Source organism: Odontesthes bonariensis, chromosome 15, assembly GCF_027942865.1.
Source record: "Odontesthes bonariensis isolate fOdoBon6 chromosome 15, fOdoBon6.hap1, whole genome shotgun sequence".
NCBI classification, from domain to species: Eukaryota; Metazoa; Chordata; class Actinopteri; order Atheriniformes; family Atherinopsidae; genus Odontesthes; species Odontesthes bonariensis.
Genome location: NC_134520.1, coordinates 9504872 through 9576960, shown reverse-complemented (window position 1 = coordinate 9576960; position 72089 = coordinate 9504872). Strand labels below are relative to the sequence as shown.

The window sequence follows — 72089 nt, the reverse complement described above, 5'->3', positions numbered from 1 at the left end:
TCACCCAGAGCCGGCATGATTCGCCAGACTCAGGCACCCGCTTCCACACAGAAACAACTCAATACGGTCTGACCGAGCAAGGATCCGTCAAAGTGGCTGGCTTGACTAGAGAAAAAAATACAACGCTACGAAGTTGGAACATAAGTGGTGGTGTGGCTCATTTATACAACTAAGAGTTACGAGCGAGCAGAGAGATAGAGCCGAGCGCGAGCAGAGTGAGCTGTTCGAGCAGTTACGAGTCAGCGGGGATTCGTCCCGTCCGGACGGATCGCAAGTCAGGACGGATCGCAAGTCAGGACGGATCAGTAGGGCGCATGGCTCACTTAAAGCTATGGTAGGTAATCCTAGAGAGCTAGCAAGAGAGCTAGCAAGATTCGAAAGTGTCCCCTCCTCTAAGCTCCACCCCCCCCTCCCCATTCCGTCAGTGCGTCATCCAAAGCCGGTAGAACCGCATGCGCACACGGAGCAGGGAGCCGGCAGAGGGGGGCGTAGGCAGAAAGCAGAGGCATCTGATTGGTTTTTGTAGGCGCTCCAATCCGAGATCAGCGGGACGCTGATCTCGGATTGGTCAGCTTTTTCTCAGTCCTGCAGCTGCCACAGAGGTCTGATTATTTTCGTCCCTTTTTCTAAATACATCTTGTATAGATTTCTCTCAGGACAGACGGACCATTTCACCCAGTATTACAAAATGTGTTTCTGAACAGGATTACCAACCATGCCTTTAACCGGCTCGTGACAAACGGGGCTAGAGTTAGGTTTCGTTTCACTCAGTGTGTGTCTGTGACTGTGTGTGTTCGTGACTGAACACCATGCTAGAGAAAGACTGTAGCCTAGAGGGATATATATATTCCGGTTTAATCTTTTTTTTAAATTTTTTTTTAAGGCGGATCAAATGCATGCCACCATCCGGTCTGCCCGGGTGACGTATTTATCCGGGTTGAAAACCGGATAACCCGGATTTTGTTACAGCTCTACCCAGTGTTTGCTGAAGTAAACATGGATGATAAGAGTAGGAATGGATATATTGCGATTTTAAAGTTGTTGTCCAGCCGGAGCCAGCACATTAATCACGGCATAATTTTAAAGAGGATATTAAAAAGAAAAAGAGCTAGACTTTTGGCCCTGGCCTTTTGTGGGGCAGTGACATCGTCTATCCAAAGACACGTTTGGGTGCGTCGTCGTAGCCAGGAGTGGTGGGACTGTGATGTGAGTTGCTTTTCAGACGCCTAGGTCGGATAAATGCGCCCTGGCCGTTCAGACTGCAGTCGCATGGCAAAAGATCAGATACGTATCAGAATTAGGACCACATATCCAAGTGATGGATCTGATTTGAAAAAATCCGATCTGTGCTGTTCAGACTGTCATGAAAAGATCAAATACAGGTCGCATAGGGCCAAAAAAAATTTGGATTTGGGTCACTTCAGTGTGCTGTCTGAACGTAGCCCAAAAGTAACAAGTCAGCCGCTGGTTACACTTCCCATTGACCTTGTTATTTACAGATTCAAATTAACCTTCGATAAGTGCATAATTTAGGTTAAACAGAATAATGTCAGCATCATTATGGGGTAGAATGTATATATTTATTTATGTTTGCTTCAAAGTAATTAAATATACAATCCATTAGTCAAGCAAACTTGATTGGAACAACAGCGGACTATTTTATGAAACTCCTACAACAGCTCTGGATCACTCGTAAATTCTGTTCGTACCCGAAAGAAAACGTAAAATCCGAAAAGATTGGTGAATTCGCAAATTCCCTTAAATCACTCGTATGGACGATTTAAGAACAAATCTGTGCGTAGGAACGATTCTTGCATGAGGCCCAATGATCTCTGGGTGTGTTCCTGAGGCCATGGAGTGATTTCCATGACAGAATTTTGAATTTCGCTTTTAAAGCAGTGCTGCCTGAGGGCCTGAAGATTATCAACACTGGGTTTCGGCCATTTCCCTTGCACTTATTACTTCCTAGAGACTGTGTCTCTCAGACTGATATATATTTTTTTTTTTACACCTAATCATGTTGCTGGCTTGTTGCCAGTAAACACAATTAGTTGCAACATGCTTCTCCAGTTTTTCTTCGTAGCACCACTTACTTTTCAAGCCTTTTGAAGCTGAGTTAATATTCTTTTTTTTGTGATCAATTGTTTATTATTCTTTTTCATTTTAGTAGAGGCAGACATTATGTGTTCAGGATGACCCCATATAGAAAACAATGGAATTTGTATCTGCCCCAACCCTACCCCCAACCCCGGTAGTGAGCCCAAGACAAGGGAGAACTTACAGGCCTGCACAAGTATCTACAAGACAGTAAAAACAATTACAGCAACAAATATTGTAATAATAAAGATAAAAAGAGTATATATACATATATTTACACATATATATATATATATATATATATATAGTAAAGAAAAACAAAAAAAAACATGTAGAACATCTTGCATAAACAAAACTGATTCACTCACTCATTCACTCACTAACTCATAACCCTTACCCCTCCCCTCCCAGGGATCCCACTGGTGATCTCAGCATAAACGTCATTCCAAATACAAATGCATACTGCTACAATAGGACACATATCCTTTGTAGAAGCCTTGACCAGCAGGAGACATTTTGTGCCTTGACATGGCGAAGTCGTGCTGTAGACAACTCCGTCCGAGCGATCTCCTTATAGTTCAAGAGCCATTCCCTCACTGACAGCATATGTGGCGATTTCCAGCGACAGGCAATACATTTTTTTGCAGCTGTGAGTCCGGCTGACAAAAGTAGTTTTTTCTTTTACAGGAAGCTGCAACGATGAAGTATCGTTGAGCAGGAGCAAGTGCTGTGAGTGATGGACAGCTCTATCCAAAAGATTAAACAGGATGCTTGAAATATTTAACCTCAATCTGTCAACCGGTACCTACACCGGGCACTGCCTAACCATATGAATATAGGTACCCTATTTATTGCTCAAACAAAAACCACAGTACGAATCATCTCTAAACTTAATCTCATACAGTCTTTGAGGTCTGAAATAAGGTCTATGGGTAAAATTCTAATGTATCATCTGGTTGTTTAAATTTCTAGATGACAGAGTTATATTAATCCAAATGGAATGCCAGTCTAAATCTAAGGGGCAATTAATGTCCTTTATCCACACATTGTCAAGTGGAATGGATTTGTAAGAGGCTACTGTTATGTATTTGTTAAGGACAGAGATAATTCCACTGTTTTTTCTATTCTTGCACAGCGGCCCATGGTACGCCCTGGGCATGCATTGCTGCACGTAGCTGCAAATAAAAAAAGAAGGAAGTGCCCGGGAGGTTATGAGACTTTTGTGTGTCATGAAGCAGTCTCACATTTGGCACCTGATTTGTTTTCTGTCTTCTGTGTTGAACCGAATACTAGTTTATCAGATTTCCAAATGGTTGCATTCTGTTTTTATTCTCATTTTACACAGAGTCCTTGGGTTCTTGGGAATTTGTGTTGCATAATCTTGTCAGAATTGTTTAAAAAAGTGGATCTCATCCTTTAATCAACAGCTGTGTTGTACGTACATAATGAAGATCGATGTAGGTGCATACAAGCAAGTCAGAGTACGGCATTTGTATGAGATTGAATCCAACCACAATTCGAAAGAATTCATACGTATAAATAATGAAGAGATGGCACATTCAGTTAATGAGATCTAATCTTATGAATGGGATTTAAACTTTTATGGGCAACCTTAGAGAATGACTATGAGCTTGTTACATAATTTTGGTTTCAGGTAGAAGTGAAGCAAAGTGATATCATCTGAAAAGATTCATTACAGGAAATAGAAATCTGCATTGCAGACTACTTGCATTTCCAGGACTGACAAGTCCCAACGCCCTGAAATAAAGGATGACTGTTTAACTTCATCCATCCATCTATATCCTGGGCTGGTTGCCAGTCCAACACAGCCAAATTCCTTTATGAAAAAAACAAAAATCGCAGACTTCTCAGAACCACGGAGTGTGACTAAACAAGATCCTTCCTCCTCACCAACCTGAGCTTGTTGCTACAGTTCCTTCAAGGAAGTGTGTATAACAAGGTTCAAGTAAGGAAACGCTTTATCAGATCATAAATACTTTTGGCATTTAACATCACAACGAGGGAGTGGCTTCTCTTGTATAACCCAACATACTTTCCTTTTGTATGCAAATGAACACCCATTTAGATGCAGTTTTTCTGTATAGTCATTTATAGACCAGAACAATCTCCCCTGTGCACCAAATATGAATTCTGAAAGTTTTTCACTGGGCTATAAAACTACATGTAACAGTGAAGGTAATGTACAGGATAATCTCTGTTTTCTCTGAGCATTTATTTAGAATAAAATTTGTGCCACTTCCCAAGGGGTGAGGTTACAGTGAATACAATATGCCACATACCCACATGCACACAAAAGCTTATTCAAAAAAACTAAAACTGATCTGATCGTAAAAATAAAACGTGCGTCAGCCAGACATATCTTCCTTTCAACAACACACTCCTGACTAATCATTCACCTCATTTTTCCTCATCTTTTACGGTAAATGCGGGAAGCCCTTTGAAGATAACTAACCCTCCCAAAGTAAGAGGAGTCCTCTGATTCGTGTTCAAGCCAATTAGCCTTTTGCCTACTTCCTTCTAAGTGCAGCAGATGAAAACAGGCATATCAAAGGCCACTTGAGTCTCGTGTGTTTGTCCGTACACATTTATTACAGAGCATCGTGTTTGTTAAGCATGCAGACAGACAATCAAAGTTTATGATTGCTTGTAAAAACTGAAATAATCTGTTGCTTCTGTTTTAGGGGAGATAGAGACTGTTCAGACCTGCAAATACCTGGGGGTGGTGCTGGATAATTAACTGGAGTGGTCTGCCAACATAGAAGCAGTGTACAGTGATGTGCATGTTTTATCACACTATCATTGAGAGTGCACTGTTCTATGCTGCTGTCTGCTGGGGGAGTTGCACTACAGACACAAACTGTAGGCGCCTGGACAAACTGGTGAAAAAGGCTGGTTCTGTTGTAGGCAGAAGGCTGGACCTCGGTGCTGTGGTGGAGAAACGGATGAGGAGGAAACTGTATTCTCTTTTGGAGATAATAAACATCCTCTCCACAGCATCCTGGCAGGACAGAGGGGCAGCTGCAGTGAGAGGCTCATCTCTCTGCGCTGCAGGACTGAGAGGTTCAGAAGGTCCTTTGTTCCCACAGCCATAAGGCTTTTTAACAGTGACTGCTGAGTTCTTCTCAAATTTGTCACACCGCGGTGAGGTTAAGTTGGGTTTTTGTCTCGTTTCATGTATTGTTTCGTCATTTCCTGTTTTATTTTGAAAGATTAACTTCCCTCTCGTTTCAGGTCACTTGCCCTTCCTCTCGTGCTCCAGTCTGATTGTCGTATGAATGAATCCACCTGTTTCCCATTACCCCGGTGTGCTTAAGACTCTGCGTCTCCCCCTGTCTTGTGCCAGTGTGTTGTGTATCTGTCCGGTTGACGTACCTCACTCTCGCCTTTGAACCAAGCCTGGGGCCCGTTGCACAAAAGTAGGATAAGGGATTAAGCCGGGATATGTTGGCTATCCTGGATCAACTTATCCGTGATCCGGTTGCACAAAAGTGGGATAGAGGGAAGTGGGATATGTTCAGACGTAAGTTACCATGGAGATTTATTCTGTGAAGCCTGCTCCAGACCAGGCTAAGTTCCAGGATCTATTTAATCTCATTCCTTATCTCAGTCAGCGGTCGCCACAATTGGAAACCACTGCCTAGAACATATTGTTAAAACATTTAACTATACCCACTATCATTATTGAAACATTTGTGATCATTAATTGAAATCATTTTAGATAACTGATGATTTTAGATGAACCACTAGATAATTTAGTTTCCCACAGACTACACATAAAGTACATCACCATGTAAATATAAATACACATTAGAGAGTACCATGATGTTCCTTTATTGAACAAGGATGAATCAAAGCAGGTAAACCATCAGCTCCTTTCAAAACTGAAGTCACACAGTGCTCTACAAGACAAAAAGTACAGAATCAAAGTGTTGGAGCTATTTGTTATTTTGTATATTTGCCTCACTTATTAGTTAGTTATCTTTTGGGGGTTTAGTTTGGGGAATAAACCTTTTTTGGTTGTTTATGATATTTAGTATTGTTTGAGTTAATTTGGGTATTTAATTATGCTTTTATTCTGAAAGCACTGGGTAGCTGGGGCGCACTGGAGAGTTTACTTAGATGAGCAGGCAATCACAGGTGAGCAGGCACCTGAGGGCAAATAGGTTTTTACCAGGGCAAGAGAGGCGGCAAAGGCCATTGTCATTTGTTTGTTTGCTTGTTTTTGGAGAAACAAACCGAAAGAAACGTGGTTTTTTGCCTGGACAATGGACTCAATTACCTGCGTAAATTCACTCCCATGGTGTCTCAGTGGCCGTTTGATTTCATTTAGTTTATTATGGTTTTGACATCTTTTTTGTTTTTTGATTATCGACACAAGAGGACGAATAGCCACTACATAAAGTAAAAACCTACCCTAAAGTGAAGATTAGGAGGATGGAATCTCTGGAAGCTTGGATATTGGATTGATGGTAAATTAAAGAGGATTGCTGGATTGGAAAACGCGTCAGTTTTGGAGAGTCACTGGCCGACGGACATCGCACGAAACCACTCAACAGCATCGGTGAGCAACGGATTACAAGCAGGCTGTATTGGAAAACGGCTTAACTATTGGAGTGTTTGAATCATCGTTTCTTCTCACTGGATGTTTATTGGGATCTTTGGAAGTTTGGATGACGCGCGTGTGCTGAGCAATACTACTACTGTCACGGTAAACCACGCCTACTCTCATTCATAAAGTTCTTTGATGCGGAGCCGTGTGTCACAAACGATATCCCTGTGTGTTATGAATAGTTCAACAAAGAGTGTGGAAATTAAAGAAGACTGAAAACTATTTGATGTGGAAAACATGTCTGAGGCTTCATCTAAAGCAAATGACGCTGTGTCCGTGCTCTCAAAACGGAGCGTCAAGTTTACCTCAAAGGGTCTGGAATTCTATGTAAAGACATGTCAAGAAAAAAGGTCTACGAAGTGCAAACAAGTAAAGAAGTGTATGGATAAAATACGCGATTTGATGGAATCCAATGACAATGTGAACTCAGTGCAAGCTCAGCTGAGCAAATGTATTAAGTGCTTTGAAGAAGCCAATGATATGCATGAAGCCATTTTGAATCTTAATTTGCCAGAGGATGAAGTTGAACGGCAAAATACGTATTTTCATGCAAAACAGTCTGTGTTTTCTGATTTCATTAAAAAGGTCAAATGTTGGTTGTCTGATGCTGGCCATCCATATGCTCAATCAAATGATGATGAACAACATCCTGATAACTTAAGTGTGGCTTCTGATGAGATTAATCCCGAAGACAGTGTTTCAAACGTTTCAAGCCAAGAGGAGAAGCGTTCCAGAGCACATTCTAAGTTATCCAAAGCATCATCTACATCATCTGCAAGAATAAAGACAGAAGCTGATAAAGCAGCGCTTATAGAGCGCATGGCTGCATTAGAAAGGAAACATGCATTGGAAGCAAAAGCGGAAAACCTCAGAAAGGAAAAAGAACTGTTCGCTCTGGAAACGGAACTTGCTTCCGCTAATGCAAAACTGAATGTGTTGGAAATCAATTCAAAATGTGGCTCAAAAGGATCGGACGCAATGAACTCATATTTTGACAGGAACTGGACTGATGCTCAGGGAACGCACCGGCTGAATCTCCACGCAGATGACTTCGTTCCACAAAAGGATGCAGCAAATAACATTCAGAGTAAAGCTCACATTGAGGTTCAAGCTGTCACCATCAGACCATCAATGACAACTAATACCCATGTGAATGTCAGACCTGGACGAGCAGCAACAACACAAACTGACACTGGCCCAATAATAAGTCAAACTCAAACAACACAAATGGTTCCTAACGCTCTGAATCGAGCCAGCAACAGGAACTCACGCAACGATATTATGGACATTATGCAAAGGCAGAATGACATCACTGCATTGTTGGTTCAGCAAAATTTGGCATCTGCTTTGCCAGTGAGAAATATTCCTGTTTTCGATGGTGACCCTCTTCAGTTCCAGTCTTTTATGAGATCCTTTGAAAACTGTGTAGAAGGAAAAACTAACAATTTCAGTGATTGTTTGTCATTTTTGGAACAGTACACCAGGGGGCAGCCAAGAGATCTTGTCAGGAGCTGTCAGCATCTACCCCCAAGCGTGGGTTATCAGAGAGCCAAATTCCTTCTTATGGAGCATTTTGGAAATGAGCATAAAATTTCTTCAGCCTACATTGAAAAAATTCTCAACTGGCCTCCCATTAAAGCAGAGGATGTACCAGCATTGCAATCGTTTTCCCTGTTTCTTCGAGGTTGCTCCAATTTGACACAGCGGATAATCTACATGAAGGATTTGGACATGCCCTCCAATCTCAAACTTATTATGATGAAGCTTCCTTACAAGCTTCGTGAGAAGTGGAGGAGTGTTGCATGTGATCTGCAGGAGCAAAATGGATGCAGAGTAATGTTCACTGACCTGGTGACTTTTGTGGAAAAACAAGCCAAAATAGTCTCTGATCCGCTCTTTGGTAATATTCAAGATCTGCCTCTTGTCAGCCGGAGCAAAGCCTCAAATGTCAGTTACACAAAGCAAAGAAGAAGTGGAAGCACTTTTGCCACCAGTGTCGCTACAGTGAAGGAAGGTGACAAAATCTACATGGACAATAACATCAAGTCCACCTCTGATCAAAGCCATCTCAAATGCTGTTTATTCTGCAAACTTAACAGTCACTCTCTGGATAAATGCTCACAGTTCAAGTTGAAGATGCATCGGGACAAGATAAATTTCATAAAGGAAAATGGAATTTGTTTTGGTTGCTTGAGAATTGGTCACACAAGCAAACATTGCAGAGGTCGTTTGGTTTGTATCGTGTGTGATCAGAAGCATCCATCAGTCCTTCACATTCAGGAAAAGGATAAAGCTACATCCTTTAAAGATGCACAAGCTACTGTGAGCCCCCCACAGAGTGTTTCTCCTGGGCTTTCGCAGACATGTGGAGCTATTGGGGCCGGTGATGAGGATGATGCTGTCTTCTCCATTGTCGCAGTACAGGTTAAATGCCACACAAGTGATGAGATTGTGCAAACATATGCTTTTCTGGATCCTGGGAGTTCAGGTACATTCTGCACCATCAGTCTGGCAAGGAGACTGAGCCTGAGAGGCAAACCAGCCAACATTTTATTGAGAACCATGGGTCAGAAGAAAATTGTGAGTACCACTGTATTGTCTGGTGTGGAAGTGTCTGGTATGGATGCAAATGATTTTATTGAGTTGCCAAGTGTTTTGACACAAGAGACCATGCCAGTGTCAAGATTGAACATTCCACAGCAAGAGGATATTGCAAAATGGTCTTATCTGAGGAGCATAAAACTTCACACCCTGGATGCAGAGGTTGATCTGCTCATTGGGACAGATGCTCCTAAGGTGATGGAACCCTGGGAACTGATTAACAGTCAGGGGGAAGGACCATACGCAGTCCGAACCAGAGTCGGCTGGGTAATCAATGGACCACTTCGTTGTGGAAACAGCTCTGTCGTCACGACTAATCATATCTCTGTGGAACATCTGGAGGAGATGCTTATTAGTCAATATAATCATGATTTCAGTGAAAAAACATCAGTGGAGCAATTGGAAATGTCAAGAGAGGACATTAAGTTCATGAAAACTATGGAAACTACAACAGAACTGGAAAAAAATGGCACAAACAGTCCTGCCTCGACAAGTGGAAATTATGATATTCCTGTTGGAGCTGGCAGCAAATACCAGCAGAAAAAAGCAAAGAAAAAGGCAAAGAAGCAAGCAAAGCATCAAAAAAGGCAGCAAAAGTTTGAAGGCAGAATGACTTTGGACAGTCTGACACCTCCAAGCAACAAAGATACTGAACATACAGATGCTACTGCAGATACAAAGGACATGGAGAACACCAACAAGGAAACAGGAGCTGAAAATTCTCTTCAACAGAAACTTCAGAGCTTCAAAGCCACACTTCGAGGGAGGATTTTGACGCCAAAACTTGGAGAGCAGAAGATGGCAGATTTACCGGAGAAGATATTGTCATCATCGCTGATGCTACAGCTCCCAGAGGATCCTGGATGATGGGCCAAGTTCTGAGTACCAAGTCTGATGCCAGCGGCCTGTAACAAAGATCTGCCTGCTCCTGGAGGCCACAGTATAGGATCATGGACATTGGACATTATTCTTTCTTTCTCCCTGACTACTCTATCCTCTGTCTGTGTTTTTTGTTCACAGCATACCAGAAGAAGACAGAAGAATCCTCTTTGTAGAGTTAGGGAGAGATAAAGGGAATAGCTCCTTGTAAAAATGAATATAATTGTGAGTTTAAACTTTTCACAATTAGGGGCCGAAATGTTGGAGCTATTTGTTATTTTGTATATTTGCCTCACTTATTAGTTAGTTATCTTTTGGGGGTTTAGTTTGGGGAATAAACCTTTTTTGGTTGTTTATGATATTTAGTATTGTTTGAGTTAATTTGGGTATTTAATTATGCTTTTATTCTGAAAGCACTGGGTAGCTGGGGCGCACTGGAGAGTTTACTTAGATGAGCAGGCAATCACAGGTGAGCAGGCACCTGAGGGCAAATAGGTTTTTACCAGGGCAAGAGAGGCGGCAAAGGCCATTGTCATTTGTTTGTTTGCTTGTTTTTGGAGAAATAAACCGAAAGAAACGTGTTTTTTTGCCTGGACAATGGACTCAATTACCTGCGTAAATTCACTCCCATGGTGTCTCAGTGGCCGTTTGATTTCATTTAGTTTATTATGGTTTTGACATCTTTTTTGTTTTTTGATTATCGACACAAGAGGACGAATAGCCACTACACAAAGCATGCAGTTTGAGACAAACTGTTTGTAAAAATGGGCTATACAAATAAAATTGCCATGCCTATACAGCACAAAAACCTAACACAAATTCCTCTGCCATTGCAGGCCCAACTTAAATCAACATGCAATATTAATTCAAATAATTTAACACATATTGGTCTCTGACCAGCCGACCACAGTCGTCATCCGGGAAGATGGCAGGAATGTCCCAGTCTATGAGAGCTGGCACTCTGGGGGCCCTCTCCTTTCTCAGGCAGGCCACATTGTGGAGGACAGCACAGGCCACAATGATATCACATGCCCTGTCTGGGCTGACTCTCAGGTGGTTCAGACACTGAGAACGTGCCTTCAGTAGGCCAAATGTCATTTCTATCCGGGCCTTTGTTCTGGCATGGGCATGGTTGTGTGCCAGTTGTGCCTCCAGAGGGTCTGCAAATGGAGTGAGCAGAAAAGGCTGGCAGGCGTACCCTCTGTCACCCAGCAATACACCCAGGAATTCACCTGTGAATACAAAATGTTACCATCACAACCTCATAAGTAGTGACAGTCTTAACACAGCCATGATGTTAAAAGTGGTTATCAATAGAGGTTCTGTGGCTCACCTTGTGATAGGCGCCGATAGATCTCTGAGTTCCGAAACACTCAGGAGTCGTGGACCGAGCCGGGCCACTTTGCCACAACATTACTGATCACATAGTTAGCATTGCAGACCATCTGAAATGATAAGATGTTAAACCAATTAATGCACATCACAGGCAATGAACAGTGTTCATTAATTAACTTTATCAAAAGTCATGTTCACCTGTACATTGATGCTGTGGAAGTTTTTCCTGTTCACAAAATCCCCCTCATGGCCACCTGAGGGGGATTTTATTTTGATGTGTGTGCAGTCCACTGCACCAATGACATTGGGGAAACCTGTAATACAATGCAATGAGTATCTTACTCTGAATGTTAACATTGTAATTGTAACTGTAATTAAAAAAAAAAAAAATTCTTACCTGCAATCCTATAGAACTCCTCCTTGATGTCACAGAGTCTGCTATGCCCAGGGAAGGAGATTAAGATGCTTGCAAGTCCTTTATTGCGTTTTTTTTCACTGCTAAAACGGTACAGGCAATGTGTGGGCAGGCACATTCTTAATAAAAGTTGCTGCCATGTCCATTTTGGTTGCTTGCTTGCGCTTGACTTAGAGCGCGGATCACACATGGGAAGCTATACAGAATCATACGCGGCGGACAGTACAGCTTTATGCCAATTACGCACACAGGCTCCACACCTCCACACGCATCGCCTCTGCAATCATAACTCATCAGGGGAAATCACATTTTGCCAATATTTTAGAGACCCCCCAACATTTCCCAAATCATGTTTTCGGGGGGGTCTCGTGTCAGTTTCAGGGGGTCTCGGATCCCCCGAGTCCCCCCGTAGTTCGAACACTGCCTAATTGTGATAGTTTCAGTGCAGTGGTGAGTGTGATTTGTGCACTACTTACGCATTCAGGCGGTCAGCAATGGTTTAACACGTTTGCTCCCTTTGTTTTTTAACTGTGGCAGTATTTCCTTTTTGTTTTATTTTCTCCGTCACCTCTTCATATGCTTCCATTAATAGTTATTGTTCCGCTGGGGAGAAATACGCCGCCCTTGTTGCCATGGTGAATCAGTGAATCTATGATCGATCGTGGGGTCTATTTAAGAAAGCCGTGTGCAGCACTTATCCAGGATCGCTTTCACCTGGCTTAATGAATCCGTGTCTGCTCATCCTGGCTTGGCCTTTGTGCAACCAACCAAGCCTGGGCGCCCATGTTTTGGATTCCTTGAACCTGGCTAAGTAATTCATCCTGGGGTCCGTTTCACGTAGCAGGTTCAACCAACTCTGAGTCTATTCCTGATCTCTGAGTTGATCTACTCTGAGTTTTCGGTTCCAGAAACGCTGATTTGAGTGAGGTTAATCAACTCTGAGTAAGTTCACCTTGAGTTTTGCGTGTGCACCACAACGTTAAAAAGCCAGCATCAATGGAGCCCCGATTCGACGAGTCACCATGGCAACGGGGAAGAGGAGGGGCTACGTTTTTCACCAACCTCGAATTGGAAATCTTAATGCGCTCATACGGCGAGTTTCAATACGTTTTTAGAAATAAGTGCAACACCGTTGCAGCAGCAAAAGTGTAAGTTTAAATGTAGTCCTTTGCAATCACAATAATATTACAGGGAAACTGCTTGAATGGTAGCCCATTCATTTATTTCATTTAGGTGCAATCCCGCAGGGGAGAAGCGCTCTTGGCAGCAGTTTAAGATGAAATATAAAAACATTGTTCAAACAGGTGAGACCTCGGCATGGAGGTACCTCATTTTGATCATGTTTTACACTGTAAAGTAAATATTAAGTGGCTATTTGAGTGTGCAGTTATTTTATTCCCAACATAATGCTGTTTTCACACACATAAACTATGTCTTCTCATCTATACCATCCATCCATTATCTATACACCGCTGAATCCGTCAGTCGGGTCGCGGGGGGGGGGGGGGGGGGGGGGGGGGGGCTGGAGGCTATCCCAGCGGTCAATGGGCAAGAGGCGGGGTACACCCTGGACAGGCCGCCAGTCCATCACAGGGCCACATAGAGACAAACGAGACAAACAACCATGCACACTCACACTCACTCCGAAGGACAATTTAGAGTCATCATCTATATCATGTTCTGTTAAATAATTAAGCCTATTTAAACTAACACAGACTTCTACTGAGCCAACAGAAAGAAGGCAGATGCCCGTAAAACGGGTGGTGCCCAGCACCGCCACCTCTAACGGGAGGGAAGTGGCTGAGGGAATCCCCGGAGGGAATCCACCCCCAAGACACGAGTGCCTTTATAAAATATAATAGGCCTATATATATCTTTTTTTGAGCCTATTCATACAAATATTTATTTGTCTTTTATGTCTTTTTTTTCTTTTGTCCCAACACATTCTGATGGTGCCGCTCAAAAAGATAATTGTCTTTAAATGCAAAAATCTATGCGCGCGGTCTGATAACCATCTCCGACGAATATTTATTTCTCTGCGTAGTGATGCTGCACCTTCATCCACGGGATCGTTGTCAAAAAGACATGTTCGTGAAAAAAGTCGCCTCCTACTGTCTCTAATAGAAGAACTCACTCTGCTGACTGAATGAATGAGGAAATCAAATGGCGTGTGTGGCTGAAAGAGGGCAGAGACAGAAAGAAACTCAAGGTTTCTTGAATAAAACCTGGTCCCGACCAGGTTAGGTTCAGAGAGTCTGTTACTCCGGTAACTGACCGTGAGGTTAAGTTACCTCTCTTTGTGAAACGGAAAACTCAGGGTTTCCCTCATTTCAGGGTTAACCTACTCAGAGTTTTCACTAAACCTGCTACGTGAAACGGACCTCTGGATGTCTAAATCCTACTTTTGTGCAACGGGCCCCTGGTCTAAGTCTCGTGAATCCCAAGTCTACCAGTTGGTATTATCCTCATAAGAGTGTTTTTTGTTTTCCTGTTAATCTTTGATAATTAATCCTGTAAGAGTTACAGTGATAGTTTATGTTATAGCCCCCTTGTTTTTTCCTCCCGGTTGGAGTGATTTTCAGTTGTAATATTCTATAGTGTATTCCTCCGTTTTTAGGAGAGGTGTTTTGGTTTTTCCTCGGCAGCAGGAGTGAGATTTATTTAATATTAACTTTTCATAGATCTTTGTTTTTTCCTCCGTTAGAGGAGTGATTTTGAGTTTGATAATTTATATAGATATACTTCTCCATTTTGGAAAAGTATATTATTCGAATAACATTTCATAGCCTGTTTAGTTTCTCTGAAGAGAAACTTGGTGTATCTGCTGCTCTCCTTAATAAAGCTCTTGGAATTACATCTCCTGCATCTGCGTCCTCCGTTCTCTAAGTGTGACAAAATTGATTGTTTTTATTTGTTTATTTAGATATTTATTATTGTTATTAGTTAGTAGTAGTATTTTTTTTTTTTTACTAGAATTGGTATCATTATAGTTGTTGTTAATACAATCATTGTAAATATTTAAAAAAATGTTGAGATACTTGACTAATTTGAATTTCCCCCGTTGGGGGATGAATAAAGTATTTTTCTATTCTATTAAACTCCTTACTGTAATGCCTTGGTGGAAAGGCTTTTTATTCATTGTTTGATCATTAACCTAATACTCATTAACCTGAGTAATCAAGGAACTGCACAAATATATCTGCTTCCTGCTTCTGAAGAGTGCAGACGTGTCTCTGCTTTCCTGCTGCTTCCTCCTGCTGCTTACTGCTTTATTCACTTTTAAATCATTCTACTTCTTTCCACAAGTCTTGGATATAATTTTATTCTTTTCTTTTTCTTTTAATTGTGTATTTGTAAACGGTATTAGCCCTCCTGTTTACAAAGAGAATCGGACAGAACAATGTCTCCTAACCCTGCAGTATCAGTGAGCTGCACACAGTGTGAGCAACTCTTTGTTAGGATAACACAGCTCGAGAAGAGGATTGAAACGCTGCAAGACATTCGTAACAATGAGGAATTTATTGACTCTATTATATCTCCTATTATAGTGCAGGCTGTGGAGCCTTCATGTGCAAAAGGACATTTAACTCGGACTAAGAGATCTGAACACATCACACCAGTTTTAAAATCTTTACTCTGGCTTCCAGTCAGTCACAGAATAGATTTTAAAAGCCTGCTGATGGTTTGCAAATCCCAAAACGGTTTAGGCCCAAAATACATCTGTGATATGTTCAGAGAATATAAACCCAGCAGAGCTCTTAGATCCAAGGATTCAGGTCAGCTGGTCCAGTCCAGAGTCCAGACTAAACATGGAGAAGCAGCATTTAGCTGTTATGCTGCAAACAAGTGGAACAAACTGCCAGTGGAGATTAAACTTTCACCAAATGGAGACATTTTAATTAGGTTAAAAACATTTCTTTTCTCATGTGTCTATGCATGAAATCTGCACGCTATCTTTTAATTTATCTAGACTCTTTGAAGGAGTTCCCCAAATTCAGTCAAGAAACGAGAATGTTGTGCACGTGGCGTCATGTTGAGATCATGATAAATTTGTGCAGTGACCAGTGTGGCAGGTGTAATCCGCACTTAGGTCTCCCACTTGAAGATATAACTGCTGGCAAGCTCTATGAAAACATTTCATAGCCTTAAATGATGTTTAGCTTTGCAATTCTTATTTTTTGCAAAGCAAATAAAATAATAACCTACTTTTTTAAATTAAACAAGTCATATAATTATTTCTGGAGTTTGATACATGACTGCAATAGATTTGCTTTCAGTATTTCTTTCGTATTGAGATCCTGTTTTTGTTTTTTTCAGAAAACATGCGGGTATGTAGCCCTGAACGCCTAAAGTCCTAATGATACCTTAAAATACGATATGATTTGGATAATTAAACCAGTTTAAACAGTGTTAATTCTAAGGATAGCTCTTGTCAATACTCACATAAAGAAACACTTTTGGGACCTGAAGGAAGCAAAAGTGCATCTTAATGCAGACAACACTATTTTGTACACCACAGCTTCATCAGTGAATACTGCATTTACACAATTGCAGTCTGCTTTTAATCATGTAAACATTTCTTATTGAGTTAAAGTTGGTACTGAATGCTAAAAAAAAAAATATTATGTCTTGTACACAATCACGCTCTTCACCTAACATTGGTGTGTCAACACTAGATGGCACTGAAATAGAAAGAGTATCATCTTACAAGTATTTAGGGATCTGGTTGGATGATAAGATGTCTCCATATTGAGAGCCTCTGTAAGAAACTTAGACCAAAGTTGGGGTTTTTCTTTAGAATGAGGAAGTGCTTTCCTTATGCTGCAAGGAAAAGGTTAGTTCAGAGCACATTCCTGTCAGTGCTTGATTATGGGGATATACTGTATATCCACTCCAGGTTATTCTTTCTTAAAAAACTGGATGTGTTGTACCACTCAGCCTTACGTTTCATCACAGGTGCTACAGCCAGGTCTCACCACTGCACTCTTTATGAAACTGTACAATGGTCTTCTCTCTCCATCCGAAGAAAAATCCATGCGCTGACTTTTATTGCTAAAGTCCTTATGGGTAAACTACCTTTATACATGTTTAATTTGTTTTCTTTTCAAAATAGTGTTTACAGGACGAGGTCATCAGAAAAAATACTTTTACATATTCCACTTACAAGAACTGAACTTGGGAAAACAGCCTTTTCATCATATGCACCAAAAGCTTGGAATGAACTCCAAGCTACTCTAAATCTTGAAGTTCTTCCATCCATAAATTCTTTTAAAGACCTTTTAAAATTATCATTAACTGACCACTGCAATTATTTTTAATTTCATTCCTTGTTCGCTGTCTGTTTTTTAGTGTCTGTGTATAGTGTCTGTGTATACTCAGTTTTTAATATGTTTACTTCTGTTTAGATGTGATGTAGTAGTGGTTTTGTCTTGTCTCTTGTGTTTTATTGTAATGTAACTTTTTTAAGCCGCCTACTTGGCTAGGACTCCCTGGCAGAAGAGTTATTGTAACTCAATGGGACCATTTCCTGGTTAAAGAAAGGTTAAATTAAAAAAATAAAAAATTAAAATAGGTAATTTTCGTAGTCTAACAAATATAAGGAAAGGTCTTTCATTTTTATCAATGAAATGGAAAAGCTGAGAAAGTTTCTGAGCAGGGATAGACGTGCATCAGCGGGACATATCTTTCTGTCAACAACACACTCCTGACTAATCATTCACCTCATTTGTCCTCATCTTTTACGGTAAATGCGGGAAGCCCTTTGAAGATAATTAACCCTCCTAAAGTAAGAGGAGTCCTCTGATTCGTGTTCAAGCCAATTAGCCTTTTGCCTACTTCCTTCTAAGTGCAGCAGATGAAAACAGGCATATCAAAGGCCACTTGAGTCTTGTGTGTTTGTCCGTACACATTTATTACAGAGCATCGTGTTTGTTAAGCATGCAGACAGACAATCAAAGTTTATGATTGCTTGTAAAAACAGAAATAATCTGTTGTTTCTGTTTTAAACTCCTTACTGTAATGGTGTGGTGGAAAGGCTTTTTGTTCATTGTTTGATCATTAACCTGATACTCATTAACCTGAGTTATCAAGCAACTGCACAAATATCATATCCTAGTTACACAAATTAGAATAATTATTAAGGGCGATATTGACGTATTTCAAATCAGATTTTAAAACCTCTGTTGTGACTTCGTCACTATCCCGTATTTCGTGAAGTTGTTGATTACTGTGTTCATAGGTTTGTGTGTAATCTAGCTAACAGTGGAAGCCCAGCAATCTGCAGGTTGACAGTGCCATTAGGATATATCCCCTGGAAACCAGGAAAGTCAGTATCAGATGTTGTGGAAATGCAGTGTGCTTATGTCAAGACATCTCTCTTGATAAATGAAAACTACGCCCTCAAACATCTGCACAGAAACCCAGAAGATGTTGAAGGACTTAAATCTACACTTTCCTCACAGCCATACGTTTAACTTTGCTTAGAAACTTTTCACATAAACCTCAAATGGAAACACCGTCATTCATAAATCACAGCCTTTATTTTCTTCCTCCACAGCCAAACTGTTACACCTAAGGATAGCTCTTGTCAATACTCACTAGATCATTTTCGTAGTCAAATACAAGGAAAGGCCTTTCATTTTTATCAATGAAATGGAAAAGCTGAGAAAGTTTCTGAGCAGGGATAGACGTGCGTCAGCCGGACATATCTTTCTGTCAACAACACACTCCTGACTAATCATTCACCTCATTTGTCCTCATCTTTCACGGTGAATAAGGGAAGCCCTTTGGAGATAACTAACCCTCCTACAGTAAGAGGAGTCCTCTGATTCGTGTTCAAGCCAATTAGCCTTTTGCCTACTTCCTTCTAAGTGCAGCAGATGAAAACAGGCATATCAAAGGCCACTTGAGTCTCGTGTGTTTGTCCGTACACATTTATTACAGAGCATCGTGTTTGTTAAGCATGCAGACAGACAATCAAAGTTTATGATTGCTTGTAAAAACTGAAATAATCTGTTGTTTCTGTTTTAAACTCCTTACTGTAATGCTGTGGTGGAAAGGCTTTTTGTTCATTGTTTGATCATTAACCTGATACTCATTAACCTGAGTTATCAAGCAACTGCACAAATATCATATCCTAGTTACACAAATTAGAATAATTATTAAGGGAGATATTGACGTATTTCAAATCAGATTTTAAAACCTCTGTTGTGACTTCGTCACTATCCCGTATTTCGTGAAGTTGTTGATTACTGTGTTCATAGGTTTGTGTGTAATCTAGCTAACAGTGGAAGCCCAGCAATCTGCAGGTTGACAGTGCCATTAGGATATATCCCCTGGAAACCAGGAAAGTCAGTATCAGATGTTGTGGAACATCGTGTTTGTTAAGCATGGAGACAGACAGTCAAAGTTCCTTGTAACAAATATAAGGAAATGCCTTTCATTTTTATCAATGAAATGGAAAAGCTGAGAAGGTTTCTGAGCAGGGGAAGACACAAGTAGCATTGCCCTGGAAAGGGACACAGGCAGAGAAGGCAAGCAAAAGAAAAGCTGGTTTAAGAATAATCCATCACTTGCTTTAAGTGGATTTTTCTCACTTTAGTCCTAACTGTTCTGAAAACCTTGCTTCCGCTGCGCAGTGCTACTCTGTCCTCCTTGTACACGTGCTGTTCCCTCTTTTTGCGCTGCAGTGTCATCAGTTTTTACTGCGTGAGAAAATGGACGCTTGGCATTGTTAACACAAACCTGTAAACTGACTGTATAAGTACTGTTGTAAATGGTTTGTAGTTTTTTCTTAGTGTTTTTTTTTATGTTTTTTTTACTACAGACGCATCCACACACTGAAGGACGCACTGGAGGCAATGGTCAGGGGAAGCTGGGCATCAAACCGCTGACCATTCAATGGGCAGACGTCTCCTCATCCTGTTGAGCTTCATATACCCAAATATACACTATGTTTTCAAGCACAGAATATATTGTTTCTTTCACAATATGCCGCTTTTAATCCTGGGTAAAAACTCCATTATCCTTGAGAACAAACTTTAACAGAGGATCATATATTTATGTATGACAGCAGTACTTCGATGAATTCCTTGTAAACACTGCAATTATACTAAAGATAAAGTATTGATCCAGAATTAACACAGAATTGCATTGTAACAAAAACCACAGCTAAAGAAAATAAAGATAAAGAAGAAATGAGATATGCGTGCTTCAGTTTCACCATGACAGTGAAGAAACATTTTGTTTTGCCCCATTCTGGCACAATCCTCTCATTACCTCACTCTCTGGACACAAAATATTATGGTACAGGTCAACAAACGGAGGAGGACGCTGATTATGGAAGATATTTCTCCTAAAGTTAGACAAGAGAAACTTTTTATGTCCGATTTCAGAACCTGCCACAGGCAGACGTCTAGACAATGTATACAAATGCTAGGCTTTTTATCACCAGTGCTCATACATTCTTTGAAGCACTGTCATGTTGACGCCCAAATAAAAAAAACAATACCATTTAAAAAACTGCCCGTCTCTATCTCACCTTCGTTTTACCTGAGATGTGATGCGCTACCAAATATAAACCCACTCGTCAAACACTTTGGCAAAATCAAGACTTTATTCATCTGTTTCACATCTCATGAAACCAGATTGGGAAATATTCCAAGATGCAATGCAAGAAACAATCAAAAAGGATACAACATACATAAATACATGAATACATTCAAGGAGAGAAATAGAATGAAATAGGAATGCGTTCCAGAGGGATGCCTGTGACTTATCTGTCTGCTGGAGACTTATTCATGACATTTATCAGATATCAGTGTCTTAACTTGGCACCAAGCCAGCTCACTGATGTTTCACTCCTTGCTTTTCTTTTGCTGTTGGTTCTGTTTGCAGCTGCTGCAGCTTTACAACATTCTGACCTGCTGGTGTCCATGCATAATCCATGTTTATGAATCACGAAATTCTGTTTAAACACAACATACACATTATATCATAAATGCTACTGTAAATGACAAAGCAGAGATATTGAACATGATCTAAAGATATAGTTACTATCTTTCAGGATACATTTCAGAACCTACCACCACAATAAAAACAGCAATGGAATTTAAAAAAAGAAAAAATATAACTGGTTTACATTTCCATCTTCCAAGTCCAACAATCCACTTCAATTTCATGTTAAACAACTTCAAAGCTAGAAAAGAATGTGTTTCCTTTTGCTGAGATATGACTGGATGTCACTTGCATTTCCTTGCTCATGCTTCACTGAAGCTACATTGTCAGCTGTCAAACTTAAGATGTCTGGCTCTGTTTAAAAAACGAAACATTTCCCGACGTCACTTTAGGGCGATCTGCATATATCTGTCCTGTCCAGGTTGCTTATCTACTCTAACTTTAAAGTATATCAATAAACAATGCTGCACAAACCCCATTTAACCTTTTACCTTATATTGCACGTACATGTGTGAGAGTAAGTAAGTAAGTAAGAATTGAACTCAGTTCGGGTGTCAAAGCATTATTTCTCGTTTTCCTAGCGGCTGTGAATGGACTCTGGTTGAATGTGAAGCCGGGTCTTGGTGGCCAGGGCCGCCTTGCGTGTCATGGTGGTGCAGCGGGTCAGGATCTCCTCGGTCTTGGGTCTGGGAGGTACCCTGGGAGTGACTGAGGCTGTCTCACTGCTCATGGAGCCGATGGATCCAGAGCTCTCAGAGCTGGTGTTGGAGCTGCGGCGATCGGAGAGGCTCAGATCAAGGCTGCCGTCCGAACTGTCGGTGACGTCGCGCGGATGGGGAGCGGCAGGGTAGCCTGTGTTGATCTGTGCCTCCTCTCTCAAGCCTGAGGAGGAGTCACTGCTGGAGGAGAGGGCAGAGAAGGCTGACTCTGTGCTGGTACGGCTCAGTATGCTGGTACGGCCCGTGTGGTCTGAGGTTGAGGCATCCATCCCAGTCTGCGTCGGCACCCAGGGCTCAGAGAGAACATCCAAGGACCGGGCCTTGTGAAGACGTGCAGCGATGCTTGGCACATGTCTGTTTTCTTCGCTGACTCTGGGTGTGTAAGAAGCCTGAGAATCCCTGTTGGTTGCCAGGTTCAGAGAGGAGCTATGCAGCTTTCTGTGCAGGCCATAAAGGCCAGCCCGTGGGTTGTTGTATGGCTGCAGGTACATAGAGGGGATGTAACCAGCCCTGCCATTGAATCTGAAGAGAAAATTTCAGTTTAAAACGGTTAAACATTAACAAACTGTATGCAAAGTAAATAACTTTTGGGTTTATCAACGTCTATGGCAATGTGCAGAGAAATATTAAAATACCTGATGAACCACCAGCCATCGTCAGACTTCCTAAGCACCTCCACCACAGAGCCGAGGGACACAGACACCTCATCAGCCTTCTCGGATGAGTAACTCCTCACAGCACAGTAGAGATTGCCTGCATGCGAGATAAGATGCTTTAAATGCAATGCCAGCACTTCTACAGTTTTGGTAGAAGGAAATAGAAATCTATTAACTGGACAAAGACAGCTCCCTGTTGTTGGCTGTTATTGTAACAACTAGACTTTACAGTAAAATGTAACTCCAATGCCCGGTTCAGGTCAGTGTTTTCTACCTCATATTGAATAATTTGCATTTCATAAAGTTCAATTTAACTGTGACCATAAGTAAATATCATACCTTCCAGCAATCCAGCTTCATCATCATCTTGTCCATCCAGCAACTCCAGGTAGGGAGCAGGAAACCAAGCCAGGCGCTTAGCCTCATTCTCCACCAGCCACCAGCCTGCCGAGGAGAGAAGAGGAGTTAGCATGAAGGCGGCTGAAAATTCTTAAGAGGAAGAAATAAGATGCATGAAAGCTCAGGCTCTGACCTGCAGGGTCTTTGATCAGGACATCCAGCTTCTCGTCCACTGTGACCTTGAATGGGCGGTTCTTGGTGTCCTTTGTCTCATAAGCTTCCACGCAACGGTAAGTCTGGGTGAGAAATGGGTGGGTGACACTGCCTGCATGCTGGCGGGCAGAACCCTCCCCTCCCCCACCATCCGGCAGATCATCAGACATCAGAATCATGACGCTGTGTGTCAGAGACAAATTGGATTAGCTGACAGCCAGAAACTCTGACCGGCTTCTCATAACTTTCTGCTGAACTGAGAACCTACGTGTTTCTGGTGAAGTCTGGCTGCAGGTCGTGGTCTTTGGGGGCGAAGAACCGCAAAACATCGGTGCTCTGGGTCACAGTTTGCTCGCAGTTGAGCAGTTTGTCGCAGTAGCTCTCCAGGAACTTCATCTGCCTGACAAACTTCTTGGATCCTTTCTGCTGGATGCTGCTACTCCTGGCCATCCCTGGAGGGAAGACAGGAAAAAAAGTTTTTTTTTAAGAGCCTTTTCACATTTTAATAGACATTTATGGTATGATTAAAATCATAAGAATAAACACCTGTCACACATACACACACGTCACAAACAGTTCAAATAATCTTACCACTAAATTTAGGGATCGCTCTGTCGCTTTTCCTCAAAGTTTTCAAATTAGGGAACTTCTTTTTTAGCTGCCTCTGTTGGAAAAATGAAACATGACAGGCTACAGATTAGGACTGAACATACAAAGACAGTGATCCACCCCATAACTTTTTACAAAAAAAAGACCTATTGATATATATATTAACGCATTTGGACATACATGAAATTTCTTGAAATCCTGGAAGGACCTGTAGATGATCAGTTCAGCCTCATCAGACCACAACACAGATACCATGAACATCTGTCGGGGTAAGAAAACACTGAGTCAAATACAGTTCCAACGGCTCTATAATAACATCGCAATGTGATATGAAGAAAAATGAAATCTGGCTCGAGGTGTAAACTTACTTTGAGTTTGGGCTTGTCCTTGCGGACGCCACCGACAATGCGGGCACTGATCAAGAAGCGCTGATCTGCGGTCATGATGCTCTGATTTGGGACTCAGATCGCGGGATGAGTGGCTGGTTCTATAACTTCCCTCACTGCTCTACCAACTCCAGAGCCAAGGAGAATTTATATAGAAAAGGGGGCGGAGTCTGACACACCTGAGTGCAGAGAGAAGGGGAGGAGAGGGGATGACCGCAGCCTCGGGCGTGGGGAGCATCAGCGCTCTCAATCCGTGAACGTCACAGGAATTACGGGAAAGAATGCAGTAAAACTTGAAAGTAACACCCGTTATGGAAACAATAGATTATCTGTCCCCCTGAACAAAAGAAAAAATAAAACCCCGTGTTATTGAATGCGATACCTTTATTTATGTGACAATTCTATGACATGATCTGTTGGATAACCCGTGGCCGCAAGTGTAAGGAAATCTGCTTCATTCTCAGTTATAAAATCTCGGAATTTGCTTTCCTTAAAAACAAGCAAACAAAAAAAAAAAAAAAAACAGGTTGATAGTTTAGGAAATGGTGGGCTGCTGAGCAGTTTTCTGTTTTTTTTTTTTTTTTGTTGTTGTTGTTGTCGTTTTGACCCCCGACGCAAGAATTTATCAGTGTTTTATTATCCTATCATCCGCTCCACTCTTTTTATGCCTCATGTCTTCCCGGAATCTCCTGCATCCTCAACTGTCCTAATTAAAAAATATTTGCACGTGCAGTCAGTCACTACACGCTTGTCATCTGATCGCAATATTCACTTATCAGGAAGAGGAGCAGAGAGAGCTCTGTCTATGTGTGTGTGTGTGTGTGTGTGTGTGTGTTGAGACTGACCAAACAGTTTAGAGTGTGTGTGTGTGTGTGTGTGTGTGTGTGTGTGTGTGGAACAGGTGTTTCTTCAAAGTGAGGACTGCATGAAAGGCCCAAAGTCTGAGGGGGTTATCCCAACTACTTATCAGAAAATACGTGTTGAGTGCCCCTATGAAGTAATGCCAGTGTTTTATCAAGCACACTAGCACAGACATACAATCGGTACACACACAATACACACAGCACGTGCTACGATGCAAAATGTCAGGACTGTCCAGCATTCTGCGTGACCCGGGATGTCAACACCTGAGTGTAAAGCATCAGAGATTTCCAACAGTGAGCAGTCACGTGTACTGTGGCTCTGAATTTCCAGACGTCTGTGCGTGGTGAAAACATCAACTGTAGGCCTGCTGCACGTTTGCACGGAAACACACACACACACACAATCACTTATCAATAGGCCAACAAGAAATCTCTCTTTAGTCAAGTTTGTGTACACATTCTAAAGTATTTACACAGGAATAGACATGGCAGGCTGAGAGCAAAGAATATAAAGCAGACCAAATAAAGCTGAAGGTCATTAAGTATGTGGAAAAAACGTGTGTAAATACAGCACATACAACGCACAAACGATCAACAATATGAACAGCTTTATCAGCTGAGTGTTGTGTAGGCTGCAAAAGATTAAAGTAGTTCAATGGAAATGACTACCAAATGGAAATCCATGACCTGATCTCATGCAGTATATTAATGTATGTTGACACATACAGTGACGTGCAAAAGTTTGTGTTTTTCTGTAAAAAATTACATTGAAACAAGATTATCTGATTTCCGAAAAGCATAGAGTTAATGATTTCAGACGCAACTATTTTACAGATGGCTGGATGTTTGCCTCCAGAATTTGATCATGAATAAATGATCCACGTGACACTGGCTCAAAGCGTGATTGAGTCACCCCCGTGCTTAACAGGCGAAGAGGCGTTTGTTCCATGAAATTCTGCACTTCTATTTCCAGGGTGCAGGACGTCCTCGGGATTTGTTTCCAAGATGCATCGGGCTTCTGTAGATGTTTCTTTCTAAACTTCTGATGGTGAATTCGGAGCCGAGAATAAGGAAAAGGTTGTGTTCCCATGACTTTTCTAAGTAGGTCATATTTAAAAAGGTGTGGCCGCACAGCAGAACAATGCAACATCTCTGCGGATTGTGCCAAATCCTCCTTAAAGGCCTCCTTTTGCAGGGAAACAGACGTTTTCTTTTTCTCTTCGTAGAGGTCTTTTGGGCCTTTTTTTTCCTGAGTTTTCTCCTTTTGTGTTCATGACAATTTCTTAATTACATGACAAACTGAGGAAACATGTACTTGAAAAACACTGTTCCGAATTCTTACACGTTGTGTCTGTTTTGAAGGCATCACTTACTCAAATGATTGCCAGACCTTTTTTTCATCATCGAAACATTTCTCCTCTAAAATTGAACAAAACAAAAGCAACACACCGATTGTTTGGAGTTCATTCAAACATATGAGGAGCTCTTTATGTTTTTCATGATGTTCCTTCAAATGACTTAAAAACGACACTGGACTCACTAGGTGTTCGGGACAGACAGCTGCTGTTGCACTGCAGACGATACAAATAGCAGTGCTTCGTGATAATATGCGGGATTTTCATAAATACCGATGAACAAACAAATGCCAGCAGAAGGATAGCTGCATGGTGATGGACAGCATCTTTAGCTGTTTTTGGTTGAAAACCTGTTGTAATTTACTTCTCTCTCCAAAAGACTGGCATAAAACCTTCTGTAAAAGATTGGTGTCCATCTAGACAAGCAGTTTATGCGGCTGTATTCTATGTAACAATCTTCAATATGGCTTAAGTCTGCAGTGCAAGATCGTCCATATTGACCTATGTAATTTGCAGCATCTTTACACCACTTTTTGTCTACCTCACAAGGAGTTTGTTGTGCACTATACAAAGCATGAAAAGACATAGTTGGAATTTCAAACACCAGAAAATGGCTGACCGGCTACATATACAGGAATACATCATTTGCTCTCTTGTTAAAAGTTTGATTAAAAGATTGCTTGAGCAAACAAGACTTGGCATGTTAATCACTGAGGTACATGGGCGTTGGCAGGTGGATTTCATTCCCTTTTGTTCAAAGCCAGGTAGGCTATTTCAAGCCTTTATGCCAGGAGGCTGTCAGCTGTGGTTTTTACTACACATATACAAGAGGCTTCTAAGTTTCCTCTACACACTCTTGGTAAGAAAATAAAAAAAGCTGAACTATTTCCCTAAGAAGTCCTATTGTGGTGCAATGAGTACAGATTTAACATGTAGTATTCGTCGTGATTACTATTACTTAAATTAATGATAGTTTGTACTTGGTGCTTTGAGACTACTGAGTTTCCGTTGAGGCAATGCAGAGATTATCAGCTAAGCGTAAAGTGAGCAACTTTAAAAATGTGATTTTAACGTACGCACACTTGGGTTGAGTCAATTTCTAGGCACAGTGTCATAAAAGAAAATCTATGATGACAGGTTAGAAGCTGATATGATCGATTTCCCATCAGAATGAGTTATGAACAAAGCAACCACAGGGCCGTTCTTGTGAGTCATGTTGAAAAATCCAGGTAACCTTTGTTCTTGAATGTCCTCCAACCATAAGGACACCATGGGTAGTTTGCTAAAGCAGGAATTGAAACCTATATCTATACCTTTTCTTTAAAACCGGGACCTTTCAAAGTTGTGCAACAAAAAAGCTTGTGAAATCTCCTGTTGACACATCACCTTTGGCCATCACCAAAATAATACCCTGTAACGTAACAATAGAGTTGTGAAAGAATGCGTTTTAGCACAAACAATGGCCTTTTCATAACTTTTTCCAGGTGTTTTGTTTTTTTAACTCTAACCAAGTTGTTTTACTGCCTGAACTGGAAATTGTGTCACCTTACCTTAACCATATAATCGTGTTGTGTAACCAGCAAATGGAACCTTGTGAGAGAGTCCGTCACCATTTGGTCCCCTTCCTTCATCATAACGAAGACTTGTTATGCTCGTCACAGATAACAATTTTCCAATGACTTTCCTTTCATTTGGAATTGCTGTGAGATAATATCTCCAACTGCCTGTTTAGTGCTTGTTTAGAGGATATTCCTACAGGCCATATTCAACGGAATGACCACACATCCTATAAGGCTGTATGGGTTGGAGGACTTGTTACTTTGTTTCCGACCTCTGAAATAAACTACAGGACCAGACCATAGAGGATTCATGATGATCACATTTATTGAATTTCATGAGAATATGTAAATAGTTAGAATATCGGCCTGCCATCATCACTTCATAGCTGTCTGCACCACCTCACCAGAGCTTTCCACATTACGCCACACAGCCTCGTTTTAAATGTTTTGGATTGGCCTCACAATCACCTCTTTGTTCGAGTATTCACAAAACTAACACTGGAAATGACAGATAAACTGTCCAGGTGCATGGCTGTTAGCTTTCATTCTCCTTCACACTTACAGGAATACATCTGTTCCTGTGAAAGTTGGTAGCTGGAAATAAAGCTTTTCTTTTGACAGATTCCCTCACCTCACAGTCAGATATTGCAGGTTAGGAATTCTGTAACTTTGTCTTTTTGAATCGCGAGAAAGAGGTTTCTTTCAAAAACTTTTTAAAAAGGGAAGGAAGCAAAATGTCTTCTCTGCTACAGCTGTAGTAATGAGGAATGAAATCATGTTTGTGTAATCATAACAGGATCATTTAACTAATCTCATGTTTATGACGGCATTTACTACGTCTAGATTAGGAAAAAGGAGGATGTGTCTTACAAGAAGATGCACAAGTGAGTACGTGTCCTTTGGCACAGGTTATGACTGGAAGTGAATCCACAATAAAAGATTTCTTCAGTGTGTAAATACACTGCATGAAAAAGTGTGAGAATGTTAAAAGGTCAAATATGACAGATTGTGTCATGTAGTGGGCTTCCATAGGCCCTGGTTTGATTTTTGGAAAACCTCAGGAAATAAATCAATTAAAAACAAACAAAAACGCATAAATGAACCTTCATGCAGACACGTCGGTTCTCCAAATAGAATCAGTGTGTTGGGTCATTTCAAATATTATTTAAGTCAGAAATGTGTTTAACCCACAGCTGGGATTTCTGTCATTGTGAAACACTGTACAAGGAAGTTGGCAATGAGAGTTCAATGCCAAACTAAAGAATGGGAACATTGCTAACTTATGGCATTTGCAGGAAATTGTTCAGTAAATACAGACTAAACTACATCCCAGAAAAACATGTGGGATTGTCCAGAGGTTGAAGACTCACAGGGAGGAGTCAGTGGTTAAGAGCTTCCACATAAACATTTCCCAAGTAGATGGAAGTTCCAAAGTAATATATAAAACCAGGAAATCAGATAATACACACACGTACACAACACTCAAGGTAAAGTTGATTTAAATGTATCATACTTGATGCCATCGCCTGTGATGGACTGGCGACAATGACAGATGAGATAGGCTCCTTTAATTTGGTTTGACAATCCACTGACAAAAGTCCCTCCCCATCTTTGCAGGCTTTGATTGACCTTTTACTACTTCTTAGGCACTGACTTTTAATTTGACAAACGAGAACATCTTCTTGAAATCAGTTTCAAAGATCAATCAAATCAAAGACCTTTTTTCGGGGGAAAGGTAGCTCATATCCAGCCACCGCTTTAAAAAGATGAGCTCCTCTGGGAAGCTATAAAAGATACGAGCACGTTTTCTCTTTGAGGACATGCAGGGTTTATTGAACAACTAGGGCAAGCATTTCATTAACAAGCTGTAAGTCGTTTAGATGTGATAGCATGAGATGTTCTGTCCAGTTTGTTTTTTGTTAAAGATAAATGTAGAAAAATTGAACAGTTTTTTGCCTGCATGGCCTGTCTATTGTTAGTGATACTTCCGACAAGGAAGCAGAAATCTCTGTGCCAACTGTAACAAGATTGATAAGAGATGGAGTGTCACCTGACAATTTGTGCCAAATGTCTAGGCGATCTACTCCTTCAGCTTTAACCCTGGACTGGCAACTCACGACAATCACTCATACGAAAAGTCTTTGTTTTGTACTGCCTCACTGCAACTAAGTCAGTTGTAACAGTTTATGTCTGCCATCTTGTTTAGATTACTCCCGCATACACCTGCTCCTCACTGAAGCCTGAGCCATCCTAAAAGAGAAACCACACAAGCAGAGCTTGCCTGTTAGATTTAGTTTGAAATGTCATAGTCTTTTTAGAATTTGCAATTTCTGCTAATGCAATCTTTCTCAAGTTCCAACCCAACCTGATGACCGTCTTCTTTATTTTCAGGATGGTTTCCTGGCAACAGTATGGTAACAGTGTGTATTGTAGATTGTATTTGATCAGTATATTTGAATAAAATGCCATAAGATACTGAATTAGCAACGGCACATTTTATGATGTGAAATTAAAAACATAAACGTAATTTGTAAGCTGGACACAACTTTTGGAACACATTGGCAGGATTTTTTCCTCCAACAAACTCAAGGAGAGAATGAATGAAAGACACGCTGAAGACAACAAGATACTCGACAATAAAGATACTGTACTTATCAGAAGACATAATTCCAAGGACTTTGCTAAGATTTCAAAACCGTTATCGCAACAGTTCATAATGTTATGAAGAAGTTTCGGATTTAAAGCCAATTTAAAGCTTGTTGTGTTTGAAATCAATTTAATCAATAGGAGAAATCAGTGAAGATTGGTGACTGGTGATGATGGAGGACAAAACACCATGCAACCCATCTGTAGAACTTCTGACCAACCCATAGGGGTCTGAGTGGCGAATTCAGCCCCTGCAGCAGCATATACTATTCTTTAAAAAAAGTCCACGCAGCGCACCACTTTTTTTTTTAAAAAAGCCACCAAGATTAAAACTGACATTTAAAAGCCATTCAGTCGCATTCTTTCTTTGACGGAGAAAACAGAGGACAGAGGAAACTAAAGTAGAGTTCTTTGGGAAGTCAGTGCATTGCTTTGTCTCTAGCTGATGAAATGAGGCCCATAAGGAAAAGAACACCCCGCCTACATTAAAACACAGTGGAGGCTCTATCATGTTGTGGGGCTGCTTTGCTGCTGCGTGCCCCGGTGGCAGAAAACAAGGTTTAAGGTAGAATGACTCAAGGCACACATCCAGCGGCACAAAATTTGGACTGTGTGAAACTGGCCAGCTATCACTCCTCATCTGAATTCCACTGAAACTTTTTGGTGAGAGCGGAAGTCTGACGTGGCAAAAAGGACGCCTGCAACCTTTAACTCTGCAACCTTTGACTCTGTTATATTTCACTGATAAAGGCTTTCAATTTCTCCAACTCACGAACTTTTGAAATTACATCACGTCAATTCAGCCTGATACTTCTTATACAACTGTGACCCGACTTGGCGTGGTAGCTCGAATACACCTCACCTGTTCGAAATACAATAGGATCTGTTAAAGTACAAGCTCCGTGACACCGAATATGAGAAACTCTCTCATGTGAAAGCTCACGCGACGAGCCAAACCAGATTAAATGTCAGTAACTGACTCCAACAGTAACTGACTCCAACATACTATCATCCAAAAGGTAGCCCAAAGTACCAGATGATTTCAACCCAGTCTCACAGCAAAGCGTGTAATACCTACGTTGGTCCACGGGGGAAAACGTGGTATATTCACGATAAAGGCTCTAAAATTGTGACATACTTACGTTTAATGTGGCCATTCATTTACATTGGCCTCGGCACTGGTCACGTGACCGTCAAGTTTCCCCCCGGTAAAAACAAAAAGAATGGCGGACACTCCTTACATTTTCTGTGGAAAATGTAATATTTTGAGCTACCATCCACATTTACATACATTTAGATGACATTTCTGACGAGAAGTTTGCATTGTATTTTCATAATCTTCTATCAGAGAATGTAGACGACCTTCCTTTTATTAGTTTCTACGAAGATTTTAGCATCTCTTTAGAAAATCGTTGCAATGCAACGATTTGCACCGTTGTTAAGGTGGTTGCTATGGACGCTGCTATCTCTGCTCGGCCACCTAGTTGCATGTTATCTAATGATTTGTATTTGTTAATTATATTATTTGATGTAAACGTTTAATGAGGGGTCCCGGATAACAAACGAGAAAAATATTTAAAAAGCATATTAAAATATAGCTACGCCAAATCTGTATGCCGCATGCGCGAGCGGATCAGGTACAGTACGGCAACACAACTTGGACAATACATATTAGCTGGGGCTCATGGTGGTTGCTATGGACGCTGCTATGGCTGCTAGGCCACCTCGTTGCATATTGTCTGATTATTTGTATTTGTTAATGATATTATTTGCTGTAAACATTTAATGAGGGGTCGTACATCTAATCCCGGATAACAAACGAGAAATATTTTAAAAGATCATTAAGAGATAGCTACACCATATCTGTATAACGCATGCGCAAGCAGGTCAAGTCTATCAGTTTGTCGCTGTCAATAAAGTTGAAAAAAAAAAAAGAAAAAAAAAAGGTTAAAAGGGCCCCGCAGCTGGCTGGCTCACTCTTGTATTTTAAACAGGTAAACACCGTGTTAGGTACAATGAGTAGGCCAGAGGACGACGATGAGTTATTTCTTGCCGACATGCTTTTGGGAGAGTGTGAGGTAAGAAAAATATCTTCTTTGATATGTTCCTTTCTTAAGAAATGTGGGTGCCGAGTTTTTTTACTGAATTTCCACCTGAGTTTTTGTCATCAATTCGGCAGTCGCCATTTTGGGGGTACTCGGTCAGACCGTTCAAAACATTTTGGAGTTTTATAGACTGCCAAAAAATACATTTATCAGAGGAAATGAGGCGTGTGTGGTCAGCGAAGCTAGAAGCCAGGATCGACAAAGGCAAAACTCTGGACGCCCCTAGGCGATTGATAATTGCGCATACTCAGTGGAGTTACAGGGCACTGTAAAATTCGGATTAAGGGCTGAATTACAATAAGAATGAGTTATTAAATGGATGTATACACCTTAATCTGAAGAGAAATTGCGGATATTGTTACTCGTGGTCGGATTAAGACACCGAGATAACTTGGTTTAGTCACACTTAACGTGATTTTAGACTAGTGAAGCACGTGGTGAATTGGACATTGCGTTCTGCGCATGCTCGAGATGTTTTTTTTTTCTGCTACAACAACGGTAATACCGGCTGTGTTCGAAACCGCCTACTACTCCTACTAACTTTAACGTTTAATTTCCCTGATGCATACTAGATTCTCCTAAATGTTGGGTATGCATCATGAGATTACTACTCATACTCAAACTACCCAGGATGCAACGCAACGTGACGTTGCCGATCGTCATTTCCTGTCAAAACGGCAGTTTCAAGCTAGCTACCGGCTACCATATCTATGCTAGTTACGAGGGTAGGTTCACTTCCTGTTTCAAAACAAAAGCACCAATTGTATCGTAATGGCTTTCCCTATGATAAAAGGCAACGGGTATTTTATTGTGAAAATAACCGGAAGTGCGTTACTCGCTGCGGCTAGCTTTAGTAGCACTATACAGCATACTGTCTGATCGAATGAGTATGCAGGCGGTTTCGAACACAGCTACCGTCTCCTTTGACTTCCGGTTTACGGCTCTGGGAAAAAATCTCGATGCACCACACTGAGCTTATATCTGATTGGTAAACCGAGGAACCTCTGCCCCGGAAGTATTTTTCTCACTATTTTGAGGATTTCTTTTAATGATATCACAACATTTCTCAACACAAACGTGTCAAAGTTTCACTGATAATTCAATAATAAGATAGATTATTGTTGCCCTCAGAATTTTTTATTTTTTCTCCATCGATTCTGATAAAGTTTTTTATTCGTATTTTTGGATGGCGGAAAGGCCTACACTACCCATAATCCTTGACCACCAACTATTTGTCAAAGGGTGCAGATCCAATCCGATTGAACGTCACATATTTTTCTTTATTTGCTTAAATATTTTGAACACTGATTCAAGTAATGTGGGTTTCAAACTGAACATTTATTTTTACATCTATGTAAATGCATATGTAACATTTGTAAGTTGAATACATAATAAATTCTCACAACCATTATGCTGCTGTGGCCCTCGTTGACAATGAGTTTGACACCCCTGGAGGCAATTTGAAGTTGTTATTATGTAATATTAAATGTCTCGCCAGAAATTTGTATGTATGGAACATTTTTTTTTTACAGTTGCCTGTTCATACGGATGCTGCTATTGCCTGATATTAAAGTGGTGTGTTTCACGTCAGAGTCAAAGTAAAGAGTCTGAAACTCGGACAGAAAAGGTTGTTTGGCTTGAGGAAGACGAGGAAGGCCAACCTCTCCATAAAAGACAGAGGACTGGGGAGAAACGGAAACGGGGACAAGTCACTGGTTGGTGGTCTTCAAGCTAATTGTTATTATATTTTTTTTATACTATATATATATATATATATATATATATATGATTAATTACAAAATGAATCATTATACTTTCGCAGTGACATCTGGGAGCACAGAACCTTCCTGTTCTTCGACATATGGACAAGAGACGGAGACCATCCAAAACTTAGGTTACTTTTCTTCTTCTCCCTACTTGTTTTTTTTTTTTTTTTCTTCACTTGTTGTGCTTAGCTACATTGAACCTTACTTTACAGCAGATTTTCTCCTTTGTCTTTTAGACTCCCTTATCCAAGAAGTACAAGATCTCTTGGGATGTCCTGCTGAAGAACCCGTCTCATCACAGTGGAAGGAAAGGCAAAGTTCAACCTTGCAAAAGTGGACTATGTTAAGGCCCTTTATGGTTAACCATATGTTATCATCAGAGAGGCCTAAACAGGGATTATGCCAACACTGTGGACAAAAGCTTGCAGTAGTGACATGCAGAGATTGTTTGCCAAGACCACGTTACTGTACTGCATGTGATGTTACAACACATGAGTCTATGGCACTCCATAACAGAACATCTATGATGGAGGGTTTTTTTAGGCCATTGTCACCTTCCACATACATCAAGGAAGATGAGGGAGGAAAATTCTCCTACCATGAAAAAGGTAACCATTGTTAATAACTATATAGGCTATTTTGTAATTAAAATGTGTTAAATACAATATTAAGTTATATCACCCTGAAAGAACACCCTTATTTTCCAATTATTTATAATGTGAAATGTTCTTATTTCATTCCTGGAGTGCGTCTTACCAATCATGCATCCTCACTGTGATTGTTCTACTGGGCAAATGAGTGTTTCCCCAGGAAAGCAAGTAATTTTGATTGGAATGAATGGTAAGGATTTTCCAAAATAGTCTTTTCATACAGTATCAACTTTTTATATTCCTTGTGTTTTGGAATAACTTTTCTTTTGATATTCAGGCCGTTACAATCTGTCCCTCCCACGTGTCAGCTGCCCCTGTGGAAAGTCCTTGTCAGTGGACATGGGTGATCTGGTTGATGGTGGTTATTGGCCAGCCACATCCAATTTTGACACTTTGTACACTGTGGATTTGTTCAGTACATACGAGGATCTCAAGATCACTGCCCCAGGAATGTCACGGCAAGCTTTTGTTAGCATGCTAGACCATCGCACAAAAGTCTTTGGTCGGGTGAGTACAAGATGTTGTTCAAGAAAACAACCAAGTTTGCTGAGGTGGTGCAGGCTTATTGGAATTGAATGCAGAATCCAGGGTCAGAGAACAGATATACCCTGTCCCCATTCCCTTTATGTTTTGCTTTTAGAGCGGCAAGATATGTGGGGATACTATGCAGAAGTCATTTCTGGAATGGACCTATGCCAAATACGAAGTGGAAAGGCTGTCTCAGGTGCAGCACTTTCAGTGTCCTGCATGCACACCCTCCATGCTTGCTGTTGCAGTGGATGGAAATCGGAAACTTTACCGCTTCAAGAGCCAACCGGGGTGTGTAGAATTCTGTTCCATATAAATTCTACAGTGCTACTGTAATTGTCATTTTAATCCTTTCTATTTTGTTTTTTGTTTTTTTTAAGACCTGATGGATTTTTCGATGGTGTGTTTCTGGCCAAGGATGCCGAAGTGTCCTCCTTTGTTGACTACATCCATGGGACAACCAAACATGTAAATTTACATTTTATTTTTAAATTTTGATAAACACTTGCAGTCTACTTACAATTTTTATTTACTATGACCACAACATTGACATTTACAGCTTTATTCATACAGTTTGAGTTTATCTACATATATCTGCTTTCATCTCTTTTTAGAATCCTGCAAAAGGGACTTGTGGTACAGGTCAATGGGTGGCAGCACGAGAGTCTGCAAGCAAGTCGGCAAGCAAATTGGATGAGGAAGGTGTTGAAGTTGCGGTCTGCCGTCATGGGGTCTTGCTCAAAGGACTGAATATGTTCCGTGGTGAAATATTTGCGTACCCGTTATATCTTCAGAAACAGTTGGCATCACCGACTGTGAAGTTTTTTTGCTCTGACGTAGTCTGCAAATACTGGCCATATCTGGAGAGGGTTGTCCGTTTCTGTCCAGAGCTACAAGACCTGTTGAACATGCGCCCATTTCTTTCAATTATGCATGCTAAAGCACATTCATGGATGTGTGAGGTAATTATTGACAAATTGTTTTTATAATACCCCCTATAAATCCCCCAGTCTTGTGTTTTTTCAAAGTGTAACAATTCATTAAATGTTTTGTAGTTGAAGTGGGGAGGACGTAACCAAGAAGGAGCAGGTACAACCATGGGAGAGGAAGTAGAACAAGTCAACAGTTTCCTTTCTCGAGCAGCCATATGTTCTAAGTTCATGGCAAAAGCAGGTAAATAATCTTTTCATCTAAATTGTGTAATTTGTTTAGTTTCTGGTTTCTTGGCCTAATGTGGTTTGTTTGTCAAGTTCGCACAGACATGCTAACGATCCAAGCAAGTGGCTGGAACAAGAGGAAGGCAGAAAACCTTGACTGGACATTGGCTAAAAGATACATCAAGGTATGGTATTGACTTTTTTTTTTTTTTTTTTTTTTTTTAATTTAAAAAAAATGTGGTTTTTTTGGAGAAAATTATACAATGCATTTGTTTTTGACAGACTGTACAGAGGATTGCAGACGCAACGAAGGACCTTCAAAAACTCACTACCGAGTTGTCTATACATGAAGACGCAGTACAGCAATGGGTGTGTGATGTTCAGCAGTGGACCACAGGTAGTACGGGGAGAAGATTGTTCATTATGCTTATTTACAGAACTCTGCTGGAACTCACTAATTGTAAATGACATCAATTGAAATTGTTTTGTTTTTTCACATTTATTTATGGTTCTGACAATGTTGCTTGTACTGAATAAATTTTGCCTCTGTCACTGAACTCTGTCACAACTTTACTTGTCTTCACAAGGAGCAACTGTTCAAAATGATAGGCAGAAGACCATCGAAGGACTATATTTGAGCATCAAGCAGCGCAAGTTTCAGCTCTATCGTCAGACTGGTGAGACTATAAAGGCTATTTTTGTTTTTTAATTATTTATTACCTTGTAAATTTATAATTTCACGCAATCATTTTGTTTCATCCTTCAGTTGGCAGTAAGCGGAGGCATATACTTAGAAAAAAGATTGCTGCAGAAAAGAAAGCTTTGGATGATGCCATTGTTGACTACAACACTGTTGTGGGTGATGCTGACAAACTCCCTCCTCCTGATGAGTTCTTGGTTGAAGACAACTTCTCCTGGCCTTGGGAATGTAAGTAAGACACTGAGTGTGTAAGATTGCTCATGCACAAACCATAAAACCTTTCTATAATTGCTAACGTGTTTGATGTGATGAATTGCAGGTCACGGTGATATGTGCCAGAAAAAAAAAGTTTTTGACAAGGTAATGCTGCTGAATAGACTTGAAGAAGAAGCGGTAATTGTGGTTCGTGAAATCAAGCAGCACTGGGAGTACATGCGGAGCATGGCTGGAACGATTGAAACGCTTTCCTCCCAGCTCTCTGAAGGAATCACAGGTCAAAGTATGTATATATGCTTTTTTTAAATATTTTTAATGATTATTTGTAATGATAAAACTAACAAGTTCCTTTAATATTTGCTATCAAATAATCTTAGGCAGTACTGCAGCATTGACAGAGAGTGGACGTGAGGGACTACTCTGCGTATTGAAACGAGGACTGTGCAAAATTCAAGCTCAGCAGACTGCAGCCCGCACAACATATCAGCGCATTCTGGGACAGCACATGGTGTCTTTAGATGAGTCTTCCTCCGGGGAAGAAAACTTGGACAGTAGCTCATCAACGGATGAAGAGTTATGACGGCCATCTTTGCGCTCTGTTCAAGTCTGGAAAACACTCTGTACCTGCAGAGCCCACACAAACCTGCTCTCCACTCCAAATGTGTGGATTTGTTATACAGTTTGTGCATACTGTATGATGTTAAAAGATGTGCATATATAAAATAAATGACTTAAATTTGCACTATCGTGACATTTTCTTCCACTATGACATTATATAAATATATATACTGTAAATATGAGATGCAGATAAACTAATATAAAATACAGTCCCCAAATACAGTTGCATATGTGGGAATCACACTTCTTAATCTTATGTGGAATCACAGGAGGCTGTTGCGTCTCTTTATGACATGTAACAAAAACAAATGGATCAGGTATTCAGTACAGCTTTACTGTCGGTAGGCCTGGTCCCATAACCAGCGTTCTTATACTCACTTTTCACTCACTGCCATTCATAACACTTAATATACAAATTTGCAGATGACACAGCTGTGGTGGGGATGAGAACCAACAAGACAGGGAGGAGGTCCAAGCCCTCACATCCTGGTGTCAGAACAATCACTTGCTTCTCAACACCAAGACAAAGGAGCTTATCAAAGACTTAATAAAACACAGGTGTTGTGGAGAAATTGCTGAATGGTAAGGTCAGGAGCCTCTGTCTTATGCTGTAATATTAACACTTTGACAAAGAGAATTGGAGACACTCACAGTACATCAGAAGCCTGAGTCATTCTCACATTCTGCCCAACTCATGCTGGTGGATACTTTAAACCCCAAGATAACACCACAAATACTTTACGCCCAGAATTAGGCCAAAGAGTGTTGTTTTTTTTTTCCCTTGCAGGTGTTATTGTCAGCATATTGTAATCTGGAGACACTACCGTCTGTTTAGTCCAAAGTCGGTCCTCGAGGGCCGCTGTCCTGCAGGTTTTAGATGTTTCCCTACTTCAACACACATGATTCAGATTAACCATCAGATTAAACATCCACAACATGTGGACATCCCTGGTTTACGCCAATGTGAACGTCAACGGCCAGTTTTCTATTATGTCTAAGAAGGCGGCAACCGCTCTTTTCAACTCTGGCCACCACAGTGTTGAGATAGACTGGCACCTGTTGTTTCCAGTCAAAGCCAAACAATAAATACTGCCAAGGACCTCAAGGCCCACACGTGACCTCATGTAACCTAAGGATATAAAATTCCATAACAACAGGGACACAACACATGCCAGTCTGGTGATCACTGGAAGTGAAACAGATGGGGAGTTTCAGGTACATATGTTCACCTCTCAGGGGACCTGATATGGGAAGTGAACACCAGAGAAGTGTTGAAGAAGGCCCAGCAGAGACTCTTCCTACAGTGTACCCTCAGAAAAACTGGGCTCCCACAGATTCCTCACTAACTTCTACCAGTGGACCATAGAAAGTGACCTGGGCTATGGATGCATGGTGTGGTTCCCCAGCTGCACCTCAGAGGAGAGAAAGGACAGGCAGCGGGTCAATAAGAGTGCATCTAAGATCATTAGTGTCCCTCTTCCGTACTTTGAACAAATCTACTCAGCCCAGCTGAGAAACAGAGCCAAAAAGATCAGGTCTGACTGTTCACCCCCTGGACAATGTCGTTTAAGCACACTCCCCTCGGGCAGGTTCAGGGACATCAGGCCATGAACAGAATGACATCCCCAAAGCTTTATATGTTCTGCTGAAAGCATGAGCTGGACTTGCACCTGACAATCTGCACTTTACATCCATCCCTAACCCACATCCACGTGTATTTCACTTTATTTTGTATGCTGCTCTTAACTTTATAAACTTCTATTTACTTACTTTATATGCTTGTGTGATAAAGAGAACTATTAAACAAAATTCCGCTGTCCCTATAGTTAGATGTTTACAGAAGGGGCGTTAGTGTAAACATATTTGGATTGTCAGAATATAAAAACGTAGTCCACATAATAGTTCGGGGTGGGAAGTCAGCTGATTTACCACGCGCCAGTCTTTGCTTTTGATCGGCTACTGCCCTGGTTATCTGTGTAGGTGATTGGTTACAGATCACAGTCAGCCAATCAGAGGCCTAATAAGGCGGGTCGTGAACATATTGGCGCTAATTTACGATTGTACGCGCTCTTCACACGGCAGTATAGCTGAAGCTGGACAGGTAAGTTACAGATATTAAATGTAGTGTGAATATATTTTTATTAAATATAATTACAGTGAGCTAAGAATGTGGCAAAAATGATGTAAATTATTTTTTGTAAATGTTGTCCTAGTACTGTAACAGGAATTGCAATAGTAACACAGTGCAACATTACTACTGTTTTTTCTTCTTAATACTAAGATGTAGTATACATCTTAATTTGTGCAATACTATCACTGTTTTTCTATTTCTTAATTAGTAGTATGCAACATACAACTTTGGACAGTAATGTGCATTTTTTATCAGCAATGTGCAATTTACACTAATTAACATGCAATATAAACCCTATTGATAACAACTGTCTATCCATCCTACCTCATGTAAGCAGGCTACTGTTATAGTTGATTTAATATCTATCTAGATATATTGATATAATATTGATATCTTACCTTATCTTAATTACACTGATAAGGCTGCTAAGAACATGGCTCTGGTTGCTAAAATATAAATATTGCTTCATATTCCAGGTAAAAAATGCCAAGAGGGTCAACCACAACCATCTGCACTAGCTGCAATGCAGTCATTCCTGTGGCTGCCAAGACATGCAAGTCTTGCCAGGTGGTACAGCCTAAAAGGCAAAGACTTGAAAAAAAATTAAAAATATTTGAGGCAAAAAAAGAGGACTGGCTTAAAAAACAAAGGAAGAATAGAACCACCTCACATGTCATGGATGAGGCATCAATTTTGGTATGTGTTGCATGTCTCTGTGTTTAATTCATGCTTGTGATATTTCTGTATGAGATTTTAATTTACTTTTTTGATACCTAGGTTGAAAAGTTACATGCACTGGGGTACAAGGCCATCGTTATGGTCGGCAAACCAGGCAAAAAGCCTGGCACCTGGTTTGCAAATATCCTGCACCCAAAGTGGCAGCTGTCCAACCAGGCTGTGCAGTGCCTAGACAGGATTAAGGCCTTATTTGAGGTGGTAGTTAAAGGTAAGCCCATGAACTGTATCACTGATACCTTTAATTATCAACATATCAGAGTACTACAAAATCTCATGAATACTTTATGCCTGATGATCAGACAGCTATTTTCATTTTCCACACTTATGGATAAAAGACATTTATAATGGAGTCTAGGCTGTTATTTTATTATGTACCTTAATACTTATTTTAACATGGTTTTCCAACATAAAAATGGTAATAGCACACAAGGTACAACATTTACTTTCTCATTGAGGGCTATGAAATTTCAACACTGCTGCTTCTGATATGTTGGACAAAAAGCATCATTGTTGAGATTGAGAAGCTGAATTGAGAATGAGGTTGTGTTTTGCATATTTCAGCCTCAGTCACACCTAGACTGAGATGATGAGTCGGTTGTGTAATAATCTCACATTTTACTTACGTGCAGAAAAATCTCTTCAGGTGGAGGAATATAAAAGTACCTCTTTAGTGACAATCTGTGCTCAGAAGTATTGTGGGGCAGATTGTAGGTGATACATATACATTAAAAGTAGAAATTTGAGCAAGGGTCTTTCAAAATATATATATACATACATTATTTGTAACTGCTTATGGTTAGTGGATCTCAGGAGTTGCTGGGGCCCATCACAGCTGTCAGTGGAAGAGGACGGGGTACACCTTAGACAAGTTGCTGCTTTATTGGAGGGCTGACACATTGAGACAGACAACCATTCTACAGGCAGTTTAGAGTTACCAGTTAGCCTAAGCTGCATGTCTTTGGACTGTGACAGGAAACCAGAGTACCCGGAGAAAACAGACGCAGACATGGGGAGGACTTTCTAAATCTATATTGCAGGCAATATAGGGTCTACTACTATTGAAAAATGAATTAAATTGTGTTTTGGTTTCATTGAGGTTGGACTGACCAGCAACCATCCCCCAGCCTCACCACCACCAGCCCCGCCGTCCAGCCATCCACCAGCCTAGCTGTCCAGCCATCCACCAGCCCAGCTGTCCGGCCATCCACCAGCCCCGCCGTCCATCCATCCACCAGCCCCGCCGTTCAGCCATCCACCAGCCCCGCCGTTCAGCTATCCACCAGCCTAGCTGTCCAGCCATCCACCAGTCCCGCTGTCCAGCCATCCACCAGCCCAGCTGTCCATCCATCCACCAGCCCAGCTGTCCATCCATCCACCAGCCCAGCTGTCCATCCATCCACCAGCCCAGCTGTCCGGCCATCCACCAGCTTAGCCGTCCATCCATCCACCAGCCCCGCCGTTCAGCCATCCACCAGCCCAGCTGTCCGGCCATCCACCAGCCCCGCCATCCATCCATCCACCAGCCCCGCCGTTCAGCCATCCACCAGCCCCGCTGTCCAGCAATCCACCAGCTCCGCCATCCGGCCATCCACCAGCACCCTCAGAGCCAGAGGTAAGCAATTAATATTTATTAATTAGTGGCTTGTTATAAGAATACTTTATAAATCCCACAAGTGGAAATTGCGAAAGTGCTTTTCATTGGTATAATCTCATACCAAAGTTATGCTGACGATACCCAGCTCCATCTGTCATTCCCACCTGATGACCACACAGTCTCAGCAGAAATCTCAGACTGTCTCTCTGACAAATCAAAATGGATGAAAGCCCATCACCTCCAACTAAACCTCTCTAAAACCGAACTGCTTGTCTCTTCAGCCAAACCAACCATACACCACAGCATCTGCATCCAAACTTCCAAACCACCCAGCTGCTGGTGCAGGCCATGGTCATCTCCCACTTTGATTACAGCAATGCTCTCCTAACTGGTCTCCCAGCCTCTGCTGTGAAACCGCTGCAGATGGTCCAGAACGTGGCAGCGCGTCTGGTCTTCGAACAGCGGAAAAGAGCACACGTCACCCCTCTGTTCATTGAACTCCACTGGCTACCCTTAGCCGCCCGCATCAAATTCAAGTCACTGATGTTAGCCTACAGACTCCTTAATGGAACGGCTCCCATCTACTTGAATGCTCTTGCAAAGGCTTATGTCACAACTCGGTCACTCCAGTTGTCACAGGATTGTCGTCTAGCAGTACCTACACCACGCTTAAGACAATCCAGACTCTTTTCATGTGTCGTTCCACGATGGTGGAATGACCTACTGAGCGCTACCAGAACAGGAGCATCCCTGAATATCTTTAAGAAACTCTTGAAGACCCAGCTCTTCAGAGAGCATCTCCTATCCTAGCACTTACCCTGTACTTCCCTACTCCATCTACTGCACTTTTATCTTTCTGTACTTCCCTCTATACCTGCACTCTATCTCTACACTGTCACTTCTGACAGAATCTGACTTGTGGTTTCCTTCTATGTAGCTTATTGTTAGATTTGATATTAGTTGTAATGTTATATATCTTTCAATTGAAAGTCGCTTTGGATAAAAGCGTCTACTAAATGCATAAACATAAACATAAACATAATTATGGCAGTTAATGTTACTTTCTCTGATAATTTTGGTAAGGGAAAACATGTATTAAATGTAGAAAAGAAGATAACCCAGTAAGAAACCCTGTGGGAACCCATACACAATGTCATGTTAAAGTGAAAAATTACAACCCAGTTTCTTGGCATTTTTAACATTTTAGGCATTTCATCCACTTTGTCCGACTTTATTTATTTTTGGCTAGAGGGTTAAAATTAACATGCAAAACATTGTAACTGTATACTTTATTTTTCTCTTTTAGAATGCAGCCATAGGATGTCTGGTGGAGAACATTATTATCCTGTCAAGAGGGTCGTAAACCACAAAAGACTAAAGGTTTGTTTTCTCATAACATGAGGTGAAATATGTTGAAGGGGACAGATACAGGAAATCTTTCCTGTCACATGCCATCACACTATACAATAAAAACTAAGATCACTGGTCATTACTTCTCTATATGCACTTTATAAATATATATATATATATATAAAAAAATTTGTCATCTGAGCACATGTTAACTTTCTAATGGTAGATATGTTTTAATACTTTCTAGGGAAAACCAATGGAACTTGTGGAGTGGGAGCCCTGTTCTATGTGGTATGTTGGCTGTCTCTTCATTTTATTTTATCGTCTCAAATATTACCAAAGAAATAGAACAATTATGAGAATAATGATAATGCTAACAGTTGAAGCATCAAAACAGTGTATGTTAACTCCTGAATCAAACTTTCATAATAATGTCAGCTACAGTAATCAGGTTACTGAATCCATGTAAAATATTTCACTCAAAAATGTTCTTCTCATTGACATGTTTTGAATTTCATTCAATGCTGATGTAAGAAACAAATCTCCATCTTTCTCACAGTGGGAAGACCTGGCCCTTGGAGTGGGTAGCCAAGGAACACACAAAACAATAAACATATATATATATCACATAAATGTCTTCATTATGTTATTATGTCTTATTATGTTCACTGATTGAAATAAATGTTCAGTTGCCCCCATGTTGTTATTGTTGTTGTTATTTATGGAAAATGTAGAGACATTTTTATATTATATAAGACTTATGTCTTATGTTTTGTAGGCTATGTATGTGAACTGCTAAAACTTATGTTGTTCCCATAAAAACAGTAAAACATGTAAGAATGCATGTTAGTATGACACAATAGAAGTCAAGCATAATTACACAGAAAATAATATTCTTGTTCCTTTTCATGAGCCTTTGTTAATATGTATTGTCCTAGTTGAGTTGCGCATGCAGCATTCAGATATGGTGTAGCTATATTTTAATGTGCTTTTTCAATATTTCTCCTTTGTTATCCGGGATTAGATGTACGACCCCTCTAAACGTTTACAGCAAATAATATCATTAACAAATAAGACAATTTGCAATGTGCAACGAGGTGGCCTAGCAGCGATAGCAGAGTCCATAGCAACCACCATAACAACGGTACAAATCGTTGCATTGCAACGATTTTCTGAATAGGCACTAAAATCTTCGTATAAACTAATAAAAGGAAGGTTGTCTACATTATATGATAGAGGGTTATGAAAAAATAATGCAAACTTCTCGCCAGAAATGTCATCTAAATGCATGTAAATGTGGATGGTAGCTCAAAATATTACATTTTCCACAGAAAATGTAAGGAGTGTCCGCCATTCTTTTTGTTTTTACCGGGGGGAACTTGACGGTCACGTGACCAATGCCTTGGACAATGTAAATGAATGGCCACATTAAACGTAAGTATGTCACAATTTTAGAGCCTTTATCGTGAATATACCACGTTTTCACAGGAACTTGACCGTCACGTGACCATAGGTGATCCGCTCGCGCATGCGGCATACAGATTTGGTGTAGCTATATTTTAATATGCTTTTTAAATATTTTTCTTGTTTGTTATAGAAATAACTCATCGTCGTCCTCTGGCCTACTCATTGTACCTAACACGGTGTTTACCTGTTTAAAATACAATAGTGAGCCAGCTGCGGGGCCTTTTTAAACTTTTTTTTTTTCAACTTTATTGACAGCGACAAACTGATAGACTTGACCTGCTTGCGCATGCGTTATACAGATATGGTGCAGCTATCTCTTAATGATCTTTTAAAATATTTCTCGTTTGTTATCCGGGATTAGATGTACGACCCCTCATTAAATGTTTACAGCAAATAATATCATTAACAAATACAAATCATCAGACAATATGCAACGAGGTGACCTAGCAGCCATAGCAGCGTCCATAGCAACCACCATGAGCCCCAGCTAATATGTATTGTCCAAGTTGTGTTGCCGTACTGTGCCTGATCCGCTCGCGCATGCGGCATACAGATTTGGCGTAGCTATATTTTAATATGCTTTTTAAATATTTTTCTCGTTTGTTATCCGGGACCCCTCATTAAACGTTTACATCAAATAATATAATTAACAAATACAAATCATTAGATAACATGCAACTAGGTGGCCGAGCAGAGATAGCAGCGTCCATAGCAACCACCTTAACAACGGTGCAAATCGTTGCATTGCAACGATTTTCTAAAGAGATGCTAAAATCTTCGTAGAAACTAATAAAAGGAAGGTCGTCTACATTCTCTGATAGAAGATTATGAAAATACAATGCAAACTTCTCGTCAGAAATGTCATCTAAATGTATGTAAATGTGGATGGTAGCTCAAAATATTACATTTTCCACAGAAAATGTAAGGAGTGTCCGCCATTCTTTTTGTTTTTACCGGGGGGAAACTTGACGGTCACGTGACCAGTGCCGAGGCCAATGTAAATGAATGGCCACATTAAACGTAAGTATGTCACAATTTTAGAGCCTTTATCGTGAATATACCACGTTTTCCCCCGTGGACCAACGTAGGTATTACACGCTTTGCTGTGAGACTGGGTTGATGATTTCCAGTATTGAGAGGGTCAGAAACCATTGTTTTTTTTCTTTCCATGTGTAGATACTGACATCTAACTGACAATGTGGATTAATTCACCATCATTTTCCAAACTCTATAGCATTCCAGAGATAAATTATTTTGACAACAAGCTCATTGTCTTTCTTTTCATCTTTGTCTGTTTAGTGACACCGACAAGGAAGCAGAACTCTCTGTGCCAACTGTAACAAGCAAGGGCGTAATTTTGGGTAGGGACGCTAGGGTCACGTCCCTACCAATATTCAGCCCCCTACTCAGGGTCTATGCGGATCCTTAAAAAGTATTAAAAAGTCTTAAATAAAAAAAACTTTTTTTTAAAATGTCTTAAATTTCGCCAATTTTTGAAGAGTGGCAATAAATTTCATCTGGGCGAAATGAAAGAAAGATATGTCTGGAGAGTCTATCGCTCTGTGCACAATATGGCGACCGTTGGCGTTCGAACTTTTGTGTGTGCGCCAGTACTTCCGGTGAAAACTTCCGGTGATTTGACAGCTAGCGCGTCAGGTTAGGGCCAGTGGCCGTAAACAAAGGTTAACTTATAGCCGAGAAGAAAGATGATAATATAACGTAGCTAAAAAGACTAGCTTTCTTCAGTAGCCTAATGCTTACCGATTTAGCAAGCCTAGCAGCCTCGTTGCTAATGCTAGCCGCCGTAACGTTACCAACCATACCCGACGTCAAGGAGTTGGCTGAGCAGGGGCAAGATTATGGGGCTGGCATAGTTAACTTCATAATGGGTGAGTGCAGGTTTCATTCACTTGTTTTCATTCTTTCACAGGATTGATTCACTTCATTGGTTTATCCGATTGCTGGCCGCCGAGCCATTATGTGTCTGGGTTTGTGTAGGATCATGGTTGTTAGCAGTCGATAGTCAGGTTGTGTGATGTGTGAGAGTGTGTATTTTTTCTATGGGTACGTGCCATTGACTGTATGAGCGCTCTGTGCTCGTTTTTATTTATTTGATTAGATTGGAGATACTTTATTAATCCCGAAGGAAATTGTGGTTTATGCAATGCAAAGTCACTGTCCATAGTCTGTGCTTCACGTGAGTTGTCCAAAGTTCTGGTTTAAGTTAACTTGGGTAGTAAAATCGTTTTGCTAGTTGTAAAAGCACAGTAGACATAACTCGAAAATTAGGTTCAGTTGCTCAGAGCCTCAGACAAACAGACAGACAAATGGCAGCGAAAACACACTCCTTCGCAGAGGTGTGACAATTGGGCACGATTGTCCTGTAGTGTGTGGTGTTGCCTTGGGTATCACTGAAGCACACATTTCACACTGGACTTTTTTTCAACACCGAACAGCCTAGAGTGTAGTTTTTATATATATTTTTGCCGTGGTAATGGTATTCATTTTTATTCTTAGAGGTCTTAAAAAGATCTTAAAGGGACACTATGTAATAAATGAAGTCATTTATTAGCTCAAATCAACATATTCATTCATAAGTTAGTCCTCATTGGTGTAAAATGATATCTGTCAAAAATCTCACTTATCCTCCTGAGTGAAGAATAACTTGTCTGTATCTACATAGAGCAGGTAAGCTCTATGGAGGCTGCCATGTCCTTCCGGTCTATGAAAAACGACGAAGTGCCGAGAGGGACATAAAGCACTTCGAATCGCGATTTCCCCGCCAGGCCTGCAAGCGGAAGAGACGTCATTGTGACGTCATTTCCGCCGAATGGCTTATTACAGCCGCTAATGCTAAATAGATTTTATCTCGTAAATGATCCCACTAATAATGCATTGATTGTTTCCAAACTTCTGCCGTAGTACACATAGGCTCTTAACTCACAAAACGAGGCATTAGAAAGTTTGTAAGTTTACCGGGTAAGTTTTTTTTGTAAGTTTTTTTATTTACCGCTGCTAATGCTGCTTAATGCTATCGCTGCTAATGCTAACGCTGCTAATGCTAACGCTGCGTCGACGTCACTTCCGGTAACTCCCGGAATATGACTAATTGCATTGTTTTCACACGAAAGGCTATGTCAACTTATGTTATCTGACATGTTATCTGTCATCTGTATTTATAGTGTTGTTGTATGTGTGTTATGTAATCCTTTGTACTGTGTGTCTTGATTTCTTTTTGTTTGTATGGACCTTGAGTCTGAAGCTATAGCTTCTTGAATCTTGACACATTCCGCTTGCCGTAGTTCAAGAAGTTGCATTTGAAAACGTGAGGCGCTAGAGAGCAAATTCATTCGACTTTGCAAAATAAAATTGCACCACTAGATGGGGGAAGAAATTACATAATGTCCCTTTAAAAGTCATTAAATTTGTTGATAAAAAATTTGCAGATACCCTGCATTATATGAGTTACATTACATAACACTTAGCTGACTTTTTTTTTATCCAAAGTGACTTATAAGAACACATTATTGGTACAGTCTCTTGAGCAATGTTGGGTTAGTTGTTTTGCTCAAGGTCACTCCAGTCATGGATGGGGGTGTAAACAGAGGTAGCCTAATCGTGGGATTTGAGCCTGCAACCCTGTGATTTAAAGACCAACTCCCTAAACATTAGGATGGCTCGTTAACATATAGCATCTGCGTGCCATTAACTTATGATTGGTAATGCAAAAAAAAAAAAAACTGTCGTGGAGCACTTTTGTGTCCCCACCAATGTCAAAATCAAAGTTACTCCCTTGGTAACAAGATTGATAGAGATGGTGTGTCACCTGACAAGATGGAATTTGCGCCACATGTCTAGTTAATCTAATCATTCAGCTTTAATACAGGACTGGCAACTAACGGCAGTCATTCAGTTGCAAGAGTTAATGTCTGCCATCTTGTTTAGATGCACCTGCTCCTCACTGAAGCCTGAGCCATCCTAAAAGAGAGACCACACAAGCCTGTTTGTTAGATTTAGTTTGAAATGTCATAGTCTTTTTAGAATTTGCAAATTCGGCGAATTCAATCTTTGAGCCGGGCTGCACTTCGGCAAGCTTGACGAGGATCTGAAAATAGCAAACCAGGGGCCCGTTGCACAAAAGTAGGATTTAGACATCCAGGATGAATTACTTAGCCAGGTTCAAGGAATCCAAAACATGGGTGCCCAGGCTTAGTTGGTTACACAAAGGCCAATCCAGGATGAGCAGACACGGATTCATTAAGCCAGGTGAAAGCGATCCTGGATAAGTGCTGCACACGGCTTTCTTAAATAGACCCCACAATCGATCATAGATTCACTGATTCACCATGGCAACAAGGGCGGCGTATTTCTCCCCAGCGGAGCAATAACTATTAAGGCGGTAGCATGGTTGCCGCGTCTGTCACGGCGGTGGTGGACCGTGACGTCAAAATGACGTTTCAGGCATGGCGCTTGCCTTGAAAAGACGGCGCAGCGCGTTGTCGTGCACCAGTCGATTTTTGTAACTTGGCGGCGCCGAGCACAACGAACCGGATGGACCGATGTGAGACCGGCTCAGTGAGGAGGTGCGTTTGTACAGACAGCTGTACGAAACTGCAGTGAAACAGCACAGGGAGCACGTAAACTCCCAAAACTGGTGCACAGAGATGGGCAGAACTTTGGGGAAAGAGGGAGAGTTCTGTAAGAATGTGTGGAAGAAGCTACGGGACAGATACGTGAAGGCAAAGAAGAGGGCAGAGACTCTGTTGATGCTGGGGGCTTCAACCTTCACCTCTTTTAACTGAATTAAAAAATTAAAATGATCCGAAAACTGCAGCAGTATCATTAATTACAGTATTCTTGCTCTTGACAGCGGCATTGTTTTCTTCTCCACTTTCGTGGTTGTAGAGTAGAGGTAACCTTCACGTAGCAGCGCCACCTCTGTGACGGAGAAAATTGCAACTACTGGCGCGCAACGACTTGCGCCACTATATAGGGTCCTATGGCGGGCACGAACTCGTGACGTCATCAACACCGCTCGCGCGAGCAGACGCGGCAACCATGCTAGAGCCTTTAATGGAAGCATATGAAGAGGTGACGGAGAAAATAAAACAAAAAGGAAATACTGCCACAGTTAAAAAACAAAGGGAGCAAACGTGTTAAACCATTGCTGACCGCCTGAATGCGTAAGTAGTGCACAAATCACACTCACCACTGCACTGAAACTATCACAATTAGGCAGTGTTCGAACTACGGGGGACTCGGGGGATCCGAGACCACCTGAAACTGACACGAGACCCCCCCCCGAAAACATGATTTGGGAAATGTTGGGGGTGTCTAAAATATTGGCAAAATGTGATATACCCCTGATGAGTTATGATTGCAGACGCGATGCGTGTGGAGGTGTGGAGCCTGTGTGCGTAATTGGCATAAAGCTGTGCTGTCCGCCGCGTATGATTCTGTAGGCCTATAGCTTCTCATGTGTGATCCGCGCTCTGAGTCAAGCGCAAGCAAGCAACCAAAATGGACATGGCAGCAACTTTTTATTAAGAATGTGCCCTCCCACACATTGCCTGTACTGTTTTAGCAGTGAAAAAAAAACGCAATTAAAGGACTTGCAAGCATCTTCATCTCCTTCCCTGGGCATAGAAGAGTTCTATATTTAAGACATTTTTTTTTCAAATTACAGTTACAATTACAATGTTAACGTTCTCATCTATACCATCCATCCATCCATCCATCTATTATCTATACACCGCTGAATCCGTCAGTCGGGTCGCAGGGGGGGGGGGGGCGGGGGGGGGGCTGGAGGCTATCCCAGCGGTCAATGGGCAAGAGGCGGGGTACACCCTGGACAGGCCGCCAGTCCATCACAGGGCCACATAGAGACAAACGAGACAAACAACCATACACACTCACAGTCACTCCGAAGGACAATTTAGAGTCATCATCTATATCATGTTCTGTTAAATAATTAAGCCTATTTAAACTAACACAGACTTCTACTGAGCCAACAGAAAGAAGGCAGATGCCCGTAAAACGGGTGGTGCCCAGCACCGCCACCTCTAACGGGAGGGAAGTGGCTGAGGGAGTCCCCGGAGGGAATCCACCCCCAAGACACGAGTGCCTTTATAAAATATAATAGGCCTATATATGTCTTTTTTAAGCCTATTCATACAAATATTTATTTGTCTTTTATGTCTTTTTTTTTCTTTTGTCCCAACACAATCTGATGGTGCCGCTCAAAAAGATAATTGTCTTTAAATGCAAAAATCTATGCGCGGTCTGATAACCATCTCCGACGAATATTTATTTCTCTGCGCAGTAATGCTGCACCTTCATCCACGGGATCGTTGTCAAAAGGACATGTTCGTGAAAAAAGTCGCCTCCTACTGTCTCTAATAGAAGAACTCACTCTGCTGACTGAATGAATGAATGAGGAAATCAAATGGCATGTGTGTCTGAAAGAGGGCACAGACAGAAAGAAACTCAAGGTTTCTTGAATAAAACCTGGTCCCGACCAGGTTAGGTCCAGAGAGTCTGTTACTCCGGTAACTGACCGTGAGGTTAAGTTACCTCTCTTTGTGAAACGGAAAACTCAGGGTTTCCCTCATTTCAGGGTTAACCTACTCAGAGTTTTCACTAAACCTGCTACGTGAAACGGACCTCTGATCTCACAGAAACCAGGCTGTCTGATGGAGCATGCACACACAGACACACAGATTACACTGTATCTGTTGTTGATACTGAGTTACCCTGATACCTACTTGGTAGGTTCAATTACAATCTGCACTGTTATTATCATGTCTCTGACCAGCTCTAATATGAAGAAGTTATCAGCAGATATGCTCCAGGTGAGGCTTGAACTCACAGCCTCAGCATTGCTCTACAGTGTACTGTCTTATAAGCACTGCACGCTAACCAATTGCGCCACTGTTGTTACCTACTTATACCTAGTTATCTCGGTACCTTGCTGGTTGACCTGATTCAACCTAAAGGTCTGGTGGTTTAGGAGATCCTTCTAATTTGAACCTGGGGAAACAGAAAGAGAAATTGTTAGTTAAGAAAAATCAGTCTCTAGTGGGTCCTGTTATAAACTTTGAGGACGCACTTTATGATGTCAATGTGACGTCAATGACGTCCATTGACAACGTCATGCGTCACGGGCAAAAGTTTATAAATAGGACCCAGAGATCAACAGCTGTGTGTCGGGAGGTTGTGGCTCCCCTCCCTCAGGGAGCAGGTTGAGAGGCTTGATGGCAGATGGGCGCTGAGTCTCGGCTGCCAGGGCAGCAGTCAGGCTCTTTCCATGCGTACAGTATGAGGCTGTAGCTGGAAGCGTCTGCTCCGCACTCGCAAGTCCGATGCTTGTGTTGTGGACAGGAGCCCCCGTAATTGGTTGCGTCTTGTTCTCGGTGCTCTCATGTCCTTCTGATCCCTGAGTACGTGTGTTCATTCCAAACACACGGTGATTGGTCAAAAGTACCACAGTTAATGCGAGAGGTAGCGGGATCGATACCCGCATACTCCAAACTAACTTGTCTAGTGTTCAAATTTCCACATGTACGTATATGTCTGGCAAATTCCACACACCTAAATCTGCGGTGGAAGTGGAGTTACAGGGAAAGACAACGTATAAAAGGACGTCTTGTTTTACCTGGTGAGTACTATTAGAGTGGATGATTGATGACATAGTAGATCTAGATACAGTACATAGCTGATGACGATGGTTTGCTATGTTCACACGGGGGATCAGCTCAGATGGTAGAGCGCTTGCTCTCATGTTGCTGTGTCCCGTCAATTTGGCCAAAGTAAGCCCACATTAGCCAATCATGTTTCCCTCTGTGGGCTTACTTTTGACCAATCACTGTCCCTCCCTCTCTCCATCCCTCCATCCATTTTCCAGCTATCATAAAACAGCGCTTCGCTCATAATTCACACATAATCATCGCATATTAGGCGATATTTTAACTTTTTATATTTTGCATTGTGTACTGAGTTTAGGGAAACCCTTTGCAATTTATTTATTGTAGAAGATCTTGCAAGTTAACGTTCAATAACAGAATAAAACACAACAAAAAATTCCAACAAATGCACAATTCTGTTGGAAGTTTCAGATGTCTCTACAGTGGTAGCAGAAATGATGTGTAAAATAATGAGCAACTTTGTCTTAAGTTACTAAAAGCTCGTGGCAGCTTCGGCAGTGATGAGAGGCGCATTTTTCAGTCCATATCTCTAACTTGCAGAGACCCATGCCATTGTGTTTTAGAGGGTACCACCATTATTCAGTTGCTCCTGCACTGGGACAATGAGCATAAACATCCAGGTAAATCAGGAGAACCTTTAAAACCCTTTCAGAAATATATATATATATATATTAATTATTATTTTTATAACAAATATCCAGAAATGAAGATGGCTGGTTGATGTTGTCATAAATAGAGAGGAGTTTTAAACAACATCCTCCTCAGTACTATGCATTTTTCCAGATAAATTCATTAGACTGAGCCAGCCCTCTGGAAAAAACCCTGAAATATTTCCACATGGTGCAGCTGAAAGAGCTGTGATGTCATGTCAGTGTTAAGCAAACTTGAAGAAAAACCTGTTGAATTACAGACTTTTGGATAATACAATTTAATTTGATGCACTTTCGTAGACATGAGTAGAAAAAAAGCTTCTTCTGGGCTTTAAAGGCATTCTACCAACAGCTGCTGTAAACTGCCTCCCATGTTTGTTCTGTCATATCTGTGGATATTAGTCAAAGAAAGACTAAATCAAATGTTATAGCGGATCATTTAGAATTCAGATGAGTAAAATATTCCTTATGTGTCTGACAGACTGCAGAAAGCTCTGTAGGGTCTGCTTTTAAGAGTGTTGCATCAGAAGATGGTCGTTCTCTGAGGCAAAGTTATTGTTTGGTGTTTCATTTAGCAGAGGAGAGGCTAAGTGTAAAAACTGTTCATTTTTATTGATTCCAGCACCAAAGCAGCATGTGAAATGTAAATGCAAACATTTTGTTTTAAATACATCATTTACGAATAATGTCTTTAAAGAACAACACTGTCCCACTGGTTGTCTTTCAGTCCCAGTTATCTGCGTCTCGTCTCGACTGTTATTTCTGCAGGTGTAGGTGAGCAGATCTTCTTCTCTGTGTGTCTGCGAGGAGCTTCACACACGGAGACGGCTTCATCTGTATGGCTCGGTGTGGGATGCTTTTCATCGTTTCAGCTGGGGCCGATCAATAGTCCGGTGTCTGGGAGCAGATTTGGTGCTGGAGTGTGTTCAGGGGACGGCTGTGCAGCTGGAGCTTCCTGGGACTGGTGGATGTCCACTGTGAGGTCCTACAAGGAAGACAGAAAGAAAGTCCTGATTTAAGCTTAAGCATAACTTTGTGACAATTTGTTCTCTTTTGTTTTTAAAATAGCAGCTTGTTTCTTTACTTTTTTCTATAATATCAGCTAATATCATCTAAATGCAGTATATAATGTGCCTTTTAACTGATCACGACTTTGTGACACTAAAAAGGACCTACCCCAAGTCCTCCTTTATTGCTTTTTTTTAACATCAGCTTCTCTCATCCGGCTGGGAGCTCCTGTTCGTCACGGAAACCCTGGTTGCATAACGGCAATGTCGGGTCCACAGTCTCTCTCCTTCAGACCTGCGCTGGAGTCTTCTCTCATCTATGATCACCTCGGTAAAACACAGCAGGAAAAGGAAGGAAAAACTGCACAAGCACTCAACATGTGTGAGCTAGCAAATATTCATTTCTGTAGTCAGACGGAACCATGCACTCATCCTCAAAGTTTTGGTTGTTGGTGTTAAGTTTTTGGTCATCTTCTGGTAGAGGCAATTCCATAACTGCCTCATGTATGTTGAGCGCCTCCTCGTAGCACTGAATGAACAAGGCAAGCTGCGCGTTCACACCATCGGAATTTCCATCTGATCCATTAGGCCGTGGATTTTATCCATACACTTTTTAGCTTGTTTCATTTTTGCAGAGCGGTTTTCCTTACAAGTCTTTATGTAAAAGCACATTCCTTTAGGTGTTCATTTAATTGACCATTTTGATTCAGGCCTTTCCACTTTGGATTTCACTTCCGTATCAGTCATTTTGTTTACAAACAATATTACTGGGCATGTATTGTTGTAATGTTTTAAATACTTGAACGCAGTTTTTCTAGAGAAGATAATTGTTTTGTACATGGGATTATCGTCCATCGACTCTTATGGGCTTTCACATGCGCGAGTGTACAACTAACCGGTGAGTTACATGCTGTTTATAAAGTTGTTTTGTAACGTCCCCATGCCAGTAATGTGAGAACCATGCATATGGTTTTGATCGTAAGGCTTGTGACTTTATTGTCGGATGGTTTATAAAGTGGTGTGACGTTTCTGCAGTGTGCAAGTTGTTGTTTTACGTGGAAGGATTAGCGCTTGCCCCTTAGCCACCACGTATTAGCCTCGCATGACAGGGTGAGCGAACAGCGCGATCTCCACACAGGGAGCGCAGATTTGCACCTGTCTGTGTCCTACTATCAGTATTTGACAACCTCTAGCAATGGAAACACGCTTCAAATGCCCCGGAGTTCCCCTTTAAGATATGATGGAGCTCAGTCATTAAGGGCTTTTTATGTGAGGAGAAGAATCTTAAATTCTATTCTGAATTGAACAGGGAGCCAATGAAGAGAAGCTGAAACTGGAGAAATAGGATCTCTGCTGTTAGTTCTCATCAGAACTCTGGCTGCAGCATTTTGGATCAGCTGGAGGCTTTTCAGAGATTATGTGGGACAGCCCAGTGATAAAGAATTACAGCAGTCCAATCCTGAAGTAACAAATGCATGGAGCAGATTTTCTATTGGAAAATCCAATAGAGTCTAATATAGAATTAAAGTTCATATTCAGGCTGTCGTTTCCAACATCTACATGAATATTAAAGTCACCCACTACAATGACTTTATCTGTACTCAGCACTAACTGGGATAAAACCTCTGAGAATTCAGACAGAAACTCAGAATAAGGGCCAGCTGGACGATACACAACAACAAACACAAGAGGTTTCTGTGATTTCCACTTTGGGAACAACTGAGAATCACAGATTCAAAAGAGCTCAAACTAATCTTGGCTCTGGGACTGATTAGTAACCCTGATCTGAAGATAGCTGCCACTCCTCCTCCTCGGCCTGTGGTTCCAGGATGGTGAACATTTAAACAGTCAGAGGGAGTTGCTTCATTAATGCTAACATGATCCTCCTGCTGCAGCCAGGTTTCTGTAAGACTAAATATATCAATATGATGACCACTCATCAACTCATTCACCAACAGAGACTTGGAAAGGGGAGATCTGATATTCAGCAAACCACATTTAATAGTTTGATGTTTTTGTTCAGTTAAAGTTTTTGTTTTCTTTATTTTTTTGCACAACAGGATTTGCTCCTTTTGTGTTAATTGGGGGGGCTTTTTGAACTGACTCCAGTGATTCTGAGGCTCATTAGAATAATTTTCTGTAATGCTGTAATGTGATCTGAGATGACACTTTGCCTTTGTGTGTGCTTTTGTATGTCTGAACACTATAGTGTGTCAGCTTTCGCTGGTGTGCCTGAAGATGTGCTGGGGCGTACTTCACTGTGGCTGCACGGCTGCATGGCGTGCTGATCAGAGCATGTGAACGGAGCGGAGCTGCAAAATATAGTTGGAGCATGGAGCCAGTTTTCATGAAATGCGCTCCAGTTCCACTCCGATACTGCTCACACCACGAGTCTAGGGCATGCAGAAATCCACCCAGAATTGAGCTGTACCCATCACAGGACTATGGTGGGAAAGCGCCCACAATGGCCTTAACCATGGCCTGAACAGGCTAACGTTATGCCTGTTTGGTTCCTTAGCTAGCTAAGTTTAGCTCGCCAACGCTAAGAGTCGTAGCAGTAATTAAAATATATTAAGAAAGATACTTGGTTGATAAAGTATGTTTTCTTGTTATTTGTTAATAAATAAGAATAAGAAAAAGGCTAAAAAAGACGTGAGCATTTTCCAGTGAATAAAATGAAAAGAGTGATCAGAGCTGCTGCGGCTGGTTGACTGTTAGCTCTTCCGGCAGCAGCTAACACCTCGTCAAGCACCGCACCGCTGTCCCTCACAAGATAGACATCTGAGTTTGCACTGACTGGGGTGGACCTACATGATGTATTATTTCTTTTTTTGTGGCACACTGCCACCCTGGACTTCGCAGCCCGAACATACTTAAGGTAGCGGGGGAAATGCCGCGTCAGATCCACAGAAATGTCTATCTCCTGGGGGAGGTCGGTGTGATGCTCCAGACAGCTAGCTTCAATCACCTATATAACCAATGGCAACGAGAACTATTTATAGTCCTCTCACCCTCTCTCGTTCACAGTGACGGTACCGCGGTCAACACCGCTCTATCGATACACAGCAGGGAAAAGGGAGGCGAGTAAGGTGCACAGGTGTTATCACAACGTCATTACACGTGCATTAAAATGGTCTGTAGCCCATTTTGGGGGTAAAATTTCTCTCCCATGAGTCCTTGTTGCATTCCCGCTATGCTGATTGGTTCTGGGCTGGTCACGTGTTTCGTGGACGCCATGTTTGTGTAACTGTGCCGAGAGGTAGACACTACTTTAAACAATCAATTTTATGCAACTCAATATTCCTTTAAATATACACGATTGTAGGGGATGAATAACAGAGACGTGGGTTACAAAATTACAAGTCTTTATTTTTCTTTGGTGATAAACAGGTAAAATACCGGCATTAAAATCACTCTCACACACACACACAACCACACACACGCCGGACACTGGTTGGACACTCCACCCTAGTGGAGCGGTTTCGACAAACAGGACCAAATAATGCTGAGGTACACAATTAACAAACAAAACACTGCAAACGAATAATAAGAAAGCAAAATAAATCACAGCAAAACAATGAGGACGGCAAACAAAACACACAAAAGCAAAATACCCAGCACACCAGGTTCAGCAGAGGCTGGTGGGTTACAAGTTCACTAAAAGCACATACAGCCAGCGCACACAGAGAAGGGCAGACGTTGACCAAACTGACAAGACAAACACTTAATCACGGGACAGATGATGCAGCCTAGCAGCAAGCTCAGCGCCATGCACCCGCACCCAAACCTACAAGCGGCCAAGCCGCCGAGGCTAGCAAGCAATGGAGAGGGGCCGTTACCGTGAACAGACAGGAGGACACAGCGGCAACTCTGACCGTTCTTGGTTGGAAGCCCCACGGGCCCGCGGTAGCTGGCACACGCAGTCCTGAGAGGCGACTCCGGTTACGGACTCGTCTCGTGATGTATCCTGAATAAAGGTAAACCGAGCGCGTCGGAGGGATAAAGATGGAGCCGTACGGCCAAACAATTTGCAACAATTAGCCCAAGCGAATAGCCAGGGGCAAGACGAGTTCCCTTCGGGGCACCAGCGACGAGGAGCTCACAAAACCAGAGCCGCTGACCTAGTCTGTTCCTCTCAGAAAAAGCCAAAGTGTCAACAACACACACAGGGAAGGTAGAGATGTAACGGTAGCCCAATAACCAACTCTACTGCTACATTTGCTACCAATATTCCTAGTTCATACAGCGATCCCCACAGTGAGCTATATCAGAACACTTCAAATGCATTATTAAATTATTATTAGTTGTTATGCCAATATAATGCCAAGCTGCAGTGCATATGGCTGTAGTGTAAGACCGGGTCAGGGGAAACAACTACACCGTTTCCCCGTGACAAAAAACGGAGGAAATGATGGGAGATTAAGGTCAGAAGGATAAACTGGAAAGCGACAGATTTCCCCGTGTTGTGTGAGGTAAATGTCATTTTTTTCTCTGACTTTTGTTAACAATTACTTCAAAAAATAAAGTCATAATAGCATTAATATATACCATGCTCTCAAAAACTCCTGACACCGCTTAAGAAATGAATTAAGTTTGAAGTTAGTCAAGCCTTATGCTAGCCTTATGCTAGTTAGAAAATTAGCAGCTACTGTCATAACATCAGTAACTCGGATGCAATATAACACCTACTGTGAAAACGACGTGTGCATTTAATTTATGTCGATGTAGACAGCCACATTTCGGTAACACATAACTTTGCCTCAGTTACTAAGTTATTACTGCTATCGCGCTAATATTATGGTCTGTTGGAGCTATACTGTTTTTCTTTTTGAGTAATGGTAAATTTAATGGTTAATTGGTTTATTGTTTTCATTATTATTTTGCTCACATTAATTATTGATATTTTTTTTCTTTGATTTATTTACTGATATGATTTGAACACTTGTGGGCAGTAGTGTGCATAGGCACACCTGTATAAAGGTAGGAAGTAGGTGGTGATCTGTGTAGGCACCTGAGTGATGGGCATATGGTTTATTACCAGTGCGAGAGAGACCCTGTTTTGTAATTGTAAATTGGACTTTGTCTTGCCTGCGTACATTACCTGCCCATGGTGCCTGAAGTGTTCGTTTGATTTGTTTGACATACGGCCAATACAACAAGTAAAAAACCCGCCCAAGTAATTGGATTAAGGAAAAAAGTCTTCCAAAGAAAAGTCTGCGCTATGGATTAAAGAAAACGCTTTCCTTGGATCTGGATCTTTCGAACATTATTGGAATATCCGATGGAAAAACTGGAGGATTCGCTCGGTCGCCATTCATGGATTGTTTGGTGGCGTGAGGGAGGAAGGCCTTGCCCAGAACAAAGAACTCATAGTATGTGCACTTCTGAACAGTTAAAAAGCCGTATAGGAAAACGGTGAAATCATCTCATTGAAAAGTTGCTTGGACTTTTAAAACCGACTGCCTTGACTGCTGCGCACTTTGTTTGATTTACACGCCAGGCCACGCTCATTCATAAAAAAAAAAGCATGGTTAAAAAAGGTCTGCATTGGCAACCTGTGTGGATGAAAAGGATTGCTTGTTTTAAAAAGGGCATTGTTTAAGATAACATCCCACTTTCTGTTTGTATTCACTGGCGCATTCTGAACTTTATTCAAAACACAAGTTTGTAACAAAATGACTGATACGGAAGCGAAATCTGAAGTGGAAAGGCCTGAATCAAAACGGTCAATTAAATGAACACCTAAAGGAATGTGCTTTTACATAAAGACTCGTCAGGAAAACCGCTCTGCAAAAATGAAACGAGCTAAAAAGTGTATGGATAAAATCCGCGGCCTAATGGAATCAGATGGAAATTCCGATGCTGTGAACGCGCACACTGTAAAATGTGATTTTGCCTGTTTGTTATGTTAACATATTATCCTATGCCAGTAGGACAAATGATTACTGAGGTAATTATAATAACATGAAATTATTAATTAAAAACATCTCAACTACAAAATAAATGATGAAATGAAAATCCAGGTCCAACTGAATTAGTAATGTATGTCAACTTGACTTTGGAGAAACAATTAAGCATAATCAGCATGTGCTAATGGGGGGAAAAAGCGGCCAGGAATATTTCATAGCTGAGAACTCTTTTAAAATATTTTACTTACTGTCTTCAGATGTTAAATACATTTTGTTACTGACTGTCCACAGCAGTACATTGCGGAGTTTCCTGCACCAGTACTCCTGCTGCTTCTCCGTAATGGGCCCTGCTGAACACCATCTATGAAAGGTGACTATAGATAAGTACCTGCTACAACCTCACTTTAGATCATTTGAATTCTCTGAGTTGTAATAAAGTGCTCTTGAAACTTGCATGCAAGGTCCAAGGTTGACTGGAAGCAAATCGCTGAAATGATGAGTAACACATTTCCTTTACGGAGGAAAGAGATTGTTGAAGATGAACCAGCCTTGTTCTTTGAACGGCAGGTAAAGAGTTTTTGAGTGGTTTTCTCAAATTAAATTTAGCTATTAAAGGGATACTTTGGATTATTTGAAGTCTGATTGTATGGAATATTTATTCTTAGTCATTGTATTGCATACAGTACTGCTGGTGTCAGAAGCTAATCAATGTACACTTAAGAATATGTTCACCCCTTTATCTGCTTTACCCATGACTTGTGGGTTTTCCCATCAGAAAAGGCCGACTGTCTGTCTGGTGGCAAGGTGAAGTATTTTTGTTTTTATGGTGGACCTTTTAAACACCCTTTGTTGCTGGTGCTTGTCTCTGCTTCTCCAAACTTGGAGTGTGCTGACCAGCATCTACTGTAGCTACTATATTGAGTATGAATAAGTACTCAAAGTTTTATTTAAGTTTAAATCTCTTTAAACTTAAATAAACTTAAATAAAGTATCCAGTTTGAGAGTACTAATTAAAGGCATACTCTTTGACTCTTTTTGGTTTTTTTATCCACATCCACAGATTGAAGCAGAATTTGCTCGCCTTACAGCTGTTGACTTGAAAGGCTCCTTCTTCACTGGGCTGGACCAGTATCTGCCAAGGTTCCTTGAGCTGTACAAAGCAAAGAGTGGCATAGCGGACCTGACCAGGCTGATGAGATGTCTCAATGAAGACGTAAGTGTTTAAAAAAAAAATGTCTTCATCCATGCCTCCCACATTTGTTGTTAGCATCTTCCACACCATCTCTGTGAAACATCCTTCCTGATCAGCAGTAGTGCACTCAGCTTCTTCTGTGTTGGATGCTTTTTTTATCCTCAGATTTGAACCCCAAATAGGGGGGTTCTCTGCAATCACTGACATGAATGAAGATTGACAGCTCGTCTCCACTTCCTCCCACTGTCCAAATTGAAGCCTAAATATCCCAGATACAAGTGCCGCCATCTTGTGCTGGTGACATTATTTGGAGCCAGATTCTGTGCAGTAGTGATCAGGGTTGGAAAGAGTGTATTGAGTTTCTGCCCATACAGCTGGTAGACTAAGTCATAAGCTGAGCTTTTAAAAATGTAAGGCCATATGTGTCTTAAAGGATAAGACCGGTTTTTTGACATTGGGCCCTTGATTTCACATTATAACATGATGTTCTACTCACCCCTGCTTGTTGTTGGGCATTTGGAGCTGTTCCGAAGATATTCGCGAGGCGTCTGGCTGCTCTCTTGAGATATTCGGCCATGAAACGGTTTCCTATGGGCAAGCTTATACAGGCACAAACTATGCTGTTTATAATTTATTAATTACTCTACACTAGCACTGATAACGTGGAGGTGCGTCGCTTACTAAAAAAAATCCGGGTTACTAATTTTGAATTTTAGCCGAATGAATAAATAGGCAGCAGGTCTGTGGGCTGTCTGTGGCAGTAGCACGACGATGACGTCAGTAACACCCACTTTACACAAAAAAATCAAAATTACAATAACCCGGATTTTTTTAAGTAAGCGACGCACCTCCACGTTATCAGTGCTGGTGTAGAGTAATTAATAAATTATAAACAGCATAGTTTGTGCCTGTATAAGCTTGCCCATAGGAAACCGTTTCATGGCCGAATATCTCAAGAGAGCAGCCAGACGCCTCTCGAATATCTTCGGAACAGCTCCAAATGCCCAACAACAAGCAGGGGTGAGTAGAACATCATGTTATAATGTGAAATCAAGGGCCCAATGTCAAAAAACCGGTCTTATCCTTTAATGTCTTTTTGCTTGTGAGAGGTCTTAAATAACTGTTTACAAGCAGACAGAACAAATACCAGTTATTGTTTAAGTTTTCATGTTTTTTCTTCTTTTTAATCAGAGCTCCACACACCGAAAGAGGACAATTCTTCTGCTGGGCCTTCCTCACTTTCTTAAGGAGGATCCCTCCGTTTTTTTTAAGACTGTCGAGGTTTGTATTATTTAATTTCTTTATTGCAGTGGTCAAGAATAAGTTAAGTTAAAATGTCCTGTAGGGCCTGCATAGTCATACCTACTAAAATATATGTAATAAACATGCTTTCTGTACAAGGGCGTAATTTTGGGTAGGGACGCTAGGGTCACGTCGCCAGACATCCCAAGTTCCAAAAACTCATTTCAGGGAGATGACTCAGTCTCCTCCCCCCCCCCCCCCCCCGACAAGCAGTCGCCCTGGACGCTCGTTGAACAGAGCGTCGCTTTGGACAGACAGGTTTCGAAAGCAACCTCTCCCCACACCCCTCTCTCTCTCGTGCCTGCGCAGTCGAAACGCGCAAGTTGCACGAGTTATTTTATTGCCTGCACGCTCTCACTCGCATTGAAAAAAAAAAAAAAAAAAACTCCCTCAAATAGTCTAAAATCCGGGATATTTTATCCGACTCGCGGGCATCCGTGATTAACTATCAATATCAGGGAGACTCCCGGAGCTTCCGGGAGACTTGGGATGTCTGCGTCGCTACCAATATTCAGCCCCCTACTCAGGGTCTCCGCGGATCCTTAAAAAGTATTAAAAAGTCTCAAATAAAAAATACTTTTTTTAAGGTCTTAAAATGTCTTAAATTTCGCCGATTTTCGAAGAGTGGCATTAAATTTAATCTGGGCGAAATGAAAGAAAGATATGTCTGGAGAGACGATTTTCTATCGCTCTGTGCACATTATGGCGACCGCTGACGTTTTGTGTGTGCGCCAGTACTTCCGGTGAAAACTTCCGATGATTTGATATGTAGCGCGTCAGGTTAGGGCCAGTGGCCGTAAACAAAGGTTATAGCCGAGAAGAAAGATGATAATATAACGTAGCTAAAAAGACTAGCTTTCTTCAGTAGCCTAATGCTTACCGATTTAGCAAGCCTAGCAGCCTAGTTGCTAATGCTAGCCGCAGTAACGTTACCAAACATACCTGACGTCAAGGTGTTGTCCGAGCAGGGGCAAGATTATGGGGCTGGCAGAGTTAACTTCATAATGGGTGAGTGCAGGTTTCATTCACTTGTTTTCATTCTTTCACAGGATTGATTCACTTCATTGGCTTATCCGATTGCTGGCCGCCGAGCCATTATGTGTCTGGGTTTGTGTGGGTTACTGATCATGGTTGTTAGCAGTCGATAGTCAGGTTGTATGATGTGTGTGAGAGTGTGTATTTTTTCTATGGGTAGGCTACGTGCCATTGACTGTATGAGCGGTGTCTGCTCGTTTTTATTTATTTGATTAGATTGGAGATACTTTATTAATCCCGAAGGAAATTTGATTTTGTCGTGTGGTTTATGCTGCAAAGTCACTGCCCATATATGGACAGCTGACTATTGCTTAAACCAGTCTGTGCTTCATGTGAGTTGTCCAAAGTTCTGGTTTAAGTTAACTTGGGTAGTAAAATCGTTTTGCTAGTTGTAAAAGCACAGTAGACACAACTCGAAAATTAGCTTCAATTATGGATTTATTATGCTCAGAGCCTCAGACAAACAGACAGACAAATGGCAGCGAAAACACGCTCCTTCGCAGAGGTGTGACAATTGGGCACGATTGTCCTGTAGTGTGTGGTGTTCCCTTGTGCGTTCAAATCTTATGCGATCGTTTTGACACACTGATTCAGTATCAGTGAAGCACACATTTCAGACTGGACTTTTTTTCAACACCGAACAGCCTAGAGTGTAGTTTTTATATATATTTTTTGCCGTGGTAATGGTCTTAATTTTTATTCTTAGAGGTCTTAAAAAGGTCTTAAAAGTCATTAAATTTGTTGATTAAAAAATGTGCGGATACCCTGCATTATATGAGTTACATTGCATAACACTTAGCTGACTTTTTTTTATCCAAAGCGACTTATAAGAACACATTATTGGTTACATGTAACCAATAATGAGACTGCAGTCTCTGGAGAATTGTTGGGTTAGTTGTTTTGCTCAAGGTCACTCCAGGTGTAAACAGAGGTAGCCTAATCGTGGGATTTGAGCTTGCAACCCTGTGATTTAAAGACCAACTCCCTAAACATTAGGATGGCTCGTTAACATATAGCATCTGCATGCCATTAACTTATGATTGGTAATGCAAAAAAAAAAAGAAACTGCACTTTTATGTCCCCACCAATGTCAAAATCAAAGTTACTCCCTTGCAAACTACACTAAACTATATCAGTGACAATGAAATGGCTCCTACAGTATTTACTCTGGTTTTGTTTATTTCAGTGTTTAGAAAGTCCATGTAGCCAAAGTTGATTGTTTGATTATGTATAGTTTTAAAAATTCTATGTTTTGATGCTGCATGCATAAATCAATGTTTATTAATTTTGGTTGACTTTCATGTCATTGGGTTTCTTCTCAGACTCACTTGCACAGTCTTCATGTGACACCATATCTACAAGTGATGCCCTAACAGTCCCATGCATTGATGGTCTTCAGACTTCTGCTGTTCATTCTGATCTTTCTTTACATGCTAAAGAGGTAAGCTGCTCCATCTAGTTGTCTTAATTGTTCTCGCTATAGCTTTATGTAAACAAGACATCACATATGCCATCACTCAATAACTGCTAATGAATGTAAAGTACTACGTTTGCAAATAACACTAAGTATGTCGAGACTGGGGCTCACTCACAGGATGATTGTCATCCTTTGACAATGAATGTTGGCTTAAAGTTGGTTAAAAATAAATATTTCACTTTGTCCTCATTCTATTTTTCTTAGCTTGTACAAAGTCAGGAGGTGACAAAATACTTGCTGAATATAAAAGAAAGCCAGAAATTACTGATCAGACTCGGAGAAAAATCGTGGTGAGTCTTGAAAATGATATTGGGTTTGAAAGGGGGTCCCAGCAGTAAAGGTTTGGAAACCATTGGGCTTAACTGTCAATCTTGTTTCTCGATCTCTGTACATAGGAGCACTTCTTTGATGCACAAAGCAATGAAGGCTACATCGCCTGGAAATTGAAAAATATCCAGCGTGAACTCAGTGGGGGTGGCAAAAGGAAGAGGAGCAGGGATCCATCAAGGGGGCCAGAGTCCAAAAGGGAGGTGACGGCAGTACACCAGCTGGATGGAGAACAGTGTTTGGAGGCCATGTCCCTGCTGAAACACAGCACTGATGAGCTCCAGGTTTTCATCAAGATGAGAGAAACTTTTCAACACCGTCAGAAATTAATCCACGATGCAGAGATGTCCTCCTCTGTCCTACAACATTTCCCTAGGTTCTTGGACACAAAGGGCCTGGTGAGTAGATATCAAAACGTAAAAATACTGACATCACCACTGAATAGTACACCATATTTGTTAACTACATCTGTATGTTGTTCTGTGTCAAACAATAATTTATCACCGTCTCTTACATTGTCCTACCTGCAAGTCTAACATTCTGCTTCCTTGTGTGTATTTGCACATTCGCAACACATAAGCATTCTCCAATGTCCGTACATCTGTATCTGTACATACCCTGCACATGCATATACCTACCGTACTTGCACTGTAACTATCTGTTTTGTAAATACTACATTGGTGCCTCTACATTCCACTTACATGTTTACACTTTGATTAGATACTTAAATGCATTTCATTACATTATATTGTGTAATAACAATGATGCATGTAATCTATCTAAATATTGCCATTTCTAATTATTTCTGTCATTATGTAGCTGCTTCAGGACTTTGAACTGATGTTTAATATTCATAAAAATATCAAATTTGTAAATGTTAAGCATACATTTTGAAAATAAACGACTTAAGTTACATTCTGGACCTTGAAAAAATGATATTTGCTATACAAAATCTATTTTCAGCGAACCTAGTTGAGCTGGGAGGTGTTTTTAAGGAGTCTCCCCCTTAATTATCTTGCAAAACTGTGTTTGTATTATTTTGGTCATGCCGGAGCCTACAGGAGGTTCAGGCAACGGACCAGAGGCAGCCCTACATCCTGGCCGTGGGCACAGCAAGAAATGCCATTCATGACTTCTACGTGGCAGTGGACGGCAACCTGATCCCATGCTAAGCTAAGTCCTCAATTGCAGCATTTGATGAGCTCTTCAAGGCACACTATGTCTTTGGGATTGCCTCCGACCAAGCCTTGCACAACATGTATACTTGTATGCAGACGACAATTTACAACATTGACATCGGACTGTGTCATGAAAGCCCCAGGGTCAAAGAACTGAGAGCCAAAATCCTAAATTGACGTTGAAATGTTTCTGTGTTTTATTTGCAACAACCATTATCACACGGTTGGGGTCTTAGTTAGGCATTTGAAGTTCGCACATTGTTTTTATCCAAATGCAAGAGTTCAGTTGGTATGTTCTCAACATGGTTGTTGTCAAAGGTTCAGCACCTTTTCGGGCTTCAGAAAGCACCTGTTAAAAAAACACAGTGAACGTGCTGAGGGGGAAAGTCACACACCCTCTCAATCTGTTTTCACTCTACCTCAGGCTGTACCTGATCAATATGAGTCTTCTCATTACACTGCAGGGCATTCTGAAAGATCAAATGACAAAGAGCAAAATGACAAACCAAGCACCACAAAAATGTGTGCATCAATTATTGGGGGGTTACTGAGTGCTGATGTTGCAATAACGAAAGTGAAGTCATTTGTTGATAAATTTGTAGACGCTTCTCACACAAATGTCAGAGATGATATCCTAAAATTACTTCCTCCTGACAATGATGTCTTAAAAGGCAGAGTGAACAATTATTTTGAGGGCCTCAAAAATCCTGTAGTGAATTTCAACAATGAGACCAAGTGGAAGAAATATTACACTGAAAAACTGGGTGTGGTGGAACCCGTTGAGATTGCTTTGGGTGTACGGTTTGATCCAAGAAGAAATAGATCGTCTGGAACCTACAATCAGGTTCCTGTAACTGACAAATTTGTGAATGTTTCTATGCTGGAAACTTTAAAGTTCATATTTTCCAACAAGGACATCTGCAGGCATTTTGTCCAGCCTGCTGAAAAAAATGGGCTCTACCGAGACTTTTGTGATGGTAGCTATTATAAAAATCATCCCCTCTTCTCCAAAAATGAAAATACTCTCCAAATTCAGCCTTTTTTCGATGAGTTTGAGACATTCATAAAGTTGGTGGTATCTACTTTATTCTTAGAAACTTCACTCCAAAGGTTAATTCTGTGCTCTTAAATATTCACCTTGTGGCACTATTCCACAGTCAGGACATTAAAAAATACGGCATGAATGCTATCCTGGAGCCTATTGTACGTGACATTAAAGTCCTGGAGTCTACAGGAATCAATCTTCCTTTCTCTGATCAGCAGATATATGGGACAGTTGCACAATTCACTGGCGATAACTTGGGACTGCACACAGTCCTTGGTTTTGTTGAGTCCTTCAGCGCCAGATATTATTGCCGTTTTTGTATAGCTGATAAAAATGAGTGTCAAGGACTTTTTACTGATGATTACCCAAATAAATTGCGCAACCACGTCCTACATGCTAAACACTGTAGTGATATACAAGATCCCACAGTTGCATCTTCATTTGGGGTTAAGAGAACCTGTCTTCTAGATAAATTTCAGTACTTCAGTGTCGTTGATAATTATGTAGTCGACCTCATGCATGATATTTTGGAAGGAGTGGGACAGTTTGAATTGAAACTCTTGTTTGGATACCTTGCAGAAACAAAAATCCTATCAAATCAAGATATAGCTGAAAGAGTATATGCGTTTAACTATGGATATCTTGAAAGGAAGAATTTTCCCAGCAGACTAAATCTTGAACAGATTGGCAATGGGATTGTTCTTAATGCCATTCAAACATTTTGCTTGATTTGGAACGTGCCTTTGATATTTGGAGATGTTGTGCCTGAAGGTAATGCACACTGGAGACTTTTGCTACTGTTACTTCAAATTATCAATCTTGTGTTTTCACCAGTCATAACAGAGGGCATGACTGTTTGCCTCAAGCACTTGCTTATTGACCACCATAAACTGTTTAAAGAGCTGTACCCTCATCGGAACCTTATACCGAAGCAGCACTTTTTAATTCATTATCCAAGCGCTATTCGGAAAATTGGCCCTCTTATTCACTTTTGGGGGATGAGATTTGAAGCCAAACATCGTTTTTTTAAGGACACTGTGAAAAATTTCAAAAATATAATCAAATGTTTAGCTCAGAAACATCAAATGACAATTGCATACCATTGGGCATCGGAGCCTTTGAAAGGTATTACGTGTGGCCCGACAAAAAGCGTTACTGTTGGTGACTTGGAAAATGGAGACCTGATTGCAGACAGTCTGCATATTGACATAAACGGTCTAATAGATGTTGTGTCCTGGATTACATCTTTCGGAACAGAGTATCGCCCTGGCCTTCTTGTGTGTTCAAAAGTAGAGGAGGGTATACCCATTTTCAATGAAATAAATGAAATTGTCTCATTTTCAGGGGAATATTTTCTTACTTTAAATGATTTTCAAACGGTGGGGTTCACTGAGCATCTTCATTCCTATGAAGTCATAAGAGGAAATGGTTATGATGCCTCTGTGTTAAGACTTGATGCGTTGAAAGTTTTCAAACCATTTGATTTACAGATGGCTTATGGTTTTAATGATGAATATTTTATTGTTCCTGTGCATGTACTTGTATAGATTTGTTTTGCTGTGTGTAAATGAATTGAATGAAATTGTTCCATTGTTGCATTTTGTTACTTGAAATGATTTTGAAATGGTGGGGTTTACTGAGCATCTTCATTCCTGTAAATTAATTCCTGTAAAGTAATAAGATGAAATGGGTATGATGTGTTTGTATAGATTGATATTGCCCGACGCTGAAGTTGGCATCCGATTCACGAATTAAAGGGGTGGGCATAAAGGGCCATTTCACTGCTTTTTTTGCATTTTGATCGACCAAAACAAGGTCCTGTATGGAAACTACAATAGTTAAGGCTGAGTTATACTTCTTTTAACTGCCCTTGCGCTTGCGTCTTGCGCTTGTGTTAATGGCTCGAGACGTTTATGCTTCATTTAGCTTTGCCGGTGCTTGCGTGTGCTGCGTGGCAATTCACCGCCAGGACAGTAGGTGGAGCAGCGGGTTTTTTCAATGACAAGCCTACTACGATGAAAGGAAATTCACCGCCAGGACCTCTTCGGCAAGTCTCTCTTCGAGTGGATTCATCATAGACATAGTATATATAATAGACATAATATATAAAATATATTATGTCTATGGGATTCATGCTTCTTCTTCGCTTTCTACCTTGGCGTTTGAAAACAGCGGTCTTTTATTAGGGGATGAAACCGGAAGATGAACACGCCGTCGGATGTGATGTAGATAGTGGCTTGTGCTCGCGTCCAGAGTGGCTACTCTTTAGCTCTGCTCGGGTCTTGCGTGAAGTTTAGAAAATTGAGGTGACACACGCAAGCACGCAGGGGGGGGCTTGCAATCGCGCAAGGGCTTGCGTTGCGTCTGGCGTTGCGTCTTGCGTTGCGTCTTGCGTTACCGACTATAAACCAGGCTTTACACTGCTCAAATCTGGATGGAATTATTCTAAAGAGGTTGTAGATTCATTAAAATCTTGTTTTGGATTTGTGAAACCTTTTTCTGATTTGTGAAAATGCAGAACAGAGCCATTTTACTGCTTTTTTGGAATTCTGATCACGCTAAACTGGATCCTGTATGGAAACTACATTACTTATGTAACCCACCTGAAATATTGGCTAAAGCCAAGTATGTGTTGATATGTTTTGGTGCACTAATATATGTTTTAAACAAGAGTTTTAATAAGCATCTAATGTAATGTATTGTATTTCTAACATTGTACACAACTTGTTATATGAACTTTTATTTTGTTGACGGAGTATTATAGCTTCCTATACGGCCTGCTGTTCAGTTGACAGAGTAACCAGGTTGTCATGGGAACAGAGAGAGAAGCGTGTGAGGGGATTGTGAATGGGAGAGACATCTTTCGATACCGAGTTGGAAAAGAGTTTAATTAGTTATTTTTAAGTCAACATGTCAACTGCAGACGTTTAGGAGAAAGAGCAGTTCGACACACTGTCTTTCTTTGGTTTCAGTTCTTGAGTTATGTTTCGTTTGAGAAGTTTAGTTCACTTTCTACCATTTGACAGTTGGATACATTCTACCGTTTGACACTGACAGTTGGATAATGCTATCGAACGAACGGGCAACTACGGAGACTCCGCTAGCCTGTTAAAGGGGAACTCCGGGTTATTTGAAGCGCATTTCCATTGCTAGAGGTTGTCAAATACTGATCGTAGGACACAGAGAGGTGCAAATCTGCGCTCCCTGTGTGGAGATCGCGCTGTTCGCTCAGCCTGTCGTGCGAGGCTAATACGTGGTGGCTAGTGGCAAGCGCTAACCCTTCCACGTGAAACAACAACTTGCACGCTGCAGAAACGTCACACCACTTTATAAACCATCCGACAATAAAGTCACAAGCCTTATCATCAAAACCATATGCATGGTTCTCACATTACTGGCATGGGGACGTTACAAAACAACTTTATAAGCAGCATGTAACTCACCGGTTAGTTGTACGCTCGCGCATGTGAAAGCCCAAAAGAATCGATGGACGATAATCCCATGTACATAACAATTATCTTCTCTAGAAAAACTGCGTTCAAGTATTTAAAACATTACAACAATACATGCCCAATAATATTGTTTTAATGTTTAATGTCCGCAAGCCACCTCCTTGATCCTGGTACAGCACATCCCCCAATCCTTCTTGGCTGGCGTCCACATGAAGGGTTTAGGGATACTGTGGGTCAGCAAAGGCCAGGACAGGTGCTTCTGACAGGCTCTGCTTGAGTATCTCAAAGGCTGCTTCACACTCTGGACCCCATCTGGATCCGAACGGCTCTGAAGAGTGGAACATTTGCTGTGGCTCTTGGTTGGGCTTGGCCTGTGTCGCCACTTTGTCTTTTCTGGGCACACCAGCCGGCATGCAGCCCTTCAGCAGCTGGTTAAGTGGGTAGCATATGCGTGAGTACTCTTTCACGAACCGTCTGTAATACCCACTGAAACCCAGGAAAGAGCGGAGGGCAGATGCGCATGCGTGTACGACGT

The 72089-nt window shown here is 41.2% G+C and overlaps 2 protein-coding genes and 1 long non-coding RNA gene across 3 annotated transcripts; 2 read left to right on the top strand and 1 right to left on the bottom strand.

Annotated features, from left to right (window-relative positions):
• Positions 1 to 21389: 21389 nt before the first annotated feature.
• LOC142401003 (NADPH oxidase organizer 1-like) lies at positions 21390 to 23873 on the bottom strand. The gene is made up of 8 exons (XM_075486234.1): positions 23817 to 23873; positions 23629 to 23709; positions 23431 to 23503; positions 23108 to 23291; positions 22820 to 23022; positions 22643 to 22731; positions 22267 to 22403; positions 21390 to 22153 (listed from the first exon to the last, which is right to left on the bottom strand). Exons 2-8 carry the CDS (start codon positions 23707 to 23709, stop codon positions 21490 to 21492), a joined length of 1431 nt encoding a protein of 476 aa, XP_075342349.1. The 5' UTR covers positions 23817 to 23873; the 3' UTR covers positions 21390 to 21489.
• Positions 23874 to 32080: 8207 nt separating this feature from the next.
• LOC142401002 (uncharacterized) lies at positions 32081 to 34730 on the top strand. The gene is made up of 4 exons (XR_012773034.1): positions 32081 to 32335; positions 33895 to 34077; positions 34185 to 34256; positions 34365 to 34730. It is a non-coding gene; the product is annotated as an uncharacterized LOC142401002 (long non-coding RNA).
• A 148-nt stretch (positions 34731 to 34878) lies between these two features.
• Positions 34879 to 67051, top strand: LOC142400922 (uncharacterized). Its single transcript, XM_075486169.1, has 21 exons — positions 34879 to 34968; positions 35056 to 35285; positions 35419 to 35597; positions 35687 to 35774; positions 35921 to 36268; positions 36362 to 36479; positions 36557 to 36648; positions 36746 to 36860; positions 37051 to 37140; positions 37230 to 37391; positions 37483 to 37662; positions 37757 to 37952; positions 39332 to 39532; positions 40080 to 40098; positions 40906 to 41074; positions 41963 to 42180; positions 42331 to 42478; positions 61322 to 61350; positions 61607 to 61759; positions 65948 to 66277; positions 66941 to 67051. Exons 1-21 carry the CDS (start codon positions 34890 to 34892, stop codon positions 67049 to 67051), a joined length of 3255 nt encoding a protein of 1084 aa, XP_075342284.1. The 5' UTR covers positions 34879 to 34889.
• The last annotated feature ends 5038 nt before the right edge of the window (positions 67052 to 72089 follow it).

What these genes read in the sequence shown, in the direction of transcription:
- LOC142401003 (XM_075486234.1), bottom strand. Translation starts at nt 23,709, where the DNA reads ATGTTCATGGTATCTGTGTTGTGGTCTGATGAGGCTGAACTGATCATC. An exon ending in CCAGACTTCACCAGAAACAC is followed by an intron (nt 23,023 to 23,107) that starts GTAGGTTCTCAG and finishes TCTGACACACAG; the next exon opens with CGTCATGATTCTGATGTCTG. An exon ending in GATGGCTGGTGGTTCATCAG is followed by an intron (nt 22,154 to 22,266) that starts GTATTTTAATAT and finishes TTTTCTCTTCAG; the next exon opens with ATTCAATGGCAGGGCTGGTT.
- LOC142400922 (XM_075486169.1), top strand. Translation starts at nt 34,890, where the DNA reads ATGCATCCTCACTGTGATTGTTCTACTGGGCAAATGAGTGTTTCCCCA. An exon ending in TGAAGGAATCACAGGTCAAA is followed by an intron (nt 37,663 to 37,756) that starts GTATGTATATAT and finishes AAATAATCTTAG; the next exon opens with GCAGTACTGCAGCATTGACA. An exon ending in TGAGATGTCTCAATGAAGAC is followed by an intron (nt 61,760 to 65,947) that starts GTAAGTGTTTAA and finishes CTCTGTACATAG; the next exon opens with GAGCACTTCTTTGATGCACA.